Raw genomic sequence first — 67,356 nt, 5'->3', positions numbered from 1 at the left:
TGGCCGGAGCTCGAGTGTAAAGCTCGGCAGGAAGTTCGACCTTACCACGGCAGGGAGACCAAGCTTCCCAAGCCTAGTAGGGTCAGGCAAGGGGGCTTGGCCGGCGTTCGAGTGTAAGGCTCGGCAAGACATTCGACCTTACCTGGGCAGGGAGACCAAGCTTCCCAAGCCTAGTAGGGTCAGGCAAGGGGGCTTGGCCAGAGTTCGAGTGTAAGGCTCGGCAGGACGTTCAACCTTACCTCGGCAGGGAGACCAAGCTTCCCAAGCCTAGTAGGAGAGTCAGGCACGGGGGCTTGGCCAAAGTTCGAGTGTAAGGCTCGGCAGGACGTTCGCCCTTACCTCGGCAGGGAGACCAAGCTTCCCAAGCCTAGTAGGGTCAGGCAAGGGGGCTTGGCCGGAGTTCAAGTGTAAAGCTCGGCAGGACGTTCGACCTTACCTTGGCAGGGAGACCAAGCTTCCCAAGCCTAGTAGGAGAGTCAGGCAAGGCGGCTTGGCCGGAGTTGGAGTGTAAGGCTAGGCAGGACGTTCGACATAACCTCGGCAGGGAGACCAAGCTTCCCAAGCCTAGTACAAGAGTCAGGCAAGGGGGCTTGGCCGGAGTTCGAGTGTAAGGCTCGGCAGGCTGTTCGACCTTACCTCGGCAGGGAGACCAAGCTTCCCAAGCCTAGTAGGAGAGTCAGGCAAGGGGGCTTGGCCGGAGTTCGAGTGTAAGGCTCGGCAGGACGTTCGACCTTACCTCGGCAGGGAGACCAACTTTCCCAAGCCTAGTAGAAGAGTCAGGCAAGGGGGCTTGGCCAGAGTTCGAGTGTAAGGCTCGGCAGTACGTTCGACCTTACCTCAGCAGGGAGAACAAGCTTCCCAAGCGTAGTAGGAGCGTCAGGCAAGGGGGCTTGGCCGGAGTTCGAGTGTAAGGCTCAGGAGGACGTTCGACCTTACCTCGGCAGGGAGACCAAGCTTCCCAAGCATAGTAGGAGAGGCAGGCAAGGGGGCATGGCCGGAGTTCGAGTGTAAGGCTCGGCAGGACGCTCGACCTTACCTCGGCAGGGAGACCAAGCTTCCCAAGCCTAGTAGGAGAGTCAGGCAAGGGGGCTTGGCCGGAGTTCGAGTGTAAGGCTTGGCAGGACATTCGACCTTACCTCGACAGGGAGAACAAGCTTCCCAAGCGTAGTAGGAGCGTCAGGCAAGGGGGCTTGGCCGGAGTTCGAGTGTAAGGCTCAGGAGGACGTTCGACCTTACCTCGGCAGGGAGACCAAGCTTCCCAAGCCTAGCAGGAGAGTCAGGCAAGGGGGCTTGGGCGGAGTTCGAGTGTAAGGCTCGGCAGGACGTTCGACCTCACCTCAGCAGGGAGACCGAGCTTCCCAAGCCTAGTAGAGTCAGGCAAGGGGGCTTGGCCAGAGCTCGAGTGTAAGGCTCAGGAGGACGTTCGACCTAACCTCGGCAGGGAGACCAAGCTTCCCAAGCCTAGTGGGAGAGTCAGGCAAGGGGGCTTGGACGGAGTTCGAGTGTAAGGCTCGCGAGGACGTTCGAAATTACCTTCACAGGGAGACCAAGCTTCCCAAGCCTAGTAGGAGAGTCAGGCAAGGGGGCTTGGCCGGAGTTCGAGTGTAAGGCTCGGCAGGACGTTCGACCTTACCTCAGCAGGGAGACTAAGCTTCCCAAGCCTAGTAGAGTCAGGCAAGGGGGCTTGGCCGGAGCTCGAGTGTAAAGCTCGGCAGGAAGTTCGACCTTACCACGGCAGGGAGACCAAGCTTCCCAAGCCTAGTAGGGTCAGGCAAGGGGGCTTGGCCGGAGTTCGAGTGTAAGGCTCGGCAAGACATTCGACCATAGCTGGGCAGGGAGACCAAGCTTCCCAAGCCTAGTAGGGTCAGGCAAGGGGGCTTGGCCAGAGTTCGAGTGTAAGGCTCGGCAGGACGTTCAACCTTACCTCGACAGGGAGACCAAGCTTCCCAGGCCTAGTAGGAGAGTCAGGCACGGGGGCTTGGCCAAAGTTCGAGTGTAAGGCTCGGCAGGACGTTCGACCTTACCTTGGCAGGGAGACCAAGCTTCCCAAGCCTAGTAGGAGAGTCAGGCACGGGGGATTGTCCGGAGTTCGGGTGTAAGGCTCGGTAGGACGCTCGAACTTACCTCGGCAGGGAGACCAAGCTTCCCAAGCCTAGTAGGGTCAGGCAAGGGGGCTTGGCCGGAGTTCAAGTGTAAAGCTCGGCAGGACGTTCGACCTTACCTTGGCAGGGAGACCAAGCTTCCCAAGCCTAGCAGGAGAGTCAGGCAAGGGGACTTGGCCGGAGTGCGAGTGTAAGGCTCGGTAGGACGTTCGACCTTACCTCGGCAGGGAGACCAAGCTTCCCAAGCCTAGTACAAGAGTCAGGCAAGGGGGCTTGGCCAGAGTTCGAGTTTAAGGCTCGGCAGGCTGTTCGACCTTACCTCGGCAGGGCGACCAAGCTTCCCAAGCCTAGTACAAGAGTCAGGCAAGGGGGCTTGGCCAGAGTTCGAGTGTAAAGCTCGACAGGACGTTCAACCTTACCTCAGCAGGGAGACCAAGCTTCCCAAGCCTAGTAGGGTCAGGCAAGGGGGCTTGGCCGGAGTTCGAGTGTAAGTCTCGGCAGGACGTTCGACCTTACCTTGGCAGGGAGACCAAGCTTCCCAAGCCTAGTAGGAGAGTCAGGCAAGGCGGCTTGGCCGGAGTTGGAGTGTAAGGCTAGGCAGGACGTTCGACATAACCTCGGCAGGGAGACCAAGCTTCCCAAGCCTAGTAGGAGAGTCAGGCAAGGGGACTTGGCCGGAGTTCGAGTGTGAGTCTCGGCAGGACGTTCGACCTTACCTCAGCAGGGAGACCAAGCTTCCCAAGCCTAGTAGGAGAGTCAGGCAAGCGGGCTTGGCTGGAGTTCGAGTGTAAGGCTCGGCAGGACGTTCGCCCTTACCTCGGCAGGGAGACCAACTTTCCCAAGCCTAGTAGAAGAGTCAGGCAAGGGGGCTTGGCCAGAGTTCGAGTGTAAGGCTCGGCAGGCTGTTCGACCTTACATCGGCAGGGAGACCAAGCTTCCCAAGCCTAGTAGGATAGTCAGGCAAGGGGGCTTGGCCGGAGTTCGAGTGTAAGGCTAGGCAGGACGTTCGACCTTACCTCGGCAGGGAGACCAAGCTTCCCAAGCCTAGTAGGGTCAGGCAAGGGGGCTTGGCCGGAGCTCGAGTGTAAAGCTCGGCAGGAGGTCCGACCTTGCCTCGGCAGGGAGACCAAGCTTCCCGAACCTAGTGGGAGAGTCAGGCAAGGGGGCTTGGACGGAGATCGAGTGTAAGGCTCGGGAGGACGCTCGAACTTACCTCGGCAGGGAGACCAAGCTTCCCAAGCCTAGAAGGAGAGTCAGGCAAGGGGGCTTGGCCGGAGTTCGAGTGTAAGGCTCGGCAGGACGTTCGACCTTACCTCAGCAGGGAGACTAAGCTTCCCAAGCCTAGTAGAGTCAGGCAAGGGGGCTTGGCCGGAGCTCGAGTGTAAAGCTCGGCAGGAAGTTCGACCTTCCCACGGCAGGGAGACCAAGCTTCCCAAGCCTAGTAGGGTCAGGCAAGGGGGCTTGGCCGGCGTTCGAGTGTAAGGCTCGGCAAGACATTCGACCTTACCTGGGCAGGGAGACCAAGCTTCCCAAGCCTAGTAGGGTCAGGCAAGGGGGCTTGGCCAGAGTTCGAGTGTAAGGCTCGGCAGGACGTTCAACCTTACCTCGGCAGGGAGACCAAGCTTCCCAAGCCTAGTAGGAGAGTCAGGCACGGGGGCTTGGCCAAAGTTCGAGTGTAAGGCTCGGCAGGACGTTCGCCCTTACCTTGGCAGGGAGACCAAGCTTCCCAAGCCTAGTAGGAGAGTCAGGCACGGGGGCTTGGCCGGAGTTCGGGTGTAAGGCTCGGCAGGACGCTCGAACTTACCTCGGCAGGGAGACCAAGCTTCCCAAGCCTAGTAGGGTCAGGCAAGAGGGCTTGGCCGGAGTTCAAGTGTAAAGCTCGGCAGGACGTTCGACCTTACCTTGGCAGGGAGACCAAGCTTCCCAAGCCTAGTACAAGAGTCAGGCAAGGGGGCTTGGCCAGAGTTCGAGTTTAAGGCTCGGCAGGCTGTTCGACCTTACCTCGGCAGGGCGACCAAGCTTCCCAAGCCTAGTACAAGAGTCAGGCAAGGGGGCTTGGCCAGAGTTCGAGTGTAAAGCTCGGCAGGACGTTCAACCTTACCTCAGCAGGGAGACCAAGCTTCCCAAGCCTAGTAGGGTCAGGCAAGGGGGCTTGGCCGGAGTTCGAGTGTAAGTCTCGGCAGGACGTTCGACCTTACCTTGGCAGGGAGACCAAGCTTCCCAAGCCTAGTAGGAGAGTCAGGCAAGGCGGCTTGGCCGGAGTTGGAGTGTAAGGCTAGGCAGGACGTTCGACATAACCTCGGCAGGGAGACCAAGCTTCCCAAGCCTAGTAGGAGAGTCAGGCAAGGGGACTTGGCCGGAGTTCGAGTGTAAGGCTCGGCAGGCTGTTCGACCTTACCTCGGCAGGGAGACCAAGCTTCCCAAGCCTAGTAGGAGAGTCAGGCAAGGGGGCTTGGCCGGAGTTCGAGTGTAAGGCTCGGCAGGACGTTCGACCTTACCTCGGCAGGGAGACCAACTTTCCCAAGCCTAGTAGAAGAGTCAGGCAAGGGGGCTTGGCCAGAGTTCGAGTGTAAGGCTCGGCAGTACGTTCGACCTTACCTCAGCAGGGAGAACAAGCTTCCCAAGCGTAGTAGGAGCGTCAGGCAAGGGGGCTTGGCCGGAGTTCGAGTGTAAGGCTCAGGAGGACGTTCGACCTTACCTCGGCAGGGAGACCAAGCTTCCCAAGCATAGTAGGAGAGGCAGGCAAGGGGGCATGGCCGGAGTTCGAGTGTAAGGCTCGGCAGGACGCTCGACCTTACCTCGGCATGGAGACCAAGCTTCCCAAGCCTAGTAGGAGAGTCAGGCAAGGGGGCTTGGCCGGAGTTCGAGTGTAAGGCTTGGCAGGACATTCGACCTTACCTCGACAGGGAGAACAAGCTTCCCAAGCGTAGTAGGAGCGTCAGGCAAGGGGGCTTGGCCGGAGTTCGAGTGTAAGGCTCAGGAGGACGTTCGACCTTACCTCGGCAGGGAGACCAAGCTTCCCAAGCATAGTAGGAGAGGCAGGCAAGGGGGCATGGCCGGAGTTCGAGTGTAAGGCTCGGCAGGACGCTCGACCTTACCTCGGCAGGGAGACCAAGCTTCCCAAGCCTAGTAGGAGAGTCAGGCAAGGGGGCTTGGCCGGAGTTCGAGTGTAAGGCTTGGCAGGACATTCGACCTTACCTCGACAGGGAGACCAAGCTTCCCAAGCCTAGTAGGGTCAGGCAAGGGGGCTTGGCCAGAGTTCGAGTGTAAGGATCGGCAAGACGTTCGACCTTACCTCGGCAGGGAGACCAAGCTTCCCAAGCCTAGTAGGAGAGTCAGGCAAGGGGGCTTGGCCGGAGTTCGAGTGTAAGTCTCGGCAGGACGTTCGACCTTACCTCGGCAGGGAGACCAAGCTTCCCAAGCCTAGTAGGGTCAGGCAAGGGGGCTTGCCCAGAGTTCGAGTGTAAGGCTCGGCAGGACGTTCGACCTTACCACGGCAGGGAGACCAAGCTTCCCAAGCCTAGCAGGAGAGTCAGGCAAGGGGACTTGGCCGAAGTGCGAGTGTAAGGCTCGGTAGGACGTTCGACCTTACCTCAGCAGGGAGACCAAGCTTCCCCAGCCTAGTAGGAGAATCAGGCAAGGGGGCTTGGCCAGAGTTCGAGTGTAAGGCTCGGCAGGCTGTTCGACCTTACATCGGCAGGGAGACCAAGCTTCCCAAACCTAGTGGGAGAGTCAGGCAAGGGGGCTTGGACGGAGATCGAGTGTAAGGCTCGCGAGGACGTTCGAAATTACCTCCACAGGGAGACCAAGCTTCCCAAGCCTAGTAGGAGAGTCAGGCAAGGGGGCTTGGCCGGAGTTCGAGTGTAAGGCTCGGCAGGACGTTCGACCTTACCTCAGCAGGGAGACTAAGCTTCCCAAGCCTAGTAGAGTCAGGCAAGGGGGCTTGGCCGGAGCTCGAGTGTAAAGCTCAGCAGGAAGTTCGACCTTACCACGGCAGGGAGACCAAGCTTCCCAAGCCTAGTAGGGTCAGGCAAGGGGGCTTGGCCGGAGTTCGAGTGTAAGGCTCGGCAAGACATTCGACCATACCTGGGCAGGGAGACCAAGCTTCCCAAGCCTAGTAGGGTCAGGCAAGGGGGCTTTGCCAGAGTTCGAGTGTAAGGCTCGGCAGGACGTTCAACCTTACCTCGACAGGGAGACCAAGCTTCCCAAGCCTAGTAGGAGAGTCAGGCACGGGGGCTTGGCCAAAGTTCGAGTGTAAGGCTCGGCAGGACGTTCGACCTTACCTTGGCAGGGAGACCAAGCTTCCCAAGCCTAGTAGGAGAGTCAGGCACGGGGGCTTGTCCGGAGTTCGGGTGTAAGGCTCGGTAGGACGCTCGAACTTACCTCGGCAGGGAGACCAAGCTTCCCAAGCCTAGTAGGGTCAGGCAAGGGGGCTTGGCCGGAGTTCAAGTGTAAAGCTCGGCAGGACGTTCGACCTTACCTTGGCAGGGAGACCAAGCTTCCCAAGCCTAGCAGGAGAGTCAGGCAAGGGGACTTGGCCGGAGTGCGAGTGTAAGGCTCGGTAGGACGTTCGACCTTACCTCGGCAGGGAGACCAAGCTTCCCAAGCCTAGTACAAGAGTCAGGCAAGGGGGCTTGGCCAGAGTTCGAGTTTAAGTCTCGGCAGGCTGTTCGACCTTACCTCGGCAGGGCGACCAAGCTTCCCAAGCCTAGTACAAGAGTCAGGCAAGGGGGCTTGGCCAGAGTTCGAGTGTAAAGCTCGACAGGACGTTCAACCTTACCTCAGCAGGGAGACCAAGCTTCCCAAGCCTAGTAGGGTCAGGCAAGGGGGCTTGGCCGGAGTTCGAGTGTAAGTCTCGGCAGGACGTTCGACCTTACCTTGGCAGGGAGACCAAGCTTCCCAAGCCTAGTAGGAGAGTCAGGCAAGGCGGCTTGGCCGGAGTTGGAGTGTAAGGCTAGGCAGGACGTTCGACATAACCTCGGCAGGGAGACCAAGCTTCCCAAGCCTAGTAGGAGAGTCAGGCAAGGGGATTTGGCCGGAGTTCGAGTGTGAGTCTCGGCAGGACGTTCGACCTTACCTCAGCAGGGAGACCAAGCTTCCCAAGCCTAGTAGGAGAGTCAGGCAAGCGGGCTTGGCTGGAGTTCGAGTGTAAGGCTCGGCAGGACGTTCGCCCTTACCTCGGCAGGGAGACCAAGCTTCCCAAGCCTAGTAGGAGAGTCAGGCAAGGGGGCTTGGCCGGAGTTCGAGTGTAAGGCTCGGCAGGACGTTCGACCTTACCTCGGCAGGGAGACCAACTTTCCCAAGCCTAGTAGAAGAGTCAGGCAAGGGGGCTTGGCCAGAGTTCGAGTGTAAGGCTCGGCAGGCTGTTCGACCTTACATCGGCAGGGAGACCAAGCTTCCCAAGCCTAGTAGGAGAGTCAGGCAAGGGGGCTTGGCCGGAGTTCGAGTGTAAGGCTAGGCAGGACGTTCGACCTTACCTCGGCAGGGAGACCAAGCTTCCCAAGCCTAGTAGGGTCAGGCAAGGGGGCTTGGCCGGAGCTCGAGTGTAAAGCTCGGCAGGAGGTCCGACCTTGCCTCGGCAGGGAGACCAAGCTTCCCGAACCTAGTGGGAGAGTCAGGCAAGGGGGCTTGGACGGAGATCGAGTGTAAGGCTCGGGAGGACGCTCGAACTTACCTCGGCAGGGAGACCAAGCTTCCCAAGCCTAGAAGGAGAGTCAGGCAAGGGGGCTTGGCCGGAGTTCGAGTGTAAGGCTCGGCAGGACGTTCGACCTTACCAGCAGGGAGACTAAGCTTCCCAAGCCTAGTAGAGTCAGGCAAGGGGGCTTGGCCGGAGCTCGAGTGTAAAGCTCGGCAGGAAGTTCGACCTTACCACGGCAGGGAGACCAAGCTTCCCAAGCCTAGTAGGGTCAGGCAAGGGGGCTTGGCCGGCGTTCGAGTGTAAGGCTCGGCAAGACATTCGACCTTACCTGGGCAGGGAGACCAAGCTTCCCAAGCCTAGTAGGGTCAGGCAAGGGGGCTTGGCCAGAGTTCGAGTGTAAGGCTCGGCAGGACGTTCAACCTTACCTCGGCAGGGAGACCAAGCTTCCCAAGCCTAGTAGGAGAGTCAGGCACGGGGGCTTGGCCAAAGTACGAGTGTAAGGCTCGGCAGGACGTTCGACCTTACCTTGGCAGGGAGACCAAGCTTCCCAAGCCTAGTAGGAGAGTCAGGCACGGGGGCTTGGCCGGAGTTCGGGTGTAAGGCTCGGCAGGACGCTCGAACTTACCTCGGCAGGGAGACCAAGCTTCCCAAGCCTAGTAGGGTCAGGCAAGGGGGCTTGGCCGGAGTTCAAGTGTAAAGCTCGGCAGGACGTTCGACCTTACCTCGGCAGGGAGACCAAGCTTCCCAAGCCTAGTACAAGAGTCAGGCAAGGGGGCTTGGCCAGAGTTCGAGTTTAAGGCTCGGCAGGCTGTTCGACCTTACCTCGGCAGGGCGACCAAGCTTCCCAAGCCTAGTACAAGAGTCAGGCAAGGGGGCTTGGCCAGAGTTCGAGTGTAAAGCTCGGCAGGACGTTCAACCTTACCTCAGCAGGGAGACCAAGCTTCCCAAGCCTAGTAGGGTCAGGCAAGGGGGCTTGGCCGGAGTTCGAGTGTAAGTCTCGGCAGGACGTTCGACCTTACCTTGGCAGGGAGACCAAGCTTCCCAAGCCTAGTAGGAGAGTCAGGCAAGGCGGCTTGGCCGGAGTTGGAGTGTAAGGCTAGGCAGGACGTTCGACATAACCTCGGCAGGGAGACCAAGCTTCCCAAGCCTAGTAGGAGAGTCAGGCAAGGGGACTTGGCCGGAGTTCGAGTGTAAGGCTCGGCAGGACGTTCGCCCTTACCTCGGCAGGGAGACCAAGCTTCCCAAGCCTAGTAGGAGAGTCAGGCAAGGGGGCTTGGCCGGAGTTCGAGTGTAAGGCTCGGCAGGACGTTCGACCTTACCTCGGCAGGGAGACCAACTTTCCCAAGCCTAGTAGAAGAGTCAGGCAAGGGGGCTTGGCCAGAGTTCGAGTGTAAGGCTCGGCAGTACGTTCGACCTTACCTCAGCAGGGAGAACAAGCTTCCCAAGCGTAGTAGGAGCGTCAGGCAAGGGGGCTTGGCCGGAGTTCGAGTGTAAGGCTCAGGAGGACGTTCGACCTTACCTCGGCAGGGAGACCAAGCTTCCCAAGCATAGTAGGAGAGGCAGGCAAGGGGGCATGGCCGGAGTTCGAGTGTAAGGCTCGTCAGGACGCTCGACCTTACCTCGGCAGGGAGACCAAGCTTCCCAAGCCTAGTAGGAGAGTCAGGCAAGGGGGCTTGGCCGGAGTTCGAGTGTAAGGCTTGGCAGGACATTCGACCTTACCTCGACAGGGAGACCAAGCTTCCCAAGCCTAGTAGGGTCAGGCAAGGGGGCTTGGCCGGAGTTCGAGTGTAAGGATCGGCAAGACGTTCGACCTTACCTCGGCAGGGAGACCAAGCTTCCCAAGCCTAGTAGGAGAGTCAGGCAAGGGGGCTTGGCCGGAGTTCGAGTGTAAGTCTCGGCAGGACGTTCGACCTTACCTCGGCAGGGAGACCAAGCTTCCCAAGCCTAGTAGGGTCAGGCAAGGGGGCTTGGCCAGAGTTCGAGTGTAAGGCTCGGCAGGACGTTCGACCTTACCACGGCAGGGAGACCAAGCTTCCCAAGCCTAGCAGGAGAGTCAGGCAAGGGGACTTGGCCGAAGTGCGAGTGTAAGGCTCGGTAGGACGTTCGACCTTACCTCGGCAGGGAGACCAAGCTTCCCAAGCCTAGCAGGAGAGTCAGGCAAGGCGGCTTGCACGGAGTTGGGGTGTAAGGTTAGGCAGGACGTTCGACCTTACCTCGGCAGGGAGACCAAGCTTCCCAAGCCTAGTAGGAGAGTCAGGCAAGGGGACTTGGCTGGAGTTCGAGTGTGAGTCTCGGCAGGACGTTCGACCTTACCTCAGCAGGGAGATCAAGCTTCCCAAGCCTAGTAGGAGAGTCAGGCAAGGGGGCTTGGCTGGAGTTCGAGTTTAAGGCTCGGCAGTACGTTCGACCTTACCTCAGCAGGGACACCAAGCTTCCCAAGCCTAGTAGGGTCAGGCAAGGGGGCTTGGCCAGAGTTCGAGTGTAAGGCTCGGCAGGACGTTCAACCTTACCTCGGCAGGGAGACCAAGCTTCCCAAGCCTAGTAGGAGAGTCAGGCAAGGGGGCTTGGCCAAAGTTCGAGTGTAAGGCTCGGCAGTATGTTCGACCTTACCTCCGCAGGGAGACCAAGCTTCCAAAGCCTAGTAGGAGAGTCAGGCACGGGGGCTTGGCCGGAGTTCGGGTGTAAGGCTCGGCAGGACGTTCGACCTTACCTCAGCAGGGAGACCAAGCTTCCCAAGCCTAGTAGGGTCAGGCAAGGGGGCTTGGCCGGAGTTCAAGTGTAAAGCTCGGCAGGACGTTCGACCTTACCTTGGCAGGGAGACCAAGCTTCCCAAGCCTAGCAGGAGAGTCAGGCAAGGGGACTTGGCCGGAGTGCGAGTGTAAGGCTCGGTAGGACGTTCGACCTTACCTCGGCAGGGAGACCAAGCTTCCCAAGCCTAGTGCAAGAGTCAGGCAAGGGGGCTTGGCCAGAGTTCGAGTGTAAAGCTCGGCAGGACGTTCGAACTTACCTCCGCAAGGAGGCCAAGCTTCCCAAGCCTAGTAGGAGAGTCAGGCAAGGGGGCTTGGCCGGAGTTCGAGTGTAAGGCTCGGCAGGACGTTCAACCTTACCTCGGCAGGGAGACCAAGCTTCCCAAGCCTAGTAGGGTCAGGCAAGCGGGCTTGGCCAGGGTTCGAGTGTAAGGCTCGGCAGGACGTTCAACCTTACCTCGGCAGGGAGACCAAGCTTCCCAAGCCTAGTAGGAGAGTCAGGCAAGGGGGCATGGCCGGAGTTCGAGTATAAGGCTCGGCAGGACGCTCGACCTTACCTCGGCAGGGAGACCAAGCTTCCCAAGCCTAGTAGGAAAGTCAGGCAAGGGGGCTTGGCCGGAGTTCGAGTGTAAGGCTTGGCAGGACATTCGACCTTACCTCGGCAGGGAGACCAAGCTTCCCAAGCCTAGTAGGGTCAGGCAAGGGGGCTTGGCCGGAGTTCGAGTGTAAGGCTCGGCAAGACGTTCGACCTTACCTCGGCAGGGAGACCAAGCTTCCCAAGCCTAGTAGGGTCAGGCAAGGGGGCTTGGACGGAGTTCGAGTGTAAGGCTTGGCAGGACGTTCGACCTTACCTCAGCAGGGAGACCAAGCTTCCCCAGCCTAGTAGGAGAATCAGGCAAGGGGGCTTGGCCAGAGTTCGAGTGTAAGGCTCGGCAGGCTGTTCGACCTTACATCAGCAGGGAGACCAAGCTTCCCAAGCCTAGTAGGAGAGTCAGGCAAGGGGGCTTGGCCGGAGTTCGAGTGTAAGGCTCGGCAGGACGTTCGACCTTACCTCGGCAGGGAGACCAAGCTTCCCAAGCCTAGTAGGGTCAGGCAAGGGGGCTTGGCCGGAGTTCGAGTGTAAAGCTCGGCAGGAGGTCTGACCTTACCTCGGCAGGGAGACCAAGCTTCCCAAGCCTAGTGGGAGAGTCAGGCAAGGGGGCTTGGACGGAGATCGAGTGTAAGGCTCGGGAGGACGTTCGAAATTACCTCCGCAGGGAGACCAAGCTTCCCAAGCCTAGTAGGAGAGTCAGGCAAGGGGGCTTGGCCGGAGTTCGAGTGTAAGGCTCGGCAGGACATTCGACCTTACCTCAGCAGGGAGACCAAGCTTCCCAAGCCTAGTAGAGTCAGGCAAGGGGGCTTGGCCGGAGCTCGAGTGTAAAGCTCGGCAGGAAGTTCGACCTTACCACGGCAGGGAGACCAAGCTTCCCAAGCCTAGTAGGGTCAGGCAAGGGGGCTTGGCCGGAGTTCGAGTGTAAGGCTCGGCAAGACATTCGACCTTACCTCGGCAGGGAGATCAAACTTCCCAAGCCTAGTAGGGTCAGGCAAGGGGGCTTGGCCAGAGTTCGAGTGTAAGGCTTGGCAGGACGTTCAACCTTACCTCGGCAGGGAGACCAAGCTTCCCAAGCCTAGTAGGTGAGTCAGGCAAGGGGGCTTGGCCAAAGTTCGAGTGTAAGGCTCGGCAGGATGTTCGACCTTACCTCGGCAGGGAGACCAAGCTTCCAAAGCCTAGTAGGAGAGTCAGGCACGGGGGCTTGGCCGGAGTTCGGGTGTTAGGCTCGGCAGGACGTTCGACCTTACCTCAGCAGGGAGACCAAGCTTCCCAAGCCTAGTAGGGTCAGGCAAGGGGGCTTGGCCGGAGTTCAAGTGTAAAGCTCGGCAGGACGTTCGACCTTACCTTGGCAGGGAGACCAAGCTTCCCAAGCCTAGCAGGAGAGTCAGGCAAGGGGACTTGGCCGGAGTGCGAGTGTAAGGCTCGGTAGGACGTTCGACCTTACCTCGGCAGGGAGACCAAGCTTCCCAAGCCTAGTAGGAGAGTCAGGCAAGGGGGTTTGGCCAGAGTTCGAGTTTAAGGCTCGGCAGGACGTTTGACCTTACCTCGGCAGGGAGACCAAGCTTCCCAAGCCTAGTGCAAGAGTCAGGCAAGGGGGCTTGGCCAGAGTTCGAGTGTAAAGCTCGGCAGGACGTTCAACCTTACCTCAGCAGGGAGACCAAGCTTCCCAAGCCGAGTAGGGTCAGGCAAGGGGGCTTGGCCGGAGTTCGACTGTAAGGCTCGGCAGGACGTTCGACCTTACCTTGGCAGGGAGACCAAGCTTCCCAAGCCTAGTAGGAGAGTCAGGCAAGGCGGCTTGGCCGGAGTTGGAGTGTAAGGCTCGGCAGGCTGTTCGACCTTACCTCGGCAGGGAGACCAAGATTCCCAAGCCTAGTAGGAGAGTCAGGCAAGGGGGCTTGGCCGGAGTTCGAGTGTAAGGCTCGGCAGGACGTTCGACCTTACCTCGGCAGGGAGACCAAGCTTCCCAAGCCTAGTAGGGTCAGGCAAGGGGGCTTGGCCGGAGTTTGAGTGTAAAGCTCGGCAGGAGGTTCGACCTTGCCTCGGCAGGGAGACCAAGCTTCCAAGGCCTAGTGGGAGAGTCAGGCAAGGGGGCTTGGCCGCAGTTCGAGTGTAAGGCTGGGCAGGACGTTCGACCTTACCTCAGCAGGGAGACCAAGCTTCCCAAGCCTAGTAGAGTCAGGCAAGGGGGCTTGGCCGGAGCTCGAGTGTAAGGCTCAGGAGGACGTTCGACCTAACCTCGGCAGGGAGACCAAGCTTCCCAAGCCTAGTGGGAGAGTCAGGCAAGGGGGCTCGGACGGAGTTCGAGTGTAAGGCTCGGGAGGACGTTCGACCTTACCTCAGCAGGGAGACCAAGCTTCCCCAGCCTAGTAGGAGAATCAGGCAAGGGGGCTTGGCCAGAGTTCGAGTGTAAGGCTCGGCAGGCTGTTCGACCTTACATCGGCAGGGAGACCAAGCTTCCCAAGCCTAGTAGGAGAGTCAGGCAAGGGGGCTTGGCCGGAGTTCGAGTGTAAGGCTAGGCAGGACGTTCGATCTTACCTCGGCAGGGAGACCGAGCTTCCCAAGCCTAGTAGGAAAGTCAGGCAAGGGGGCTTGGCCGGAGTTCGAGTGTAAAGCTCGGCAGGATGTTCGACCTTGCCTCGGCAGGGAGACCAAGCTTCCCAAGCCTAGTGGGAGAGTCAGGCAAGTGGGCTTGGACGGAGATCGAGTGTAAGGCTCGGGAGGACGTTCGAAATTACCTCCGCTGGGAGACCAAGCTTCCCAAGCCTAGTAGGAGAGTCAGGCAAGGGGGCATGGCCGGAGTTCGAGTATAAGGCTCGGCAGGACGCTCGACCTTACCTCGGCAGGGAGACCAAGCTTCCCAAGCCTAGTAGGGTCAGGCAAGGGGGCTTGGCCGGAGTTCGAGTGTAAAGCTCGGCAGGAGGTCTGGCCTTACCTCGGCAGGGAGACCAAGCTTCCCAAGCCTAGTGGGAGAGTCAGGCAAGGGGGCTTGGACGGAGATCGAGTGTAAGGCTCGGGAGGACGTTCGAAATTACCTCCGCAGGGAGACCAAGCTTCCCAAGCCTAGTAGGAGAGTCAGGCAAGGGGGCTTGGCCGGAGTTCGAGTGTAAGGCTCGGGAGGACATTCGACCTTACCTCAGCAGGGAGACCAAGCTTCCCAAGCCTAGTAGAGTCAGGCAAGGGGGCTTGGCCGGAGTTCGAGTGTAAGGCTCGGGAGGACATTCGACCTTACCTCAGCAGGGAGACCAAGCTTCCCAAGCCTAGTAGAGTCAGGCAAGGGGGCTTGGCCGGAGCTCGAGTGTAAAGCTCGGCAGGAAGTTCGACCTTACCACGGCAGGGAGACCAAGCTTCCCAAGCCTAGTAGGGTCAGGCAAGGGGGCTTGGCCGGAGTTCGAGTGTAAGGCTCGGCAAGACATTCGACCTTACCTCGGCAGGGAGATCAAGCTTCCCAAGCCTAGTAGGGTCAGGCAAGGGGGCTTGGCCAGAGTTCGAGTGTAAGGCTCGGCAGGACGTTCAACCTTACCTCGGCAGGGAGACCAAGCTTCCCAAGCCTAGTAGGTGCGTCAGGCAAGGGGGCTTGGCCAAAGTTCGAGTGTAAGGCTCGGCAGGATGTTCGACCTTACCTCGGCAGGGAGACCAAGCTTCCAAAGCCTAGTAGGAGAGTCAGGCACGGGGGCTTGGCCGGAGTTCAGGTGTTAGGCTCGGCAGGACGTTCGACCTTACCTCAGCAGGGAGACCAAGCTTCCCAAGCCTAGTAGGGTCAGGCAAGGGGGCTTGGCCGGAGTTCAAGTGTAAAGCTCGGCAGGACGTTCGACCTTACCTTGGCAGGGAGACCAAGCTTCCCAAGCCTAGCAGGAGAGTCAGGCAAGGGGACTTGGCCGGAGTGCGAGTGTAAGGGTCGGTAGGACGTTCGACCTTAACTCGGCAGGGAGACCAAGCTTCCCAAGCCTAGTAGGAGAGTCAGGCAAGGGGGCTTGGCCAGAGTTCGAGTTTAAGGCTCGGCAGGACGTTTGACCTTACCTCGGCAGGGAGACCAAGCTTCCCAAGCCTAGTGCAAGAGTCAGGCAAGGGGGCTTGGCCAGAGTTCGAGTGTAAAGCTCGGCAGGACGTTCAACCTTACCTCAGCAGGGAGACCAAGCTTCCCAAGCCGAGTAGGGTCAGGCAAGGGGGCTTGGCCGGAGTTCGAGTGTAAGGCTCGGCAGGACGTTCGACCTTACCTTGGCAGGGAGACCAAGCTTCCCAAGCCTAGTAGGAGAGTCAGGCAAGGCGGCTTGGCCGGAGTTGGAGTGTAAGGCTCGGCAGGCTGTTCGACCTTACCTCGGCAGGGAGACCAAGATTCCCAAGCCTAGTAGGAGAGTCAGGCAAGGGGGCTTGGCCGGAGTTCGAGTGTAAGGCTCGGCAGGACGTTCGACCTTACCTCGGCAGGGAGACAAAGCTTCCCAAGCCTAGTAGGGTCAGGCAAGGGGGCTTGGCCGGAGTTCGAGTGTAAAGCTCGGCAGGAGGTTCGACCTTGCCTCGGCAGGGAGACCAAGCTTCCAAGGCCTAGTGGGAGAGTCAGGCAAGGGGGCTTGGGCGGAGTTCGAGTGTAAGGCTCGGGAGGACGTTCGAACTTACCTCCGCAAGGAGGCCAAGCTTCCCAAGCCTAGTAGGAGAGTCAGGCAAGGGGGCTTGGCCGGAGTTCGAGTGTAAGGCTCGGCAGGACGTTCGACCTTACCTCAGCAGGGAGACCAAGCTTCCCAAGCCTAGTAGAGTCAGGCAAGGGGGCTTGGCCGGAGCTCGAGTGTAAGGCTCAGGAGGACGTTCGACCTAACCTCGGCAGGGAGACCAAGCTTCCCAAGCCTAGTGGGAGAGTCAGGCAAGGGGGCTTGGACGGAGTTCGAGTGTAAGGCTCGGGAGGACGTTCGACCTTACCTCAGCAGGGAGACCAAGCTTCCCAAGCCTAGTAGGAGAATCAGGCAAGGGGGCTTGGCCAGAGTTCGAGTGTAAGGCTCGGCAGGCTGTTCGACCTTACATCGGCAGGGAGACCAAGCTTCCCAAGCCTAGTGGGAGAGTCAGGCAAGTGGGCTTGGACGGAGATCGAGTGTAAGGCTCGGGAGGACGTTCGACCTTACCTCGGCAGGGAGACCAAGCTTCCCAAGCCTAGTACAAGAGTCAGGCAAGGGGGCTTGGCCAGAGTTCGAGTTTAAGGCTCGGCAGGAGGTTCGACCTTGCCTCGGCAGGGAGACCAAGCTTCCCAAGCCTAGTAGGAGAGTCAGGCAAGGGGACTTGGCCGGAGTTCGAGTGTGAGTCTCGGCAGGACGTTCGACCTTACCTCAGCAGGGAGACCAAGCTTCCCAAGCCTAGTAGGAGAGTCAGGCAAGGGGGCTTGGCTGGAGTTCGAGTGTAAGGCTCGGCAGGATGTTCGCCCTTACCTCGGCAGGGAGACCAAGCTTCCCAAGCCTAGTAGGAGAGTCAGGCAAGGGGGCTTGGCCGGAGTTTGAGTGTAAGGCTCGGCAGGACGTTCGACCTTACCTCGGCAGGGAGACCAACTTTCCCAAGCCTAGTAGAAGTGTCAGGCAAGGGGGCTTGGCCAGAGTTCGAGTGTAAGGCTCGGCAGGACGTTCGACCTCACCTCGGTAGGGAGACCAAGTTTCCCAAGTCGCGTAGGGTCAGGCAAGGGGGCTTGGCCAGAGTTCGAGTTTAAGGCTCGGCAGTACGTTCGACCTTACCTCTGCAGGGAGAACAAGATTCCCAAGCGTAGTAGGAGCGTCAGGCAAGGGGGCTTGGCCGGAGTTCGAGTGTAAGGCTCGGCAGGACGCTCGACCTTACCTCGGCAGGGAGACCAAGCTTCCCAAGCCTAGTAGGCGAGTCAGGCAAGGGGGCTTGGCCGGAGTTCGAGTGTAAGGCTTGGCAGGACATTCGACCTTACCTCGGCAGGGAGACCAAGCTTCCCAAGCCGAGTAGGGTCAGGCAAGGGGGCTTGGCCGGAGTTCGAGTGTAAGGCTCGGCAGGACGTTCGACCTTACCTTGGCAGGGAGACCAAGCTTCCCAAGCCTAGTAGGAGAGTCAGGCAAGGCGGCTTGGCCAGAGTTGGAGTGTAAGGCTCGGCAGGCTGTTCGACATAACCTCGGCAGGGAGACCAAGCTTCCCAAGCCTAGTAGGAGAGTCAGGCAAGGGGGCTTGGCCGGAGTTCGAGTGTAAGGCTCGGCAGGACGTTCGACCTTACCTCGGCAGGGAGACCAAGCTTCCCAAGCCTAGTAGGGTCAGGCAAGGGGGCTTGGCCGGAGTTCGAGTGTAAAGCTCGGCAGGAGGTTCGACCTTGCCTCGGCAGGGAGACCAAGCTTCCCAAGCCTAGTGGGAGAGTCAGGCAAGGGGGCTTGGGCGGAGTTCGAGTGTAAGGCTCGGGAGGACGTTCGAACTTACCTCCGCAAGGAGGCCAAGCTTCCCAAGCCTAGTAGGAGAGTCAGGCAAGGGGGCTTGGCCAGAGTTCGAGTGTAAGGCTCGGCAGGACGTTCAACCTTACCTCGGCAGGGAGACCAAGCTTCCCAAGCCTAGTAGGAGAGTCAGGCAAGGGGGCTTGGCCAAAGTTCGAATGTAAGGCTCGGCAGGATGTTCGACCTTACCTCGGCAGGGAGACCAAGCTTCCCAAGCCTAGTAGGAGAGTCAGGCAAGGGGGCTTGGCCAAAGTTCGAATGTAAGGCTCGGCAGGATGTTCGACCTTACCTCGGCAGGGAGACCAAGCTTCCCAAGCCTAATGCAAGAGTCAGGCAAGGGGGCTTGGCCGGAGTTCGAGTGTAAGGCTCGGCAGGAGGTTCGACCTTGCCTCGGCAGGGAGACCAAGCTTCCCAAGCCTAGTAGGAGAGTCAGGCAAGGGGACTTGGCTGGAGTTCGAGTGTAAGGCTCAGGAGGACGTTCGACCTTACCTCGGCAGGGAGACCAAGCTTCCCAAGCCTAGTAGGGTCAGGCAAGGGGGCTTGGCCAGATTTCGAGTGTAAGGCTCGGCAGGACGTTCGACCTTACCACGGCAGGGAGACCAAGCTTCCCAAGCCTAGTAGGGTCAGGCAAGGGGGCTTGGCCGGAGTTCGAGTGTAAGCCTCGGCAAGACATTCGACCTTACCTCGGCAGGGAGACCAAGTTTCCCAAGTCGCGTAGGGTCAGGCAAGGGGGCTTGGCCGGAGTTCGAGTGTAAGGCTCGGCAGGACGTTCAACCTTACCTCGGCAGGGAGACCAAGCTTCCCAAGCCTAGTAGGAGAGTCAGGCACGGGGGCTTGGCCGGAGTTCGGGTGTAAAGCTCGGCAGGACGTTCGACCTTACCTTGGCAGGGAGACCAAGCTTCCCAAGCCTAGCAGGAGAGTCAGGCAAGGGGACTTGGCCGAAGTGCGAGTGTAAGGCTCGGTAGGACGTTCGACCTTACCTCGGCAGGGAGACCAAGCTTCCCAAGCCTAGCAGGAGAGTCAGGCAAGGCAGCTTGGCCGGAGTTGGAGTGTAAGGCTAGGCAGGACGTTCACCTTACCTCGGCCGGGATACCAAGCTTCCCAAGCCTAGTAGGAGAGTCAGGCAAGGGGGCTTGGCTGGAGTTCGAGTTTAAGGCTCGGCAGTACGTTCGACCTTACCTCAGCAGGGAGACCGAGCTTCCCAAGCCTAGTAGGAAAGTCAGGCAAGGGGGCTTGGCCGGAGTTCGAGTGTAAAGCTCGGCAGGAGGTTCGACCTTGCCTCGGCAGGGAGACCAAGCTTCCCAAGCCTAGTGGGAGAGTCAGGCAAGTGGGCTTGGACGGAGATCGAGTGTAAGGCTCGGGAGGACGTTCGAAATTACCTCCGCTGGGAGACCAAGCTTCCCAAGCCTAGTAGGAGAGTCAGGCAAGGGGGCTTGCCCGGAGTTCGAGTGTAAGGCTCGGCAGGACATTCGACCTTACGTCAGCAGGGAGACCAAGCTTCCCAAGCCTAGCAGTAGAATCAGGCAAGGGGACTTGGCCGGAGTGCGAGTGTAAGGCTCGGTAGGACGTTCGACCTTACCTCGGCAGGGAGACCAAGCTTCCCAAGCCTAGTACAAGAGTCAGGCAAGGGGGCTTGGCCAGAGTTCGAGTTTAAGGCTCGGCAGGAGGTTCGACCTTGCCTCGGCAGGGAGACCAAGCTTCCCAAGCCTAGTGGGAGAGTCAGGCAAGGGGGCTTGGACGGAGATCGAGTGTAAGGCTCGGGAGGACGTTCGAAATTACCTCCGCAGGGAGACCAAGCTTCCCAAGCCTAGTAGGGTCAGGCAAGGGGGCTTGGCCGGAGTTCGAGTGTAAGTCTCGGCAGGACGTTCGACCTTACCTTGGCAGGGAGACCAAGCTTCCCAAGCCTAGTAGGAGAGTCAGGCAAGGCGGCTTGGCCGGAGTTGGAGTGTAAAGCTCGGCAGGAGGTTCGACCTTGCCTCGGCAGGGAGACCAAGCTTCCCAAGCCTAGTAGGAGAGTCAGGCAAGGGGACTTGGCCGGAGTTCGAGTGTAAGGCTCAGGAGGACGTTCGACCTTACCTCGGCAGGGAGACCAAGCTTCCCAAGCCTAGTAGGGTCAGGCAAGGGGGCTTGGCCGGAGTTCGAGTGTAAGCCTCGGCAAGACATTCGACCTTACCTCGGCAGGGAGACCAAGTTTCCCAAGTCGCGTAGGGTCAGGCAAGGGGGCTTGGCCGGAGTTCGAGTGTAAGGCTCGGCAGGACGTTCAACCTTACCTCGGCAGGGAGACCAAGCTTCCCAAGCCTAGTAGGAGAGTCAGGCACGGGGGCTTGGCCGGAGTTCGGGTGTAAAGCTCGGCAGGACGTTCGACCTTACCTTGGCAGGGAGACCAAGCTTCCCAAGCCTAGCAGGAGAGTCAGGCAAGGGGACTTGGCCGAAGTGCGAGTGTAAGGCTCGGTAGGACGTTCGACCTTACCTCGGCAGGGAGACCAAGCTTCCCAAGCCTAGCAGGAGAGTCAGGCAAGGCAGCTTGGCCGGAGTTTGAGTGTAAGGCTAGGCAGGACGTTCACCTTACCTCGGCAGGGATACCAAGCTTCCCAAGCCTAGTAGGAGAGTCAGGCAAGGGGACTTGGCCGGAGTTCGAGTGTAAGGCTCAGGAGGACTTTCGACCTTACCTCGGCAGGGAGACCAAGCTTCCCAAGCATAGTAGGAGAGTCAGGCAAGGGGGCATGGCCGGAGTTCGAGTGTAAGGCTCGGCAGGACGCTCGACCTTACCTCGGCAGGGAGACCAAGCTTCCCAAGCCTAGTAGGCGAGTCAGGCAAGGGGGCTTGGCCGGAGTTCGAGTGTAAGGCTTGGCAGGACATTCGACCTTACCTCGGCAGGGAGACCAAGCTTCCCAAGCCGAGTAGGGTCAGGCAAGGGGGCTTGCCCGGAGTTCGAGTGTAAGGCTCGGCAGGACGTTCGACCTTACCTTGGCAGGGAGACCAAGCTTCCCAAGCCTAGTAGGAGAGTCAGGCAAGGCGGCTTGGCCAGAGTTGGAGTGTAAGGCTCGGCAGGCTGTTCGACATAACCTCGGCAGGGAGACCAAGCTTCCCAAGCCTAGTAGGAGAGTCAGGCAAGGGGGCTTGGCCAGAGTTCGAGTTTAAGGCTCGGCAGGATGTTCGACCTTACCTCGGCAGGGAGACCAAGCTTCCCAAGCCTAGTAGGAGAGTCAGGCAAGGGGGCTTGGCCGGAGTTCGAGTGTAAGGCTCGGCAGGAGGTTCGACCTTGCCTCGGCAGGGAGACCAAGCTTCCCAAGCCTAGTGGGAGAGTCAGGCAAGGGGGCTTGGGCGGAGTTCGAGTGTAAGGCTCGGGAGGACGTTCGAACTTACCTCCGCAAGGAGGCCAAGCTTCCCAAGCCTAGTAGGAGAGTCAGGCAAGGGGGCTTGGCCGGAGTTCGAGTGTAAGGCTCGGCAGGACGTTCGACCTTACCTCAGCAGGGAGACCAAGCTTCCCAAGCCTAGTAGAGTCAGGCAAGGGGGCTTGGCCGGAGCTCGAGTGTAAGGCTCAGGAGGACGTTCGACCTATCCTCCGCAGGGAGACCAAGCTTCCCAAGCCTAGTAGGAGAGTCAGGCAAGGGGGCTTGGCCGGAGCTCGAGTGTAAAGCTCGTCAGGAAGTTCGACCTTACCACGGCAGGGAGACCAAGCTTCCCAAGCCTAGTAGGGTCAGGCAAGGGGGCTTGGCCAAAGTTCGAGTGTAAGGCTCGGCAAGACATTCGACCTTACCTCGGCAGGGAGACCAAGCTTCCCAAGCCTAGTAGGAGAGTCAGGCAAGGGGGCTTGGCCAGAGTTCGAGTTTAAGGCTCGGCAGGATGTTCGACCTTACCTCGGCAGGGAGACCAAGCTTCCCAAGCCTAGTAGGAGAGTCAGGCAAGGGGGCTTGGCCGGAGTTCGAGTGTAAGGCTCGGCAGGAGGTTCGACCTTGCCTCGGCAGGGAGACCAAGCTTCCCAAGCCTAGTGGGAGAGTCAGGCAAGGGGGCTTGGCCGGAGTTCGAGTGTAAGGCTCGGGAGGACGTTCGAACTTACCTCCGCAAGGAGGCCAAGCTTCCCAAGCCTAGTAGGAGAGTCAGGCAAGGGGGCTTGGCCGGAGTTCGAGTGTAAGGCTCGGCAGGACGTTCGACCTTACCTCAGCAGGGAGACCAAGCTTCCCAAGCCTAGTAGAGTCAGGCAAGGGGGCTTGGCCGGAGCTCGAGTGTAAGGCTCAGGAGGACGTTCGACCTATCCTCCGCAGGGAGACCAAGCTTCCCAAGCCTAGTAGGAGAGTCAGGCAAGGGGGCTTGGCCGGAGCTCGAGTGTAAAGCTCGTCAGGAAGTTCGACCTTACCACGGCAGGGAGACCAAGCTTCCCAAGCCTAGTAGGGTCAGGCAAGGGGGCTTGGCCAAAGTTCGAGTGTAAGGCTCGGCAAGACATTCGACCTTACCTCGGCAGGGAGACCAAGCTTCCCAAGCCTAGTAGGGTCAGGCAAGGGGGCTTGGCCAGAGTTCGAGTGTAAGGCTCGGCAGGACGTTCAACCTTACCTCGGCAGGGAGACCAAGCTTCCCAAGCCTAGTAGGAGAGTCAGGCAAGGGGGCTTGGCCAAAGTTCGAATGTAAGGCTCGGCAGGATGTTCGACCTTACCTCGGCAGGGAGACCAAGCTTCCCAAGCCTAGTAGGAGAGTCAGGCAAGGGGGCTTGGCCAAAGTTCGAATGTAAGGCTCGGCAGGATGTTCGACCTTACCTCGGCAGGGAGACCAAGCTTCCCAAGCCTAATGCAAGAGTCAGGCAAGGGGGCTTGGCCGGAGTTCGAGTGTAAAGCTCGGCAGGAGGTTCGACCTTGCCTCGGCAGGGAGACCAAGCTTCCCAAGCCTAGTAGGAGAGTCAGGCAAGGGGACTTGGCCGGAGTTCGAGTGTAAGGCTCAGGAGGACGTTCGACCTTACCTCGCCAGGGAGACCAAGCTTCCCAAGCCTAGTAGGGTCAGGCAAGGGGGCTTGGCCAGATTTCGAGTGTAAGGCTCGGCAGGACGTTCGACCTTACCACGGCAGGGAGACCAAGCTTCCCAAGCCTAGTAGGGTCAGGCAAGGGGGCTTGGCCGGAGTTCGAGTGTAAGCCTCGGCAAGACATTCGACCTTATCTCGGCAGGGAGACCAAGTTTCCCAAGTCGCGTAGGGTCAGGCAAGGGGGCTTGGCCGGAGTTCGAGTGTAAGGCTCGGCAGGACGTTCAACCTTACCTCGGCAGGGAGACCAAGCTTCCCAAGCCTAGTAGGAGAGTCAGGCACGGGGGCTTGGCCGGAGTTCGGGTGTAAAGCTCGGCAGGACGTTCGACCTTACCTTGGCAGGGAGACCAAGCTTCCCAAGCCTAGCAGGAGAGTCAGGCAAGGGGACTTGGCCGAAGTGCGAGTGTAAGGCTCGGTAGGACGTTCGACCTTACCTCGGCAGGGAGACCAAGCTTCCCAAGCCTAGCAGGAGAGTCAGGCAAGGCAGCTTGGCCGGAGTTGGAGTGTAAGGCTAGGCAGGACGTTCACCTTACCTCGGCAGGGATACCAAGCTTCCCAAGCCTAGTAGGAGAGTCAGGCAAGGGGACTTGGCCGGAGTTCGAGTGTAAGGCTCAGGAGGACTTTCGACCTTACCTCGGCAGGGAGACCAAGCTTCCCAAGCATAGTAGGAGAGTCAGGCAAGGGGGCATGGCCGGAGTTCGAGTGTAAGGCTCGGCAGGACGCTCGACCTTACCTCGGCAGGGAGACCAAGCTTCCCAAGCCTAGTAGGCGAGTCAGGCAAGGGGGCTTGGCCGGAGTTCGAGTGTAAGGCTTGGCAGGACATTCGACCTTACCTCGGCAGGGAGACCAAGCTTCCCAAGCCGAGTAGGGTCAGGCAAGGGGGCTTGCCCGGAGTTCGAGTGTAAGGCTCGGCAGGACGTTCGACCTTACCTTGGCAGGGAGACCAAGCTTCCCAAGCCTAGTAGGAGAGTCAGGCAAGGCGGCTTGGCCAGAGTTGGAGTGTAAGGCTCGGCAGGCTGTTCGACATAACCTCGGCAGGGAGACCAAGCTTCCCAAGCCTAGTAGGAGAGTCAGGCAAGGGGGCTTGGCCAGAGTTCGAGTTTAAGGCTCGGCAGGATGTTCGACCTTACCTCGGCAGGGAGACCAAGCTTCCCAAGCCTAGTAGGAGAGTCAGGCAAGGGGGCTTGGCCGGAGTTCGAGTGTAAGGCTCGGCAGGAGGTTCGACCTTGCCTCGGCAGGGAGACCAAGCTTCCCAAGCCTAGTGGGAGAGTCAGGCAAGGGGGCTTGGGCGGAGTTCGAGTGTAAGGCTCGGGAGGACGTTCGAACTTACCTCCGCAAGGAGGCCAAGCTTCCCAAGCCTAGTAGGAGAGTCAGGCAAGGGGGCTTGGCCGGAGTTCGAGTGTAAGGCTCGGCAGGACGTTCGACCTTACCTCAGCAGGGAGACCAAGCTTCCCAAGCCTAGTAGAGTCAGGCAAGGGGGCTTGGCCGGAGCTCGAGTGTAAGGCTCAGGAGGACGTTCGACCTATCCTCCGCAGGGAGACCAAGCTTCCCAAGCCTAGTAGGAGAGTCAGGCAAGGGGGCTTGGCCGGAGCTCGAGTGTAAAGCTCGTCAGGAAGTTCGACCTTACCACGGCAGGGAGACCAAGCTTCCCAAGCCTAGTAGGGTCAGGCAAGGGGGCTTGGCCAAAGTTCGAGTGTAAGGCTCGGCAAGACATTCGACCTTACCTCGGCAGGGAGACCAAGCTTCCCAAGCCTAGTAGGAGAGTCAGGCAAGGGGGCTTGGCCAGAGTTCGAGTTTAAGGCTCGGCAGGATGTTCGACCTTACCTCGGCAGGGAGACCAAGCTTCCCAAGCCTAGTAGGAGAGTCAGGCAAGGGGGCTTGGCCGGAGTTCGAGTGTAAGGCTCGGCAGGAGGTTCGACCTTGCCTCGGCAGGGAGACCAAGCTTCCCAAGCCTAGTGGGAGAGTCAGGCAAGGGGGCTTGGCCGGAGTTCGAGTGTAAGGCTCGGGAGGACGTTCGAACTTACCTCCGCAAGGAGGCCAAGCTTCCCAAGCCTAGTAGGAGAGTCAGGCAAGGGGGCTTGGCCGGAGTTCGAGTGTAAGGCTCGGCAGGACGTTCGACCTTACCTCAGCAGGGAGACCAAGCTTCCCAAGCCTAGTAGAGTCAGGCAAGGGGGCTTGGCCGGAGCTCGAGTGTAAGGCTCAGGAGGACGTTCGACCTATCCTCCGCAGGGAGACCAAGCTTCCCAAGCCTAGTAGGAGAGTCAGGCAAGGGGGCTTGGCCGGAGCTCGAGTGTAAAGCTCGTCAGGAAGTTCGACCTTACCACGGCAGGGAGACCAAGCTTCCCAAGCCTAGTAGGGTCAGGCAAGGGGGCTTGGCCAAAGTTCGAGTGTAAGGCTCGGCAAGACATTCGACCTTACCTCGGCAGGGAGACCAAGCTTCCCAAGCCTAGTAGGGTCAGGCAAGGGGGCTTGGCCAGAGTTCGAGTGTAAGGCTCGGCAGGACGTTCAACCTTACCTCGGCAGGGAGACCAAGCTTCCCAAGCCTAGTAGGAGAGTCAGGCAAGGGGGCTTGGCCAAAGTTCGAATGTAAGGCTCGGCAGGATGTTCGACCTTACCTCGGCAGGGAGACCAAGCTTCCCAAGCCTAGTAGGAGAGTCAGGCAAGGGGGCTTGGCCAAAGTTCGAATGTAAGGCTCGGCAGGATGTTCGACCTTACCTCGGCAGGGAGACCAAGCTTCCCAAGCCTAATGCAAGAGTCAGGCAAGGGGGCTTGGCCGGAGTTCGAGTGTAAAGCTCGGCAGGAGGTTCGACCTTGCCTCGGCAGGGAGACCAAGCTTCCCAAGCCTAGTAGGAGAGTCAGGCAAGGGGACTTGGCCGGAGTTCGAGTGTAAGGCTCAGGAGGACGTTCGACCTTACCTCGCCAGGGAGACCAAGTTTCCCAAGTCGCGTAGGGTCAGGCAAGGGGGCTTGGCCGGAGTTCGAGTGTAAGCCTCGGCAAGACATTCGACCTTATCTCGGTAGGGAGACCAAGTTTCCCAAGTCGCGTAGGGTCAGGCAAGGGGGCTTGGCCGGAGTTCGAGTGTAAGGCTCGGCAGGACGTTCAACCTTACCTCGGCAGGGAGACCAAGCTTCCCAAGCCTAGTAGGAGAGTCAGGCACGGGGGCTTGGCCGGAGTTCGGGTGTAAAGCTCGGCAGGACGTTCGACCTTACCTTGGCAGGGAGACCAAGCTTCCCAAGCCTAGCAGGAGAGTCAGGCAAGGGGACTTGGCCGAAGTGCGAGTGTAAGGCTCGGTAGGACGTTCGACCTTACCTCGGCAGGGAGACCAAGCTTCCCAAGCCTAGCAGGAGAGTCAGGCAAGGCAGCTTGGCCGGAGTTGGAGTGTAAGGCTAGGCAGGACGTTCACCTTACCTCGGCAGGGATACCAAGCTTCCCAAGCCTAGTAGGAGAGTCAGGCAAGGGGACTTGGCCGGAGTTCGAGTGTGAGTCTCGGCAGGACGTTCGACCTTACCTCAGCAGGGAGATCAAGCTTCCCAAGCCTAGTAGGAGAGTCAGGCAAGGGGGCTTGGCTGGAGTTCGAGTTTAAGGCTCGGCAGTACGTTCGACCTTACCTCAGCAGGGAGACCGAGCTTCCCAAGCCTAGTAGGAAAGTCAGGCAAGGGGGCTTGGCCGGAGTTCGAGTGTAAAGCTCGGCAGGAGGTTCGACCTTGCCTCGGCAGGGAGACCAAGCTTCCCAAGCCTAGTGGGAGAGTCAGGCAAGTGGGCTTGGACGGAGATCGAGTGTAAGGCTCGGGAGGACGTTCGAAATTACCTCCGCTGGGAGACCAAGCTTCCCAAGCCTAGTAGGAGAGTCAGGCAAGGGGGCTTGCCCGGAGTTCGAGTGTAAGGCTCGGCAGGACATTCGACCTTACGTCAGCAGGGAGACCAAGCTTCCCAAGCCTAGCAGTAGAGTCAGGCAAGGGGACTTGCCCGGAGTTCGAGTGTAAGGCTCGGCAGGACATTCGACCTTACGTCAGCAGGGAGACCAAGCTTCCCAAGCCTAGCAGTAGAGTCAGGCAAGGGGACTTGGCCGGAGTGCGAGTGTAAGGCTCGGTAGGACGTTCGACCTTACCTCGGCAGGGAGACCAAGCTTCCCAAGCCTAGTACAAGAGTCAGGCAAGGGGGCTTGGCCAGAGTTCGAGTTTAAGGCTCGGCAGGAGGTTCGACCTTGCCTCGGCAGGGAGACCAAGCTTCCCAAGCCTAGTGGGAGAGTCAGGCAAGGGGGCTTGGACGGAGATCGAGTGTAAGGCTCGGGAGGACGTTCGAAATTACCTCCGCAGGGAGACCAAGCTTCCCAAGCCTAGTAGGGTCAGGCAAGGGGGCTTGGCCGGAGTTCGAGTGTAAGTCTCGACAGGACGTTCGACCTTACCTTGGCAGGGAGACCAAGCTTCCCAAGCCTAGTAGGAGAGTCAGGCAAGGCGGCTTGGCCGGAGTTGGAGTGTAAGGCTAGGCAGGACGTTCGACATAACCTCGGCAGGGAGACCAAGCTTCCCAAGCCTAGTAGGAGAGTCAGGCAAGGGGGCTTGGCCGGAGTTTGAGTGTAAGGCTCGGAAGGACGTTCGACCTTACCTCGGCAGGGAGACCAACTTTCCCAAGCCTAGTAGAAGTGTCAGGCAAGGGGGCTTGGCCAGAGTTCGAGTGTAAGGCTCGGCAGGACGTTCGACCTCACCTCGGTAGGGAGACCAAGTTTCCCAAGTCGCGTAGGGTCAGGCAAGGGGGCTTGGCCAGAGTTCGAGTTTAAGGCTCGGCAGTACGTTCGACCTTACCTCTGCAGGGAGAACAAGATTCCCAAGCGTAGTAGGAGCGTCAGGCAAGGGGGCTTGGCCGGAGTTCGAGTGTAAGGCTCAGGAGGACTTTCGACCTTACCTCGGCAGGGAGACCAAGCTTCCCAAGCATAGTAGGAGAGTCAGGCAAGGGGGCATGGCCGGAGTTCGAGTGTAAGGCTCGGCAGGACGCTCGACCTTACCTCGGCAGGGAGACCAAGCTTCCCAAGCCTAGTAGGCGAGTCAGGCAAGGGGGCTTGGCCGGAGTTCGAGTGTAAGGCTTGGCAGGACATTCGACCTTACCTCGGCAGGGAGACCAAGCTTCCCAAGCCGAGTAGGGTCAGGCAAGGGGGCTTGGCCGGAGTTCGAGTGTAAGGCTCGGCAGGACGTTCGACCTTACCTTGGAAGGGAGACCAAGCTTCCCAAGCCTAGTAGGAGAGTCAGGCAAGGCGGCTTGGCCAGAGTTGGAGTGTAAGGCTCGGCAGGCTGTTAGACATAACCTCGGCAGGGAGACCAAGCTTCCCAAGCCTAGTAGGAGAGTCAGGCAAGGGGGCTTGGCCAAAGTTCGAATGTAAGGCTCGGCAGGATGTTCGACCTTACCTCGGCAGGGAGACCAAGCTTCCCAAGCCTAGTAGGAGAGTCAGGCAAGGGGGCTTGGCCAAAGTTCGAATGTAAGGCTCGGCAGGATGTTCGACCTTACCTCGGCAGGGAGACCAAGCTTCCCAAGCCTAGTAGGAGAGTCAGGCAAGGGGGCTTGGCCAAAGTTCGAATGTAAGGCTCGGCAGGATGTTCGACCTTACCTCGGCAGGGAGACCAAGCTTCCCAAGCCTAATGCAAGAGTCAGGCAAGGGGGCTTGGCCGGAGTTCGAGTGTAAAGCTCGGCAGGAGGTTCGACCTTGCCTCGGCAGGGAGACCAAGCTTCCCAAGCCTAGTAGGAGAGTCAGGCAAGGGGACTTGGCCGGAGTTCGAGTGTAAGGCTCAGGAGGACGTTCGACCTTACCTCGGCAGGGAGACCAAGCTTCCCAAGCCTAGTAGGGTCAGGCAAGGGGGCTTGGCCAGATTTCGAGTGTAAGGCTCGGCAGGACGTTCGACCTTACCACCGCAGGGAGACCAAGCTTCCCAAGCCTAGTAGGGTCAGGCAAGGGGGCTTGGCCGGAGTTCGAGTGTAAGCCTCGGCAAGACATTCGACCTTACCTCGGCAGGGAGACCAAGTTTCCCAAGTCGCGTAGGGTCAGGCAAGGGGGCTTGGCCGGAGTTCGAGTGTAAGGCTCGGCAGGACGTTCAACCTTACCTCGGCAGGGAGACCAAGCTTCCCAAGCCTAGTAGGAGAGTCAGGCACGGGGGCTTGGCCGGAGTTCGGGTGTAAAGCTCGGCAGGACGTTCGACCTTACCTTGGCAGGGAGACCAAGCTTCCCAAGCCTAGCAGGAGAGTCAGGCAAGGGGACTTGGCCGAAGTGCGAGTGTAAGGCTCGGTAGGACGTTCGACCTTACCTCGGCAGGGAGACCAAGCTTCCCAAGCCTAGCAGGAGAGTCAGGCAAGGCAGCTTGGCCGGAGCTGGAGTGTAAGGCTAGGCAGGACGTTCGACCTTACCTCAGCAGGGAGACCAAGCTTCCCAAGCCTAGTAGGAGCGTCGGGCAAGGGGGCTTGGCCGGAGTTCGAGTGTAAGGCTCAGGAGGACGTTCGACCTTACCTCGGCAGGGAGACCAAGCTTCCCAAGCCTAGTAGGAGAGTCAGGCAAGGGGGCATGGCCGGAGTTCGAGTGTAAGGCTCGGCAGGACACTCGACCTTACCTCAGCAGGGAGACCAAGCTTCCCAAGCCTAGTAGGAGAGTCAGGCAAGGGGGCTTGGCCGGAGTTCGAGTGTAAGGCTTGGCAGGACGTTCGACCTTACCTCGGCAGGGAGACCAAGCTTCCCAAACCTAGAAGGAGCGTCAGGCAAGGGGGCTAGGCCGGAGTTCGAGTGTAAGGCTCGGCAAGACGTTCGACCTTACCTCGGCAGGGAGACCAAGCTTCCCAAGCCTAGCAGGATAGTCAGGCAAGGGGACTTGGCCGGAGTGCGAGTGCAAGGCTCGGTAGGACGTTCGACCTTACCTCGGCAGGGAGACCAAGCTTCCCAAGCCTAGTACAAGAGTCAGGCAAGGGGGCTTGGCCAGAGTTCGAGTTTAAGGCTCGGCAGGACTTTCGACCTTACCTTGGCAGGGAGACCAAGCTTCCCAAGCCTAGTACAAGAGTCAGGCAAGGGGGCTTGGCTAGAGTTCGAGTGTAAAGCTCGGCAGGACGTTCAACCTTACCTCAGCAGGGAGACCAAGCTTCCCAAGCCTAGTAGGGTCAGGCAAGGGGGCTTGGCCGGAGTTCGAGTGTAAGTCTCGGCAGGACGTTCGACCTTACCTTGGCAGGGAGACTAAGCTTCCCAAGCCTAGTAGGAGAGTCAGGCAAGGCGGCTTGGCCGGAGTTGGAGTGTAAGGCTAGGCAGGACGTTCGACATAACCTCGGCAGGGAGACCAAGCTTCCCAAGCCTAGTAGGAGAGTCAGGGAAGGGGGCTTGGCTGGAGTTCGAGCGTAAGGCTCGGCAGGACGTTCGCCCTTACCTCGGCATTGAGACCAAGCTTCCCAAGCCTAGTAGGAGAGTCAGGCAAGGGGGCTTGGCCGGAGTTCGAGTGTAAGGCTCGGCAGGACGTTCGACCTTACCTCGGCAGGGAGACCAAGTTTCCCAAGTCGCGTAGGGTCAGGCAAGGGGGCTTGGCCGGAGTTCGAGTTTAAGGCTTGGCAGGACATTCGACCTTACCTCGGCAGGGAGACCAAGCTTCCCAAACCTAGTAGGAGAGTCAGGCAAGGGGGCTTGGCCGGAGCTCGAGTGTAAGGCTCAGCAGGACGTTCAACCTTACCTCGGCAGGGAGACCAAGCTTCCCAAGCCTAGTAGGAGAGTCAGGCACGTGGGCTTGGCCGGAGTTCGGGTGTAAAGCTCGGCAGGACGTTCGACCTTACCTTGGCAGGGAGACCAAGCTTCCCAAGCCTAGCAGGAGAGTCAGGCAAGGGGACTTGGCCGAAGTGCGAGTGTAAGGCTCGGTAGGACGTTCGACCTTACCTCGGCAGGGAGACCAAGCTTCCCAAGCTTAGCAGGAGAGTCAGGCAAGGCGGCTTGGCCGGAGTTGGAGTGTAAGGCTAGGCAGGACGTTCGACCTTACCTCGGCAGGGAGACCAAGCTTCCCAAGCCTAGTAGGAGAGTCAGGCAAGGGGACTTGGCCGGAGTTCGAGTGTGAGCCTCGGCAGGACGTTCGACCTTACCTCAGCAGGGAGATCAAGCTTCCCAAGCCTAGTAGGAGAGTCAGGCAAGGGGGCTTGGCTGAAGTTCGAGTTTAAGGCTCGGCAGTACGTTCGACCTTACCTCAGCAGGGAGACCAAGCTTCCCAAGCCTAGTAGGAGCGTCGGGCAAGGGGGCTTGGCCGGAGTTCGAGTGTAAGTCTCGGCAGGACGTTCGACCTTACCTCGGCAGGGAGACCAAGCTTCCCAAGCCTAGTAGGAGAGTCAGGCAAGGGGGCATGGCCGGAGTTCGAGTGTAAGGCTCGGCAGGACGCTCGACCTTACCTCGGCAGGGAGACCAAGCTTCCCAAGCCTAGTAGGAGAGTCAGGCAAGGGGGCTTGGCCGGAGTTCGAGTGTAAGGCTTGGCAGGACGTTCGACCTTACCTCGGCAGGGAGACCAAGCTTCCCAAGCCTAGAAGGAGCGTCAGGCAAGGGGGCTTGGCCGGAGTTCGAGTGTAAGGCTCGGCAAGACGTTCGACCTTACCTCGGCAGGGAGACCAAGCTTCCCAAGCCTAGTAGGGTGAGGAAAGGGGGCTTGGCCAGAGTTCGAGTGTAAGGCTCGGCAGGACGTTCGATCTTACCACGGCAGCGAGACCAAGCTTCCCAAGCCTAGTAGGGTCAGGCAAGGGGGCTTGGCCGGAGTTCGAGTGTAAGGCTCGGCGAGACATTCGACCTTACCTCGGCAGGTAGACCAAGCTTCCCGAGCCTAGTAGGGTCACGCAAGGGGGCTTGGCCAGAGTTCGAGTGTAAGGCTTGGCAGGACGTTCAACCTTACCTCGGCAGGGAGACCAAGCTTCCCAAGCCTAGTAGGAGAGTCAGGCAAGGGGGCTTGGCCAAAGTTCGAGTGTAAGGCTCGGCAGGACGTTCGACCTTACCTCGGCAGGGAGACCAAGCTTCCCAAGCCTAGTGGGAGAGTCAGGCAAGGGGGCTTGGACGGAGATCGAGTGTAAGGCTCGGGAGGACGTTCGAAATTACCTCCGCAGGGAGACCAAGCTTCCCAAGCCTAGTAGGAGAGTCAGGCAAGGGGGCTTGGCCGGAGTTCGAGTGTAAGGCTCGGCAGGACATTCGACCTTACGTCAGCAGGGAGACCAAGCTTCCCAAGCCTAGTAGAGTCAGGCAAGGGGGCTTGGCCGGAGCTCGAGTGTAAAGCTCGGCAGGAAGTTCGACCTTACCTCGGCAGGGAGACCAAGCTTCCCAAGCCTAGTAGGGTCAGGCAAGGGGGCTTGGCCGGAGTTCGAGTATAAGGCTCGGCAAGACATTCGACCTTACCTCGGCAGGGAGACCAAGCTTCCCAAGCCTAGAAGGGTCAGGCAAGGGGGCTTGGCCAGAGTTCGAGTGTAAGGCTCGGCAGGACGTTCGACCTTACCTCGGCAGGGAGACCAAGCTTCCCAAGCCTAGTAGGAGAGTCAGGCAAGGGGGCTTGGCCAAAGTTCGAATGTAAGGCTCGGCAGGATGTTCGACCTTACCTCGGCAGGGAGACCAAGCTTCCCAAGCCTAGTGCAAGAGTCAGGCAAGGGGGCTTGGCCGGAGTTCGAGTGTAAAGCTCGGCAGGAGGTTCGACCTTGCCTCGGCAGGGAGACCAAGCTTCCCAAGCCTAGTAGGAGAGTCAGGCAAGGGGACTTGGCCGGAGTTCGAGTGTAAGGCTCAGGAGGACGTTCGACCTTACCTCGGCAGGGAGACCAAGCTACCCAAGCCTAGTAGGGTCAGGCAAGGGGGCTTGGCCAGATTTCGAGTCTAAGGCTCGGCAGGACGTTCGACCTTACCACGGCAGGGAGACCAAGCTTCCCAAGCCTAGTAGGGTCAGGCAAGGGGGCTTGGCCGGAGTTCGAGTGTAAGCCTCGGCAAGACATTCGACCTTACCTCGGCAGGGAGACCAAGTTTCCCAAGTCGCGTAGGGTCAGGCAAGGGGGCTTGGCCGGAGTTCGAGTGTAAGGCTCGGCAGGACGTTCAACCTTACCTCGGCAGGGAGACCAAGCTTCCCAAGCCTAGTAGGAGAGTCAGGCACGGGGGCTTGGCCGGAGTTCGGGTGTAAAGCTCGGCAGGACGTTCGACCTTACCTTGGCAGGGAGACCAAGCTTCCCAAGCCTAGCAGGAGAGTCAGGCAAGGGGACTTGGCCGAAGTGCGAGTGTAAGGCTCGGTAGGACGTTCGACCTTACCTCGGCAGGGAGACCAAGCTTCCCAAGCCTAGCAGGAGAGTCAGGCAAGGCGGCTTGGCCGGAGTTGGAGTGTAAGGCTAGGCAGGACGTTCACCTTACCTCGGCAGGGATACCAAGCTTCCCAGGCCTAGTAGGAGAGTCAGGCAAGGGGACTTGGCCGGAGTTCGAGTGTGAGTCTCGGCAGGACGTTCGACCTTACCTCAGCAGGGAGATCAAGCTTCCCAAGCCTAGTAGGAGAGTCAGGCAAGGGGGCTTGGCTGGAGATCGAGTTTAAGGCTCGGCAGTACGTTCGACCTTACCTCAGCAGGGAGACCAAGCTTCCCAAGCCTAGTCGGAGCGTCGGGCAAGGGGGCTTGGCCGGAGTTCGAGTGTAAGGCTCAGGAGGACGTTCGACCTTACCTCGGCAGGGAGACCAAGCTTCCCAAGCCTAGTAGGAGAGTCAGGCAAGGGGGCTTGGACGGAGATCGAGTGTAAGGCTCGGGAGGACGTTCGAAATTACCTCCGCAGGGAGACCAAGCTTCCCAAGCCTAGTAGGAGAGTCAGGCAAGGGGGCTTGGCCGGAGTTCGAGTGTAAGGCTCGGCTGGACATTCGACCTTACGTCAGCAGGGAGACCAAGCTTCCCAAGCCTAGCAGGAGAGTCAGGCAAGGGGACTAGGCCGGAGTGCGAGTGTAAGGCTCGGCAGGACGTTCGACCTTACCTCGGCAGCGAGACCAAGCTTCCCAAGCCTAGTACAAGAGTCAGGAAAGGGGGCTTGGCCAGAGTTCGAGTGTAAAGCTCGGCAGGACGTTCAACCTTACCTCAGCAGGGAGACCAAGCTTCCCAAGCCTAGTAGGGTCAGGCAAGGGGGTTTGGCCGGAGTTCGAGTGTAAGTCTCGGCAGGACGTTCGACCTTACCTTGGCAGGGAGACCAAGCTTCCCAAGCCTAGTAGGAGAGTCAGGCAAGGCGGCTTGGCCGGAGTTGGAGTGTAAGGCTAGGCAGGACGTTCGACATAACCTCGGCAGGGAGACCAAGCTTCCCAAGCCTAGTAGGAGAGTCAGGCAAGGGGGCTTGGCTGGAGTTCGAGTGTAAGGCTCGGCAGGACGTTCGCCCTTACCTCGGCAGGGAGACCAAGCTTCCCAAGCCTAGTAGGAGAGTCAGGCAAGGGGGCTTGGCCGGAGTTCGAGTGTAAGGCTCGGCAGGACGTTAGACCTTACCTCGGCAGGGAGACCAACTTTCCCAAGCCTAGTAGAAGAGTCAGGCAAGGGGGCTTGGCCAGAGTTCGAGTGTAAGGCTCGGCAGGACGTTCGACCTCACCTCGGCAGGGAGACCAAGTTTCCCAAGTCGCGTAGGGTCAGGCAAGGGGGCTTGGCCGGAGTTCGAGTGGAAGGCTTGGCAGGACGTTCAACCGTACCTCGGCAGGGAGACCAAGCTTCCCAAGCCTAGTAGGAGAGTCAGGCAAGGGGGCTTGGCCAAAGTTCGAGTGTAAGGCTCGGCAGGACGTTCGACCTTACCTCGGCAGGGAGACCAAGCTTCCCAAGCCTAGTGGGAGAGTCCGGCAAGGGGGCTTGGACGGAGATCGAGTGTAAGGCTCGGGAGGACGTTCGAAATTACCTCCGCAGGGAGACCAAGCTTCCCAAGCCTAGTAGGAGAGTCAGGCAAGGGGGCTTGGCCGGAGTTCGAGTGTAAGGCTCGGCAGGACATTCGACCTTACGTCAGCAGGGAGACCAAGCTTCCCAAGCCTAGTAGAGTCAGGCAAGGGGGCTTGGCCGGCGCTCGAGTGTAAAGCTCGGCAGGAAGTTCGACCTTACCACGGCAGGGAGACCAAGCTTCCCAAGCCTAGTAGGAGCGTCGGGCAAGGGGGCTTGGCCGGAGTTCGAGTGTAAGGCTCAGGAGGACGTTCGACCTTACCTCGGCAGGGAGACCAAGCTTCCCAAGCCTAGTAGGAGAGTCAGGCAAGGGGGCTTGGCCGGAGTTCGAGTGTAAGCCTCGGCAAGACATTCGAACTTACCTCGGCAGGGAGACCAAGTTTCCCAAGTCGCGTAGGGTCAGGCAAGGGGGCTTGGCCGGAGTTCGAGTGTAAGGCTCGGCAGGACGTTCAACCTTACCTCGGCAGGGAGACCAAGCTTCCCAAGCCTAGCAGGAGAGTCAGGCAAGGGGACTTGGCCGAAGTGCGAGTGTAAGGCTCGGTAGGACGTTCGACCTTACCTCGGCAGGGAGACCAAGCTTCCCAAGCCTAGCAGGAGAGTCAGGCAAGGCGGCTTGGCCGGAGTTGGAGTGCAAGGCTAGGCAGGACGTTCACCTTACCTCGGCAGGGATACCAAGCTTCCCAAGCCTAGTAGGAGAGTCAGGCAAGGGGACTTGGCCGGAGTTCGAGTGTGAGTCTCGGCAGGACGTTCGACCTTACCTCAGCAGGGAGATCAAGCTTCCCAAGCCTAGTAGGAGAGTCAGGCAAGGGGGCTTGGCTGGAGTTCGAGTTTAAGGCTCGGCAGTACGTTCGACCTTACCTCAGCAGGGAGACCAAGCTTCCCAAGCCTAGTAGGAGCGTCGGGCAAGGGGGCTTGGCCGGAGTTCGAGTGTAAGGCTCAGGAGGACGTTCGACCTTACCTCGGCAGGGAGAACAAGCTTCCCAAGCCTAGTAGGAGAGTCAGGCAAGGGGGCTTGGACGGAGATCGAGTGTAAGGCTCGGGAGGACGTTCGAAATTACCTCCGCAGGGAGACCAAGCTTCCCAAGCCTAGTAGGAGAGTCAGGCAAGGGGGCTTGGCCGGAGTTCGAGTGTAAGGCTCGGCAGGACATTCGACCTTACGTCAGCAGGGAGACCAAGCTTCCCAAGCCTAGCAGGAGAGTCAGGCAAGGGGACTTGGCCGGAGTGCGAGTGTAAGGCTCGGCAGGACGTTCGACCTTACCTTGGCAGGGAGACCAAGCTTCCCAAGCCTAGTAGGAGAGTCAGGCAAGGCGGCTTGGCCGGAGTTGGAGTGTAAGGCTAGGCAGGACGTTCGACATAACCTCGGCAGGGAGACCAAGCTTCCCAAGCCTAGTAGGAGAGTCAGGCAAGGGGACTTGGCCGGAGTTCGAGTGTGAGTCTCGGCAGGACGTTCGACCTTACCTCAGCTGGGAGACCAAGCTTCCCAAGCCTAGTAGGAGAGTCAGGCAAGGGGGCTTGGCTGGAGTTCGAGTGTAAGGCTCGGCAGGACGTTCGCCCTTACCTCGGCAGGGAGACCAAGCTTCCCAAGCCTAGTAGGAGAGTCAGGCAAGGGGGCTTGGCCGGAGTTCGAGTGTAAGGCTCGGCAGGACGTTCGACCTTTCCTCGGCAGGGAGACCAACTTTCCCAAGCCTGGTAGAAGAGTCAGGCAAGGGGGCTTGGCCAGAGTTCGAGTGTAAGGCTCGGCAGGACGTTCGACCTCACCTCGGCAGGGAGACCAAGTTTCCCAAGTCGCGTAGGGTCAGGCAAGGGGGCTTGGCCAGAGTTCGAGTTTAAGGCTCGGCAGTACGTTCGACCTTACCTCTGCAGGGAGAACAAGATTCCCAAGCGTAGTAGGAGCGTCAGGCAAGGGGGCTTGGCCGGAGTTCGAGTGTAAGGCTCGGCAAGACGTTCGACCTTACCTCGGCAGGGAGACCAAGCTTCCCAAGCCTAGTAGGAGAGTCAGGCAAGGGGGCTTGGCCGGAGTTCGAGTGTAAGGCTTGGCAGGACATTCGACCTTACCTCGGCAGGGAGACCAAGCTTCCCAAGCCGAGTAGGGTCAGGCAAGGGGGCTTGGCCGGAGTTCGAGTGTAAGGCTCGGCAGGACGTTCGACCTTACCTTGGCAGGGAGACCAAGCTTCCCAAGCATAGTAGGAGAGTCAGGCAAGGCGGCTTGGACGGAGTTGGAGTGTAAGGCTCGGCAGGCTGTTCGACATAACCTCGGCAGGGAGACCCAGCTTCCCAAGCCTAGTAGGAGAGTCAGGCAAGGGGGCTTGGCCGGAGTTCGAGTGTAAGGCTCGGCAGGACGTTCGACCTTACCTCGGCAGGGAGACCAAGCTTCCCAAGCCTAGTAGGGTCAGGCAAGGGGGCTTGGCCGGAGTTCGAGTGTAAAGCTCGGCAGGAGGTTCGACCTTGCCTCGGCAGGGAGACCAAGCTTCCCAAGCCTAGTGGGAGAGTCAGGCAAGGGGGCTTGGCCAGAGTTCGAGTGTAAGGCTCGGCAGGACGTTCGACCTCACCTCGGCAGGGAGACCAAGTTTCCCAAGTCGCGTAGGGTCAGGCAAGGGGGCTTGGCCGGAGTTCGAGTGGAAGGCTTGGCAGGACGTTCAACCGTACCTCGGCAGGGAGACCAAGCTTCCCAAGCCTAGTAGGAGAGTCAGGCAAGGGGGCTTGGCCAAAGTTCGAGTGTAAGGCTCGGCAGGACGTTCGACCTTACCTCGGCAGGGAGACCAAGCTTCCCAAGCCTAGTGGGAGAGTCAGGCAAGGGGGCTTGGACGGAGATCGAGTGTAAGGCTCGGGAGGACGTTCGAAATTACCTCCGCAGGGAGACCAAGCTTCCCAAGCCTAGTAGGAGAGTCAGGCAAGGGGGCTTGGCCGGAGTTCGAGTGTAAGGCTCGGCAGGACATTCGACCTTACGTCAGCAGGGAGACCAAGCTTCCCAAGCCTAGTAGAGTCAGGCAAGGGGGCTTGGCCGGCGCTCGAGTGTAAAGCTCGGCAGGAAGTTCGACCTTACCACGGCAGGGAGACCAAGCTTCCCAAGCCTAGTAGGAGCGTCGGGCAAGGGGGCTTGGCCGGAGTTCGAGTGTAAGGCTCAGGAGGACGTTCGACCTTACCTCGGAAGGGAGACCAAGCTTCCCAAGCCTAGTAGGAGAGTCAGGCAAGGGGGCTTGGCCGGAGTTCGAGTGTAAGCCTCGGCAAGACATTCGAACTTACCTCGGCAGGGAGACCAAGTTTCCCAAGTCGCGTAGGGTCAGGCAAGGGGGCTTGGCCGGAGTTCGAGTGTAAGGCTCGGCAGGACGTTCAACCTTACCTCGGCAGGGAGACCAAGCTTCCCAAGCCTAGCAGGAGAGTCAGGCAAGGGGACTTGGCCGAAGTGCGAGTGTAAGGCTCGGTAGGACGTTCGACCTTACCTCGGCAGGGAGACCAAGCTTCCCAAGCCTAGCAGGAGAGTCAGGCAAGGCGGCTTGGCCGGAGTTGGAGTGTAAGGCTAGGCAGGACGTTCACCTTACCTCGGCAGGGATACCAAGCTTCCCAAGCCTAGTAGGAGAGTCAGGCAAGGGGGCTTGGCTGGAGTTCGAGTGTAAGGCTCGGCAGGACGTTCGCCCTTACCTCGGCAGGGAGACCAAGCTTCCCAAGCCTAGTAGGAGAGTCAGGCAAGGGGGCTTGGCCGGAGTTCGAGTGTAAGGCTCGGCAGGACGTTCGACCTTTCCTCGGCAGGGAGAACAAGATTCCCAAGCGTAGTAGGAGCGTCAGGCAAGGGGGCTTGGCCGGAGTTCGAGTGTAAGGCTCGGCAAGACGTTCGACCTTACCTCGGCAGGGAGACCAAGCTTCCCAAGCCTAGTAGGAGAGTCAGGCAAGGGGGCTTGGCCGGAGTTCGAGTGTAAGGCTTGGCAGGACATTCGACCTTACCTCGGCAGGGAGACCAAGCTTCCCAAGCCGAGTAGGGTCAGGCAAGGGGGCTTGGCCGGAGTTCGAGTGTAAGGCTCGGCAGGACGTTCGACCTTACCTTGGCAGGGAGACCAAGCTTCCCAAGCATAGTAGGAGAGTCAGGCAAGGCGGCTTGGACGGAGTTGGAGTGTAAGGCTCGGCAGGCTGTTCGACATAACCTCGGCAGGGAGACCAAGCTTCCCAAGCCTAGTAGGAGAGTCAGGCAAGGGGGCTTGGCCGGAGTTCGAGTGTAAGGCTCGGCAGGACGTTCGACCTTACCTCGGCAGGGAGACCAAGCTTCCCAAGCCTAGTAGGGTCAGGCAAGGGGGCTTGGCCGGAGTTCGAGTGTAAAGCTCGGCAGGAGGTTCGACCTTGCCTCGGCAGGGAGACCAAGCTTCCCAAGCCTAGTAGGAGAGTCAGGCAAGGGGACTTGGCCGGAGTTCGAGTGTAAGGCTCAGGAGGACGTTCGACCTTACCTCGGCAGGGAGACCAAGCTTCCCAAGCCTAGTAGGGTCAGGCAAGGGGGCTTGGCCAGATTTCGAGTGTAAGGCTCGGCAGGACGTTCGACCTTACCACGGCAGGGAGACCAAGCTTCCCAAGCCTAGTAGGGTCAGGCAAGGGGGCTTGGCCGGAGTTCGAGTGTAAGGCTCGGCAGGACGTTCAACCTTACCTCGGCAGGGAGACCAAGCTTCCCAAGCCTAGTAGGAGAGTCAGGCACGGGGGCTTGGCCGGAGTTCGGGTGTAAAGCTCGGCAGGACGTTCGACCTTACCTTGGCAGGGAGACCAAGCTTCCCAAGCCTAGCAGGAGAGTCAGGCAAGGGGACTTGGCCGAAGTGCGAGTGTAAGGCTCGGTAGGACGTTCGACCTTACCTCGGCAGGGAGACCAAGCTTCCCAAGCCTAGCAGGAGAGTCAGGCAAGGCGGCTTGGCCGGAGTTGGAGTGTAAGGCTAGGCAGGACGTTCACCTTACCTCGGCAGGGATACCAAGCTTCCCAAGCCTAGTAGGAGAGTCAGGCAAGGGGACTTGGCCGGAGTTCGAGTGTGAGTCTCGGCAGGACGTTCGACCTTACCTCAGCAGGGAGATCAAGCTTCCCAAACCTAGTAGGAGAGTCAGGCAAGGGGGCTTGTCTGGAGTTCGAGTTTAAGGCTCGGCAGTACGTTCGACCTTACCTCAGCAGGGAGACCAAGCTTCCCAAGCCTAGTAGGAGCGTCGGGCAAGGGGGCTTGGCCGGAGTTCGAGTGTAAGGCTCAGGAGGACGTTCGACCTTACCTCGGCAGGGAGACCAAGCTTCCCAAGCCTAGTAGGAGAGTCAGGCAAGGGGGCATGGCCGGAGTTCGAGTGTAAGGCTCGGCAGGACGCTCGACCTTACCTCGGAAGGGAGACCAAGCTTCCCAAGCCTAGTAGGAGAGTCAGGCAAGGGGGCTTGGCCGGAGTTCGAGTGTAAGGCTTGGCAGGACGTTCGACCGTACCTCGGCAGGGAGACCAAGCTTCCCAAGCCTAGTAGGAGAGTCAGGCAAGGGGGCTTGGCCGGAGTTCGAGTGTAAGGCTCGGCAGGACATTCGACCTTACGTCAGCAGGGAGACCAAGCTTCCCAAGCCTAGTAGAGTCAGGCAAGGGGGCTTGGCCGGCGCTCGAGTGTAAAGCTCGGCAGGAAGTTCGACCTTACCACGGCAGGGAGACCAAGCTTCCCAAGCCTAGTAGGAGCGTCGGGCAAGGGGGCTTGGCCGGAGTTCGAGTGTAAGGCTCAGGAGGACGTTCGACCTTACCTCGGCAGGGAGACCAAGCTTCCCAAGCCTAGTAGGAGAGTCAGGCAAGGGGGCATGGCCGGAGTTCGAGTGTAAGGCTCGGCAGGACGCTCGACCTTACCTCGGAAGGGAGACCAAGCTTCCCAAGCCTAGTAGGAGAGTCAGGCAAGGGGGCTTGGCCGGAGTTCGAGTGTAAGCCTCGGCAAGACATTCGAACTTACCTCGGCAGGGAGACCAAGTTTCCCAAGTCGCGTAGGGTCAGGCAAGGGGGCTTGGCCGGAGTTCGAGTGTAAGGCTCGGCAGGACGTTCAACCTTACCTCGGCAGGGAGACCAAGCTTCCCAAGCCTAGCAGGAGAGTCAGGCAAGGGGACTTGGCCGAAGTGCGAGTGTAAGGCTCGGTAGGACGTTCGACCTTACCTCGGCAGGGAGACCAAGCTTCCCAAGCCTAGCAGGAGAGTCAGGCAAGGCGGCTTGGCCGGAGTTGGAGTGTAAGGCTAGGCAGGACGTTCACCTTACCTCGGCAGGGATACCAAGCTTCCCAAGCCTAGTAGGAGAGTCAGGCAAGGGGACTTGGCCGGAGTTCGAGTGTGAGTCTCGGCAGGACGTTCGACCTTACCTCAGCAGGGAGACCAAGCTTCCCAAGCCTAGTAGGAGAGTCAGGCAAGGGGGCTTGGCCGGAGTTCGAGTGTAAGGCTTGGCAGGACATTCGACCTTACCTCGGCAGGGAGACCAAGCTTCCCAAGCCGAGTAGGGTCAGGCAAGGGGGCTTGGCCGGAGTTCGAGTGTAAGGCTCGGCAGGACGTTCGACCTTACCTTGGCAGGGAGACCAAGCTTCCCAAGCATAGTAGGAGAGTCAGGCAAGGCGGCTTGGACGGAGTTGGAGTGTAAGGCTCGGCAGGCTGTTCGACATAACCTCGGCAGGGAGACCAAGCTTCCCAAGCCTAGTAGGAGAGTCAGGCAAGGGGGCTTGGCCGGAGTTCGAGTGTAAGGCTCGGCAGGACGTTCGACCTTACCTCGGCAGGGAGACCAAGCTTCCCAAGCCTAGTAGGGTCAGGCAAGGGGGCTTGGCCGGAGTTCGAGTGTAAAGCTCGGCAGGAGGTTCGACCTTGCCTCGGCAGGGAGACCAAGCTTCCCAAGCCTAGTAGGAGAGTCAGGCAAGGGGACTTGGCCGGAGTTCGAGTGTAAGGCTCAGGAGGACGTTCGACCTTACCTCGGCAGGGAGACCAAGCTTCCCAAGCCTAGTAGGGTCAGGCAAGGGGGCTTGGCCAGATTTCGAGTGTAAGGCTCGGCAGGACGTTCGACCTTACCACGGCAGGGAGACCAAGCTTCCCAAGCCTAGTAGGGTCAGGCAAGGGGGCTTGGCCGGAGTTCGAGTGTAAGGCTCGGCAGGACGTTCAACCTTACCTCGGCAGGGAGACCAAGCTTCCCAAGCCTAGTAGGAGAGTCAGGCACGGGGGCTTGGCCGGAGTTCGGGTGTAAAGCTCGGCAGGACGTTCGACCTTACCTTGGCAGGGAGACCAAGCTTCCCAAGCCTAGCAGGAGAGTCAGGCAAGGGGACTTGGCCGAAGTGCGAGTGTAAGGCTCGGTAGGACGTTCGACCTTACCTCGGCAGGGAGACCAAGCTTCCCAAGCCTAGCAGGAGAGTCAGGCAAGGCGGCTTGGCCGGAGTTGGAGTGTAAGGCTAGGCAGGACGTTCACCTTACCTCGGCAGGGATACCAAGCTTCCCAAGCCTAGTAGGAGAGTCAGGCAAGGGGACTTGGCCGGAGTTCGAGTGTGAGTCTCGGCAGGACGTTCGACCTTACCTCAGCAGGGAGATCAAGCTTCCCAAACCTAGTAGGAGAGTCAGGCAAGGGGGCTTGTCTGGAGTTCGAGTTTAAGGCTCGGCAGTACGTTCGACCTTACCTCAGCAGGGAGACCAAGCTTCCCAAGCCTAGTAGGAGCGTCGGGCAAGGGGGCTTGGCCGGAGTTCGAGTGTAAGGCTCAGGAGGACGTTCGACCTTACCTCGGCAGGGAGACCAAGCTTCCCAAGCCTAGTAGGAGAGTCAGGCAAGGGGGCATGGCCGGAGTTCGAGTGTAAGGCTCGGCAGGACGCTCGACCTTACCTCGGAAGGGAGACCAAGCTTCCCAAGCCTAGTAGGAGAGTCAGGCAAGGGGGCTTGGCCGGAGTTCGAGTGTAAGGCTTGGCAGGACGTTCGACCGTACCTCGGCAGGGAGACCAAGCTTCCCAAGCCTAGTAGGAGAGTCAGGCAAGGGGGCTTGGCCAAAGTTCGAGTGTAAGGCTCGGCAGGACGTTCGACCTTACCTCGGCAGGGAGACCAAGCTTCCCAAGCCTAGTGGGAGAGTCAGGCAAGGGGGCTTGGACGGAGATCGAGTGTAAGGCTCAGGAGGACGTTCGACCTTACCTCGGCAGGGAGACCAAGCTTCCCAAGCCTAGTGGGAGAGTCAGGCAAGGGGGCTTGGACGGAGATCGAGTGTAAGGCTCGGGAGGACGTTCGACCTTACCTCGGCAGGGAGACCAAGCTTCCCAAGCCTAGTAGGAGAGTCAGGCAAGGGGGCTTGGCCAAAGTGCGAGTGTAAGGCTCGGCAGGACGTTCGACCTTACCTCGGCAGTGAGACCAAGCTTCCCAAGCCTAGCAGGATAGTCAGGCAAGGGGACTTGGCCGGAGTGCGAGTGCAAGGCTCGGTAGGACGTTCGACCTTACCTCGGCAGGGAGACCAAGCTTCCCAAGCCTAGTACAAGAGTCAGGCAAGGGGGCTTGGCCAGAGTTCGAGTTTAAGGCTCGGCAGGACGTTCGACCTTACCTCGGCAGGGAGACCAAGCTTCCCAAGCCTAGTACAAGAGTCAGGCAAGGGGGCTTGGCCAGAGTTCGAGTGTAAAGCTCGGCAGGACGTTCAACCTTACCTCAGCAGGGAGACCAAGCTTCCCAAGCCTAGTAGGGTCAGGCAAGGGGGCTTGGCCGGAGTTCGAGTGTAAGTCTCGGCAGGACGTTCGACCTTACCTTGGCAGGGAGACCAAGCTTCCCAAGCCTAGTAGGAGAGTCAGGCAAGGCGGCTTGGCCGGAGTTGGAGTGTAAGGCTAGGCAGGACGTTCGACATAACCTCGGCAGGGAGACCAAGCTTCCCAAGCCTAGTAGGAGAGTCAGGCAAGGGGACTTGGCCGGAGTTCGAGTGTGAGTCTCGGCAGGACGTTCGACCTTACCTCAGCAGGGAGATCAAGCTTCCCAAGCCTAGTAGGAGAGTCAGGCAAGGGGGCTTGGCTGGAGTTCGAGTTTAAGGCTCGGCAGTACGTTCGACCTTACCTCAGCAGGGAGACCAAGCTTCCCAAGCCTAGTAGGAGCGTCGGGCAAGGGGGCTTGGCCGGAGTTCGAGTGTAAGGCTCAGGAGGACGTTCGACCTTACCTCGGCAGGGAGACCAAGCTTCCCAAGCCTAGTAGGAGAGTCAGGCAAGGGGGCTTGGACGGAGATCGAGTGTAAGGCTCGGGAGGATGTTCGAAATTACCTCCGCAGGGAGACCAAGCTTCCCAAGCCTAGTAGGAGAGTCAGGCAAGGGGGCTTGGCCGGAGTTCGAGTGTAAGGCTCGGCAGGACATTCGACCTTACGTCAGCAGGGAGACCAAGCTTCCCAAGCCTAGCAGGAGAGTCAGGCAAGGGGACTTGGCCGGAGTGCGAGTGTAAGGCTCGGCAGGACGTTCGACCTTACCTCGGCAGGGAGACCAAGCTTCCCAAGCCTAGTACAAGAGTCAGGCAAGGGGGCTTGGCCAGAGTTCGAGTGTAAAGCTCGGCAGGACGTTCAACCTTACCTCAGCAGGGAGACCAAGCTTCCCAAGCCTAGTAGGGTCAGGCAAGGGGGCTTGGCCGGAGTTCGAGTGTAAGTCTCGGCAGGACGTTCGACCTTACCTTGGCAGGGAGACCAAGCTTCCCAAGCCTAGTAGGAGAGTCAGGCAAGGCGGCTTGGCCGGAGGTGGAGTGTAAGGCTAGGCAGGACGTTCGACATAACCTCGGCAGGGAGACCAAGCTTCCCAAGCCTAGTAGGAGAGTCAGGCAAGGGGACTTGGCCGGAGTTCGAGTGTGAGTCTCGGCAGGACGTTCGACCTTACCTCAGCAGGGAGACCAAGCTTCCCAAGCCTAGTAGGAGAGTCAGGCAAGGGGGCTTGGCTGGAGTTCGAGTGTAAGGCTCGGCAGGACGTTCGCCCTTACCTCGGCAGGGAGACCAAGCTTCCCAAGCCTAGTAGGAGAGTCAGGCAAGGGGGCTTGGCCGGAGTTCGAGTGTAAGGCTCGGCAGGACGTTCGACCTTACCTCGGCAGGGAGACCAACTTTCCCAAGCCTAGTAGAAGAGTCAGGCAAGGGGGCTTGGCCAGAGTTCGAGTGTAAGGCTCGGCAGGACGTTCGACCTCACCTCGGCAGGGAGACCAAGTTTCCCAAGTCGCGTAGGGTCAGGCAAGGGGGCTTGGCCAGAGTTCGAGTTTAAGGCTCGGCAGTACGTTCGACCTTACCTCTGCAGGGAGAACAAGATTCCCAAGCGTAGTAGGAGCGTCAGGCAAGGGGGCTTGGCCGGAGTTCGAGTGTAAGGCTCGGCAAGACGTTCGACCTTACCTCGGCAGGGAGACCAAGCTTCCCAAGCCTAGTAGGAGAGTCAGGCAAGGGGGCTTGGCCGGAGTTCGAGTGTAAGGCTTGGCAGGACATTCGACCTTACCTCCGCAGGGAGACCAAGCTTCCCAAGCCGAGTAGGGTCAGGCAAGGGGGCTTGGCCGGAGTTCGAGTGTCAGGCTCGGCAGGACGTTCGACCTTACCTTGGCAGGGAGACCAAGCTTCCCAAGCATAGTAGGAGAGTCAGGCAAGGCGGCTTGGCCGGAGTTGGAGTGTAAGGCTCGGCAGGCTGTTCGACATAACCTCGGCAGGGAGACCAAGCTTCCCAAGCCTAGTAGGAGAGTCAGGCAAGGGGGCTTGGCCGGAGTTCGAGTGTAAGGCTCGGCAGGACGTTCGACCTTACCTCGGCAGGGAGACCAAGCTTCCCAAGCCTAGTAGGGTCAGGCAAGGGGTCTTGGCCGGAGTTCGAGTGTAAAGCTCGGCAGGAGGTTCGACCTTGCCTCGGCTGGGAGACCAAGCTTCCCAAGCCTAGTGGGAGAGTCAGGCAAGGGGGCTTGGGCGGAGTTCGAGTGTAAGGCTCGGGAGGACGTTCGAACTTACCTCCGCAAGGAGGCCAAGCTTCCCAAGCCTAGTAGGAGAGTCAGGCAAGGGGGCTTGGCCGGAGTTCGAGTTTAAGGCTCGGCAGGACGTTCGACCTTACCTCAGCAGGGAGACCAAGCTTCCCAAGCCTAGTAGAGTCAGGCAAGGGGGCTTGGCCGGAGCTCGAGTGTAAGGCTCAGGAGGACGTTCGACCTAACCTCGGCAGGGAGACCAAGCTTCCCAAGCCTAGTGGGAGATTCAGGCAAGGGGGCTTGGACGGAGTTCGAGTGTAAGGCTCGGGAGGACGTTCGACCTTACCTCGGCAGGGAGACCAAGCTTCCCAAGCCTAGTAGGAGAATCAGGCAAGGGGGCTTGGCCAGAGTTCGAGTGTAAGGCTCGGCAGGCTGTTCGACCTTACATCGGCAGGGAGACCAAGCTTCCCAAGCCTAGTAGGAGAGTCAGGCAAGGGGGCTTGGCCGGAGTTCGAGTGTAAGGCTAGGCAGGACGTTCGACCTTACCTCGGCAGGGAGACCAAGCTTCCCAAGCCTAGTAGGAGAGTCAGGCAAGGGGGCTTGGCCGGAGTTCGAGTGTAAGGCTCAGGAGGACGTTCGACCTTACCTCGGCAGGGAGACCAAGCTTCCCAAGCCTAGTAGAGTCAGGCAAGGGGGCTTGGCCGGAGCTCGAGTGTAAAGCTCGTCAGGAAGTTCGACCTTACCACGGCAGGGAGACCAAGCTTCCCAAGCCTAGTAGGGTCAGGCAAGGGGGCTTGGCCAAAGTTCGAGTGTAAGGCTCGGCAAGACATTCGACCTTACCTCGGCAGGGAGACCAAGCTTCCCAAGCCTAGTAGGGTCAGGCAAGGGGGCTTGGCCAGAGTTCGAGTGTAAGGCTCGGCAGGACGTTCAACCTTACCTCGGCAGGGAGACCAAGCTTCCCAAGCCTAGTAGGAGAGTCAGGCAAGGGGGCTTGGCCAAAGTTCGAATGTAAGGCTCGGCAGGATGTTCGACCTTACCTCGGCAGGGAGACCAAGATTCCCAAGCCTAGTAGGAGAGTCAGGCAAGGGGGCTTGGCCAAAGTTCGAATGTAATGCTCGGCAGGATGTTCGACCTTACCTCGGCAGGGAGACCAGGCTTCCCAAGCCTAGTGCAAGAGTCAGGCAAGGGGGCTTGGGCGGAGTTCGAGTGTAAAGCTCGGCAGGAGGTTCGACCTTGCCTCGGCAGGGAGACCAAGCTTCCCAAGCCTAGTAGGAGAGTCAGGCAAGGGGACTTGGCCGGAGTTCGAGTGTAAGGCTCAGGAGGACGTTCGACCTTACCTCGGCAGGGAGACCAAGCTTCCCAAGCCTAGTAGGGTCAGGCAAGGGGGCTTGGCCAGATTTCGAGTGTAAGGCTCGGCAGGACGTTCGACCTTACCTTGGCAGGGAGACCAAGCTTCCCAAGCCTAGTAGGGTCAGGCAAGGGGGCTTGGCCGGAGTTCGAGTGTAAGGCTCGGCAGGACGTTCAACCTTACCTCGGCAGGGAGACCAAGCTTCCCAAGCCTAGTAGGAGAGTCAGGCACGGGGGCTTGGCCGGAGTTCGGGTGTAAAGCTCGGCAGGACGTTCGACCTTACCTTGGCAGGGAGACCAAGCTTCCCAAGCCTAGCAGGAGAGTCAGGCAAGGGGACTTGGCCGAAGTGCGAGTGTAAGGCTCGGTAGGACGTTCGACCTTACCTCGGCAGGGAGACCAAGCTTCCCAAGCCTAGCAGGAGAGTCAGGCAAGGCGGCTTGGCCGGAGTTGGAGTGTAAGGCTAGGCAGGACGTTCACCTTACCTCGGCAGGGATACCAAGCTTCCCAAGCCTAGTAGGAGAGTCAGGCAAGGGGACTTGGCCGGAGTTCGAGTGTGAGTCTCGGCAGGACGTTCGACCTTACCTCAGCAGGGAGATCAAGCTTCCCAAGCCTAGTAGGAGAGTCAGGCAAGGGGGCTTGGCTGGAGTTCGAGTTTAAGGCTCGGCAGTACGTTCGACCTTACCTCAGCAGGGAGACCAAGCTTCCCAAGCCTAGTAGGAGCGTCGGGCAAGGGGGCTTGGCCGGAGTTCGAGTGTAAGTCTCAGGAGGACGTTCGACCTTACCTCGGCAGGGAGACCAAGCTTCCCAAGCCTTGTAGGAGAGTCAGGCAAGGGGGCATGGCCGGAGTTCGAGTGTAAGGCTCGGCAGGACGCTCGACCTTACCTCGGAAGGGAGACCAAGCTTCCCAAGCCTAGTAGGAGAGTCAGGCAAGGGGGCTTGGCCGGAGTTCGAGTGTAAGGCTTGGCAGGACGTTCGACCTTACCTCGGCAGGGAGACCAAGCTTCCCAAGCCTAGAAGGAGCGTCAGGCAAGGGGGCTTGGCCGGAGTTCGAGTGTAAGGCTCGGCAAGACGTCCGACCTTACCTCGGCAGGGAGACCAAGCTTCCCAAGCCTAGTAGGGTCAGGCAAGGGGGCTTGGCCAGAGTTCGAGTGTAAGGCTCGGCAGGACGTTCGATCTTACCACGGCAGGGAGACCAAGCTTCCCAAGCCTAGTAGGGTCAGGCAAGGGGGCTTGGCCGGAGTTCGAGTGTAAGGCTCGGCGAGACATTCGACCTTACCTCGGCAGGGAGACCAAGCTTCCCAAGCCTAGTAGGAGAGTCAGGCAAGGGGGCTTGGCCAAAGTGCGAGTGTAAGGCTCGGCAGGACGTTCGACCTTACCTCGGCAGGGAGACCAAGCTTCCCAAGCCTAGCAGGATAGCCAGGCAAGGGGACTTGGCCGGAGTGCGAGTGCAAGGCTCGGTAGGACGTTCGACCTTACCTCGGCAGGGAGACCAAGCTTCCCAAGCCTAGTACAAGAGTCAGGCAAGGGGGCTTGGCCAGAGTTCGAGTTTAAGGCTCGGCAGGACTTTCGACCTTACCTTGGCAGGGAGACCAAGCTTCCCAAGCCTAGTACAAGAGTCAGGCAAGGGGGCTTGGCTAGAGTTCGAGTGTAAAGCTCGGCAGGACGTTCAACCTTACCTCAGCAGGGAGACCAAGCTTCCCAAGCCTAGTAGGGTCAGGCAAGGGGGCTTGGCCGGAGTTCGAGTGTAAGTCTCGGCAGGACGTTCGACCTTATCTCGGCAGGGAGACCAAGCTTCCCAAGCCTAGTAGGAGAGTCAGGCAAGGCGGCTTGGCCGGAGTTGAAGTGTAAGGCTAGGCAGGACGTTCGACATAACCTCGGCAGGGAGACCAAGCTTCCCAAGCCTAGTAGGAGAGTCAGGCAAGGGGACTTGGCCGGAGTTCGAGTGTGAGTCTCGGCAGGACGTTCGACCTTACCTCAGCAGGGAGACCAAGCTTCCCAAGCCTAGTAGGAGAGTCAGGGAAGGGGGCTTGGCTGGAGTTCGAGTGTAAGGCTCAGCAGGACGTTCGCCCTTACCTCGGCAGGGAGACCAAGCTTCCCAAGCCTAGTAGGAGAGTCAGGCAAGGGGGCTTGGCCGGAGTTCGAGTGTAAGGCTCGGCAGGACGTTCGACCTTACCTCGGCAGGGAGACCAACTTTCCCAAGCCTAGTAGAAAAGTCAGGCAAGGGGGCTTGGCCAGAGTTCGAGTGTAAGGCTCGGCAGGACGTTCGACCTTACGTCAGCAGGGAGACCAAGTTTCCCAAGTCGCGTAGGGTCAGGCAAGGGGGCTTGGCCGGAGTTCGAGTTTAAGGCTCGGCAGTACGTTCGACCTTACCTCAGCAGGGAGAACAAGCTTCCCAAGCGTAGTTGGAGCGTCAGGCAAGGGGGCTTGGCCGGAGTTCGAGTGTAAGGCTCGGCAGGACGTTCGACCTTACCTCAGCAGGGAGACCAAGCTTCCCCAGCCTAGTAGAGTCAGGCAAGGGGGCTTGGCCGGAGCTCGAGTGTAAAGCTCGGGAGGACGTTCGACCTTACCACGGCAGGGAGACCAAGCTTCCCAAGCCTAGTAGGGTCAGGCAAGGGGGCTTGGCCAGAGTTCGAGTGTAAGGCTCAGCAGGACGTTCAACCTTACCTCGGCAGGGAGACCAAGCTTCCCAAGCCTAGTAGGAGAGTCAGGTATGGGGGCTTGGCCGGAGTTCGGGTGTAAAGCTCGGCAGGACGTTCGACCTTACCTTGGCAGGGAGACCAAGCTTCCCAAGCCTAGCAGGAGAGTCAGGCAAGGGGACTTGGCCGAAGTGCGAGTGTAAGGCTCGGTAGGACGTTCGACCTTACCTCGGCAGGGAGACCAAGCTTCCCAAGCCTAGCAGGAGAGTCAGGCAAGGGGGCTTGGCCGGACTTGGAGTGTAAGGCTAGGCAGGACGTTCGACCTCACCTCAGCAGGGAGACCAAGCTTCCCAAGCCTAGTAGGAGAGTCAGGCAAGGGGACTTGGCCGGAGTTCGAGTGTGAGTCTCGGCAGGACGTTCGACCTTACCTCAGCAGGGAGATCAAGCTTCCCAAGCCTAGTAGGAGAGTCAGGCAAGGGGGCTTGGCTGGAGTTCGAGTTTAAGGCTCGGCAGTACGTTCGACCTTACCTCAGCAGGGAGACCAAGCTTCCCAAGCCTAGTAGGAGCGTCGGGCAAGGGGGCTTGGCCGGAGTTCGAGTGTAAGGCTCAGGAGGACGTTCGACCTTACCTCGGCAGGGAGACCAAGCTTCCCAAGCCTAGTAGGAGAGTCAGGCAAGGGGGCATGGCCGGAGTTCGAGTGTAAGGCTCGGCAGGACGCTCGACCTTACCTCGGCAGGGAGACCAAGCTTCCCAAGCCTAGTAGGAGAGTCAGGCAAGGGGGCTTGGCCGGAGTTCGAGTGTAAGGCTTGGCAGGACGTTCGACCTAACCTCGGCAGGGAGACCAAGCTTCCCAAGCCTAGAAGGAGCGTCAGGCAAGGGGGCTTGGCCGGAGTTCGAGTGTAAGGCTCGGCAAGACGTTCGACCTTACCTCGGCAGGGAGACCAAGCTTCCCAAGCCTAGTAGGGTCAGGAAAGGGGGCTTGGCCAGAGTTCGAGTGTAAGGCTCGGCAGGATGTTCGATCTTACCACGGCAGCGAGACCAAGCTTCCCAAGCCTAGTAGGGTCAGGCAAGGGGGCTTGGCCGGAGTTCGAGTGTAAGGCTCGGCGAGACATTCGACCTTACCTCGGCAGGTAGACCAAGCTTCCCAAGCCTAGTAGGGTCACGCAAGGGGGCTTGGCCAGAGTTCGAGTGTAAGGCTTGGCAGGACGTTCAACCTTACCTCGGCAGGGAGACCAAGCTTCCCAAGCCTAGTAGGAGAGTCAGGCAAGGGGGCTTGGCCAAAGTTCGAGTGTAACGCTCGGCAGGACGTTTGACCTTACCTCGGCAGGGAGACCAAGCTTCCCAAGCCTAGTAGGAGAGTCAGGCACGGGGGCTTGGCCGGAGTTCGAGTGTGAGTCTCGGCAGGACGTCCGACCTTACCTCAGCAGGGAGACCAATCTTCCCAATCCTAGTAGGAGAGTCAGGCAAGGGGGCTTGGCTGGAGTTCGAGTGTAAGGCTCGGCAGGACGTTCGCCCTTACCTCGGCAGGGAGACCAAGCTTCCCAAGCCTAGTAGAATCAGGCAAGGGGGCTTGGCCGGAGCTCGAGTGTAAAGCTCGGCAGGAAGTTCGACCTTACCACGGCAGGGAGACCAAGCTTCCCAAGCCTAGTAGGAGAGTCAGGCAAGGGGGCTTGGCCAAAGTTCGAGTGTAAGGCTCGGCAGGACGTTCGACCTTACCTCAGCAGGGAGACCAAGCTTCCCAAGGCTAGTAGGAGAGTCAGGCACGGGGGCTTGGCCGGAGTTCGAGTGTAAGGCTCGGCAGGACGTTCGACCTTACCTCAGCAGGGAGACCAAGCTTCCCAAGCCTAGCAGGAGAGTCAGGCAAGGGGACTAGGCTGGAGTGCGAGTGTAAGGCTCGGTAGGACGTTCGACCTTACCTCGGCAGGGAGACCAAGCTTCCCAAGCCTAGTACAAGAGTCAGGCAAGGGGGCTTGGTCAGAGTTCGAGTTTAAGGCTCGGCAGGACGTTCGACCTTACCTCGGCAGGGAGACCAAGTTTCGCAAGCCTAGTAGGAGAGTCAGGCAAGGGGGCTTGGCCGGAGTTCGAGTGTAAGGCTTGGCAGGACATTCGATCTTACCTCGGCAGGGAGACCAAGCTTCCCAAGCGTAGTAGGGTCAGGCAAGAGGGCTTGCCCGGAGTTGGAGTGTAAGGCTCGGCAAGACGTTCGACCTTACCTCGGCAGGGAGACCAAGCTTCCCAAGCCTAGTAGGAGAGTCAGGCACGGGGGCTTGGCCGGAGTTCGAGTGTAAGGCTCGGCAAGACATTCGACCTTACCTCGTCAGGGACACCAAGCTTCCCAAGCCTAGTAGGGTCAGGCAAGGGGGCTTGGCCGGAGTTCGAGTGTAAGGCTCGGCAAGACATTCGATCTTACCTCGGCAGGGAGACCAAGCTTCCCAAGCGTAGTAGGGTCAGGCAAGAGGGCTTGCCCGGAGTTGGAGTGTAAGGCTCGGCAAGACGTTCGACCTTACCTCGGCAGGGAGACCAAGCTTCCCAAGCCTAGTAGGAGAGTCAGGCACGGGGGCTTGGCCGGAGTTCGAGTGTAAGGCTCGGCAAGACATTCGACCTTACCTCGGCAGGGAGACCAAGCTTCCCAAGCCTAGTAGGAGAGTCAGGCACGGGGGCTTGGCCGGAGTTCGAGTGTAAGGCTCGGCAAGACATTCGACCTTACCTCGTCAGGGACACCAAGCTTCCCAAGCCTAGTAGGGTCAGGCAAGGGGGCTTGGCCGGAGTTCGAGTGTAAGGCTTGGCAGGACATTCGACCTTACCTCGGCAGGGAGACCAAGCTTCCCAAGCCTAGTAGGAGAGTCAGGCAAGGCGGCTTGGCCGGAGTTGGAGTGCAAGGCTAGGCAGGACGTTCGACATAACCTCGGCAGGGAGACCAAGCTTCCCAAGCCTAGTAGGAGAGTCAGGCAAGGGGACTTGGCCGGAGTTCGAGTGTGAGTCTCGGCAGGACGTTCGACCTTGCCTCAGCAGGGAGACCAAGCTTCCCAAGCTGAGTAGGGTCAGGCAAGTGGGCTTGGCCGGAGTTCGAGTGTAAGGCTCGGCAGGACGTTCGCCCTTACCTCGGCAGGGAGACCAAGCTTCCCAAGCCTAGTAGGAGAGTCAGGCAAGGGGGCTTGGCCGGAGTTCGAGTGTAAGGCTTGGCAGGACATTCGATCTTACCTCGGCAGGGAGACCAAGCTTCCCAAGCCTAGTAGGGTCAGGCAAGAGCGCTTGCCCGGAGTTGGAGTGTAAGGCTCGGCAAGACGTTCGACCTTACCTCGGCAGGGAGACCAAGCTTCCCAAGCCTAGTAGGAGAGTCAGGCAAGGGGGCTTGGCCGGAGTTCGAGTGTAAGGCTCGGCAAGACATTCGACCTTACCTCGTCAGGGAGACCAAGCTTCCCAAGCCTAGTAGGGTCAGGCAAGGGGGCTTGGCCGGAGTTCGAGTGTAAGGCTCGGCAAGACATTCGACCTTACCTCGGCAGGGAGACCAAGCTTCCCAAGCCTAGTAGGGTCAGGCAAGGGGGCTTGGCCAGAGTTCGAGTGTAAGGCTCGGCAGGACGTTCAACCTTACCTCGGCAGGGAGACCAAGCTTCCCAAGCCTAGTAGGAGAGTCAGGCAGGGGTGCTTGGCCAAAGTTCGATTGTGAGGCTCGGCAGGACGTTCGACCTTACCTCGGCAGGGAGACCAAGCTTCCCAAGCCTAGTAGGAGAGTCAGGCAAGGGGGCTTGGCCGGAGTTCGGGTGTAAGGCTCGGCAGGACGTGCGACCTTACCTCAGCAGGGAGACCAAGCTTCCCAAGCCTAGTAGGAGAGTCAGGCAAGGGGACTTGGCCGGAGTGCGAGTGTAAGGCTCGGTAGGACGTTCGACCTTACCTCGGCAGGGAGACCAAGCTTCCCAAGCCTAGTACAAGAGTCAGGCAAGGGGGCTTGGCCAGAGTTCGAGTTTAAGGCTCGGCAGGACGTTCGACCTTACCTCAGCAGGGAGACCAAGCTTCCCAAGCCTAGCAGGAGAGTCAGGCAAGGGGACTAGGCTGGAGTGCGAGTGTAAGGCTCGGTAGGACGTTCGACCTTACCTCGGCAGGGAGACCAAGCTTCCCAAGCCTAGTACAAGAGTCAGGCAAGGGGGCTTGGTCAGAGTTCGAGTTTAAGGCTCGGCAGGACGTTCGACCTTACCTCGGCAGGGAGACCAAGTTTCCCAAGCCTAGTAGGAGAGTCAGGCAAGGGGGCTTGGCCGGAGTTCGAGTGTAAGGCTTGGCAGGGCATTCGACCTTACCTCGGCAGGGAGACCAAGCTTCCCAAGCCTAGTAGGAGAGTCAGGCAAGGCGGCTTGGCCGGAGTTGGAGTGCAAGGCTAGGCAGGACGTTCGACATAACCTCGGCAGGGAGACCAAGCTTCCCAAGCCTAGTAGGAGAGTCAGGCAAGGGGACTTGGCCGGAGTTCGAGTGTGAGTCTCGGCAGGACGTTCGACCTTGCCTCAGCAGGGAGACCAATCTTCCCAAGCCTAGTAGGAGAGTCAGGCAGGGGGGCTTGGCTGGAGTTCGAGTGTAAGGCTCGGCCGGACGTTCGCCCTTACCTCGGCAGGGAGACCAAGCTTCCCAAGCCTAGTAGGAGAGTCAGGCAAGGGGGTTGGCCAAAGTTCGAGTGTAAGGCTCGGCGGGACGTTCGACCTTACCTCGGCAGGGAGACCAAGCTTCCCAAGCCTAGTAGAGTCAGGCAAGGGGGCTTGGCCGGAGCTCGAGTGTAAAGCTCGGCAGGAAGTTCGACCTTACCACGGCAGGGAGACCAAGCTTCCCAAGCCTAGTAGGAGAGTCAGGCAAGGGGGCTTGGCCAAAGTTCGAGTGTAAGGCTCGGCAGGACGTTCGACCTTACCTCGGCAGGGAGACCAAGCTTCTCAAGCCTAGTAGGAGAGTCAGGCACGGGGGCTTGGCCGGAGTTCGAGTGTAAGGCTCGGCAGGACGTTCGACCTTACCTCAGCAGGGAGACCAAGCTTCCCAAGCCTAGCAGGAGAGTCAGGCAAGGGGACTAGGCTGGAGTGCGAGTGTAAGGCTCGGTAGGACGTTCGACCTTACCTCGGCAGGGAGACCAAGCTTCCCAAGCCTAGTACAAGAGTCAGGCAAGGGGGCTTGGTCAGAGTTCGAGTTTAAGGCTCGGCAGGACGTTCGACCTTACCTCGGCAGGGAGACCAAGTTTCCCAAGCCTAGTAGGAGAGTCAGGCAAGGGGGCTTGGCCGGAGTTCGAGTGTAAGGCTTGGCAGGACATTCGATCTTACCTCGGCAGGGAGACCAAGCTTCCCAAGCGTTGTAGGGTCAGGCAAGAGGGCTTGCCCGGAGTTGGAGTGTAAGGCTCGGCAAGACGTTCGACCTTACCTCGGCAGGGAGACCAAGCTTCCCAAGCCTAGTAGGAGAGTCAGGCACGGGGGCTTGGCCGGAGTTCGAGTGTAAGGCTCGGCAAGACATTCGACCTTACCTCGTCAGGGAGACCAAGCTTCCCAAGCCTAGTAGGGTCAGGCAAGGGGGCTTGGCCGGAGTTCGAGTGTAAGGCTCGGCAAGACATTCGACCTTACCTCGTCAGGGAGACCAAGCTTCCCAAGCCTAGTAGGGTCAGGCAAGGGGGCTTGGCCGGAGTTCGAGTGTAAGGCTCGGCAAGACATTCGACCTTACCTCGGCAGGGAGACCAAGCTTCCCAAGCCTAGTAGGGTCAGGCAAGGGGGCTTGGCCAGAGTTCGAGTGTAAGGCTCGGCAGGACGTTCAACCTTACCTCGGCAGGGAGACCAAGCTTCCCAAGCCTAGTAGGAGAGTCAGGCAAGAAGGCTTGGCCAAAGTTCGATTGTGAGGCTCGGCAGGACGTTCGACCTTACCTCGGCAGGGAGACCAAGCTTCCCAAGCCTAGTAGGAGAGTCAGGCACGGGGGCTTGGCCGGAGTTCGGGTGTAAGGCTCGGCAGGACGTTCGACCTTACCTCAGCAGGGAGACCAAGCTTCCCAAGCCTAGTAGGAGAGTCAGGCAAGGGGACTTGGCCGGAGTGCGAGTTTAAGGCTCGGTAGGACGTTCGACCTTACCTCGGCAGGGAGACCAAGCTTCCCAAGCCTAGTACAAGAGTCAGGCAAGGGGGCTTGGCCAGAGTTCGAGTTTAAGGCTCGGCAGGACATTCGACCTTACCTCAGCAGGGAGACCAAGATTCCCAAGCCTAGTAGGGTCAGGCAAGGGGGCTTGGCCGGAGTTCAAGTGTAAAGCTCGCAGGACGTTCGACCTTACCTTGGCAGGGAGACCAAGCTTCCCAAGCCTAGCAGGAGAGTCAGGCAAGGGGACTTGGCCGGAGTGCGAGTGTAAGGCTCGGCAGGACGTTCGACCTTACCTCAGCAGGGAGACCAAGCTTCCCAAGCCTAGTAGGAGAGTCAGGCAAGGGGGCTTGGCTGGAGTTCGAGTGTAAGGCTCGGCAGGACGTTCGCCCTTACCTCGGCAGGGAGGCCAAGCTTCCCAAGCCTAGTAGGAGTGTAAGGCAAGGGGGCTTGGCCGGAGTTCGAGTGTGAGGCTCGGCAGGACGTTCGACATTACCTCGGCAGGGAGACCAAGTTTCCCAAGCCTAGTAGGAGAGTCAGGCAAGGGGGCTTGGCCAGAGTTCGAGTGTAAGGCTCGGCAGGACGTTCGACCTTACCTCGGCAGGGAGACCAAGTTTCCCAAGTCGCGTAGGGTCAGGCAAGGGGGCTTGGCCGGAGTTCGAGTTTAAGGCTCGGCAGTACGTTCGACCTTACCTCAGCAGGGAGACCAAGCTTCCCAAGCCTAGTAGGAGAGTCAGGCAAGGGGGCTTGGCCGGAGTTCGAGTGTAAGGCTCAGGAGGACGTTCGACCTTACCTCGGCAGGGAGACCAAGCTTCCCAAGCCTACTAGGAGAGTCAGGCAAGGGGGCATGGACGGAGTTCGAGTGTAAGGCTCGGCAGGACGCTCGACCTTACCTCGGCAGGGAGACCAAGCTTCCCAAGCCTAGTAGGAGAGTCAGGCAAGGGGGCTTGGCCGGAGCTCGAGTGTAAGGCTTGGCAGGACATTCGATCTTACCTCGGCAGGGAGACCAAGCTTCCCAAGCCTAGTAGGGTCAGGCAAGAGGGCTTGCCCGGAGTTCGAGTGTAAGGCTCGGCAAGACGTTCGACCTTACCTCGGCAGGGAGACCAAGCTTCCCAAGCCTAGTAGGAGAGTCAGGCAAGGGGGCTTGGCCGGAGTTCGAGTGTAAGGCTCGGGAGGACGTTCGAAATTACCTCCGCAGGGAGACCAAGCTTCCCAAGCCTAGTAGGAGAGTCAGGCAAGGGGGCTTGGCCGGAGTTCGAATGTAAGGCTCGGCAGGACGTTCGACCTTACCTCAGCAGGGAGACCAAGCTTCCCAAGCCTAGTAGGGTCAGGCAAGGGGCTTGGCCGGAGCTCGAGTGTAAAGCTCGGCAGGACGTTCGACCTTACCACGGCAGGGAGACCAAGCTTCCCAAGCCTAGTAGGGTCAGGCAAGGGGGCTTGGCCGGAGTTCGAGTGTAAGGCTCGGCAAGACATTCGACCTTACCTCGGCAGGGAGACCAAGCTTCCCATGCCTAGTAGGGTCAGGCAAGGGGGCTTGGCCGGAGTTCAAGTGTAAAGCTCGGCAGGACGTTCGACCTTACCTTGGCAGGGAGACCAAGCTTCCCAAGCCTAACAGGAGAGTCAGGCAAGGGGACTTGGCCGGAGTTCGAGTTTAAGGCTCGGCAGGACGTTCGACCTTACCTCGGCAGGGAGACCAAGCTTCCCAAGCCTAGTGCAAGAGTCAGGCAAGGGGGCTTGGCCAGAGTTCGAGTGTAAAGCTCGGCAGGACATTCAACCTTACCTCAGCAGGGAGACCAAGCTTCCCAAGCCGAGTAGGGTCAGGCAAGGGGGCTTGGCCGGAGTTCGAGTGTAAGGCTTGGCAGGACATTCGACCTTACCTCGGCAGGGAGACCAAGCTTCCCAAGCCTAGTAGGAGAGTCAGGCAAGGCGGCTTGGCCGGAGTTGGAGTGTAAGGCTAGGCAGGACGTTCGACATAACCTCGGCAGGGAGACCAAGCTTCCCAAGCCTAGTAGGAGAGTCAGGCAAGGGGACTTGGCCGGAGTTCGAGTGTGAGTCTCGGCAGGACGTTCGACCTTACCTCAGCAGGGAGACCAAGCTTCCCAAGCCTAGTAGGAGAGTCAGGCAAGGGGGCTTGGCCGGAGTTCGAGTGTAAGGCTCGGGAGGACGTTCGACCTTACCTCGGCAGGGAGACCAAGTTTCCCAAGCCTAGTAGGAGAGTCAGGCAAGGGGGCTTGGCCAGAGTTCGAGTGTAAGGCTCGGCAGGACGTTCGACCTTACCTCGGCAGGGAGACCAAGTTTCCCAAGTCGCGTAGGGTCAGGCAAGGGGGCTTGGCCGGAGTTCGAGTTTAAGGCTCGGCAGTACGTTCGGCCTTACCTCAGCAGGGAGACCAAGCTTCCCAAGCCTAGTAGGAGAGTCAGGCAAGGGGGCTTGGCCGGAGTTCGAGTGTAAGGCTCAGGAGGACGTTCGACTTTACCTCGGCAGGGAGACCAAGCTTCCCAAGCCTACTAGGAGAGTCAGGCAAGGGGGCTTGGCCGGAGTTCGAGTGTAAGGCTCGGCAAGACATTCGACCTTACCTCGTCAGGGAGACCACGCTTCCCAAGCCTAGTAGGGTCAGGCAAGGGGGCTTGGCCAGAGTTCGAGTGTAAGGCTCGGCAGGACGTTCAACCTTACCTCGGCAGGGAGACCAAGCTTCCCAAGCCTAGTAGGGTCAGGCAAGGGGGCTTGGCCGGAGTTCGAGTGTAAAGCTCGGCAGGAGGTTCGACCTTGCCTCGGCAGGGAGACCAAGCTTCCCAAGCCTAGTGGGAGAGTCAGGCAAGGGGGCTTGGACGGAGTTCGAGTGTAAGGCTCGGGAGGACGTTCGAAATTACCTCCGCAGGGAGACCAAGCTTCCCAAGCCTAGTAGGAGAGTCAGGCAAGGGGGCTTGGCCGGAGTTCGAGTGTAAGGCTCGGCAGGACGTTCGACCTTACCTCGGCAGGGAGACCAAGCTTCCCAAGCCTAGTAGGAGAGTCAGGCAAGGGGGCTTGGCCGGAGTTCGAGTGTAAGGCTCAGGAGGACGTTCGACCTTACCTCGGCAGGGAGACCAAGCTTCCCAAGCCTACTAGGAGAGTCAGGCAAGGGGGCATGGACGGAGTTCGAGTGTAAGGCTCGGCAGGACGCTCGACCTTACCTCGGCAGGGAGACCAAGCTTCCCAAGCCTAGTAGGAGAGTCAGGCAAGGGGGCTTGGCCGGAGCTCGAGTGTAAGGCTTGGCAGGACATTCGATCTTACCTCGGCAGGGAGACCAAGCTTCCCAAGCCTAGTAGGGTCAGGCAAGAGGGCTTGCCCGGAGTTCGAGTGTAAGGCTCGGCAAGACGTTCGACCTTACCTCGGCAGGGAGACCAAGCTTCCCAAGCCTAGTAGGAGAGTCAGGCAAGGGGGCTTGGCCGGAGTTCGAGTGTAAGGCTCGGGAGGACGTTCGAAATTACCTCCGCAGGGAGACCAAGCTTCCCAAGCCTAGTAGGAGAGTCAGGCAAGGGGGCTTGGCCGGAGTTCGAATGTAAGGCTCGGCAGGACGTTCGACCTTACCTCAGCAGGGAGACCAAGCTTCCCAAGCCTAGTAGGAGAGTCAGGCAAGGGGACTTGGCCGGAGTTCGAGTGTGAGTCTCGGCAGGACGTTCGACCTTACCTCAGCAGGCACACCAAGCTTCCCCAGCCTAGTAGGAGAGTCAGGCAAGGGGGCTTGGCTGGAGTTCGAGTGTAAGGCTCGGCAGGACGTTCGCCCTTACCTCGGCAGGGAGACCAAGCTTCCCAAGCCTAGTAGAGTCAGGCAAGGGGGCTTGGCCGGAGCTCGAGTGTAAAGCTCGGCAGGAAGTTCGACCTTACCACGGCAGGGAGACCAAGCTTCCCAAGCCTAGTAGGGTGAGGCAAGGGGGCTTGGCCGGAGTTCGAGTGTAAGGCTCGGCAAGACATTCGACCTTACCTCGGCAGGGAGACCAAGCTTCCCAAGCCTAGTAGGGTCAGGCAAGGGGGCTTGGCCGGAGTTCAAGTGTAAATCTCGGCAGGACGTTCGACCTTACCTTGGCAGGGACACCAAGCTTCCCAAGCCTAGCAGGAGAGTCAGGCAAGGGGACTAGGCCGGAGTGCGAGTATAAGGCTCGGTAGGACGTTCGACCTTACCTCGGCAGGGAGACCAAGCTTCCCAAGCCTAGTACAAGAGTCAGGGAAGGGGGCTTGGCCAGAGTTCGAGTTTAAGGCTCGGCAGGACGTTCGACCTTACCTCGGCAGGGAGACCAAGCTTCCCAAGCCTAGTGCAAGAGTCAGGCAAGGGGGCTTGGCTGGAGTTCGAGTGTAAAGCTCGGCAGGACGTTCAACCTTACCTCAGCAGGGAGACCAAGCTTCCCAAGCCGAGTAGGGCCAGGCAAGGGGGCTTGGCCGGAGTTCGAGTGTAAGGCTTGGCAGGACATTCGACCTTACCTCGGCAGGGAGACCAAGCTTCCCAAGCCTAGTAGGAGAGACAGGCAAGGCGGCTTGGCCGGAGTTGGAGTGTAAGGCTAGGCAGGACGTTCGACATAACCTCGGCAGGGAGACCAAGCTTCCCAAGCCTAGTAGGAGAGTCAGGCAAGGGACTTGGCTGGAGTTCGAGTGTGAGTCTCGGCAGGACGTTCGACCTTACCTCAGCAGGGAGACCAAGCTTCCCAAGCCTAGTAGGAGCGTCAGGCAAGGGGGCTTGGCTGGAGTTCGAGTGTAAGGCTTGGCAGGACCTTCAACCTTACCTCAGCAGGGAGACCAAGTTTCCCAAGTCGCGTAGGAGAGTCAGGCAAGGGGGCTTGGCCGGAGTTCGAGCGTAAGGCTCGGCAGGACGTTCGACCTTACCTCGGCAGGGAGACCAAGTTTCCCAAGCCTAGTAGGAGAGTCAGGCAAGGGGGCTTGGCCAGAGTTCGAGCGTAAGGCTCGGCAGGACGTTCGACCTTACCTCGGCAGGGAGACCAAGTTTCCCAAGTCGCGTGGCGTCAGGCAAGGGGGCTTGGCAGGAGTTCGAGTTTAAGGCTCGGCAGTACGTTCGACCTTACCTCAGCAGGGAGACCAAGCTTCCCAAGCCTAGTAGGAGAGTCAGGCAAGGGGGCTTGGCCGGAGTCCGAGTGTAAGGCTCAGGAGGACGTTCGACCTTACCTCGGCAGGGAGACCAAGCTTCCCAAGCCTAGTAGGCGAGTCAGGCAAGGGGGCATGGCCAGAGTTCGAGTGAAAGGCTCGGCAGGACGCTCGACCTTACCTCGGCAGGGAGACCAAGCTTCCCAAGCCTAGTAGGAGAGTCAGGCAAGGGGGCTTGGCCGGAGTTCGAGTGTAAGGCTTGGCAGGACATTCGATCTTACCTCGGCAGGGAGACCAAGCTTCCCAAGCCTAGTAGGGTCAGGCAAGAGGGCTTGCCCGGAGTTCGAGTGTAAGGCTCGGCAAGACGTTCGACCTTACCTCGGCAGGGAGACCAAGCTTCCCAAGCCTGGTAGGAGAGTCAGGCAAGGGGGCTTGGCCGGAGTTCGAGTGTAAGCCTCGGCAAGACATTCGACCTTGCCTCGGCTGGGAGACCAAGCTTCCCAAGCCTAGCAGGAGAGTCAGGCAAGGGGGCTTTGACGGAGTTCGAGTGTAAGGCTCGGGAGGACGTTCGAAATTACCTCCGCAGGGAGACCAAGCTTCCCAAGCCTAGTAGGAGAGTCAGGCAAGGGGGCTTGGCCGGAGTTCGAGTGTAAGGCTCGGCAAGACATTCGACCTTACCTCGGCAGGGAGACCAAGCTTCCCAAGCCTAGTAGGGTCAGGCAAGGGGGCTTGGCCAGAGTTCGAGTGTAAGGCTCGGCAGGACGTTCAACCTTACCTCGGCAGAGAGACCAAGCTTCCCAAGCCTAGTAGGAGAGTCAGGCAAGAAGGCTTGGCCAAAGTTCGATTGTGAGGCTCGGCAGGACGTTCGACCTTACCTCGGCAGGGAGACCAAGCTTCCCAAGCCTAGTAGGAGAGTCAGGCACGGGGGCTTGGCCGGAGTTCGGGTGTAAGGCTCGGCAGGACATTCAACCTTACCTCGACAGGGAGACCAAGCTTCCCAAGCCTAGTAGGAGAGTCAGGCAAGAAGGCTTGGCCAAAGTTCGATTGTGAGGCTCGGCAGGACGTTCGACCTTACCTCGGCAGGGAGACCAAGTTTCCCAAGCCTAGTAGGAGAGTCAGGCACGGGGGCTTGGCCGGAGTTCGGGTGTAAGGCTCGGCAGGACGTTCGACCTTACCTCAGCAGGGAGACCAAGCTTCCCAAGCCTAGTAGGGTCAGGCAAGGGGGCTTGGCCGGAGTTCAAGTGTAAATCTCGGCAGGACGTTCGACCTTACCTTGGCAGGGAGACCAAGCTTCCCAAGCCTAGCAGGAGAGTCAGGCAAGGGGACTTGGCCGGAGTGCGAGTATAAGGCTCGGTAGGACGTTCGACCTTACCTCGGCAGGGAGACCAAGCTTCCCAAGCCTAGTACAAGAGTCAGGGAAGGGGGCTTGGCCAGAGTTCGAGTTTAAGGCTCGGCAGGACGTTCGACCTTACCTCGGCAGGGAGACCAAGCTTCCCAAGCCTAGTGCAAGAGTCAGGCAAGGGGGCTTGGCCAGAGTTCGAGTGTAAAGCTCGGCAGGACGTTCAACCTTACCTCAGCAGGGAGACCAAGCTTCCCAAGCCGAGTAGGGTCAGGCAAGGGGGCTTGGCCGGAGTTCGAGTGTAAGGCTTGGAAGGACATTCGACCTTACCTCGGCAGGGAGACCAAGCTTCCCAAACCTAGTAGGAGAGACAGGCAAGGCGGCTTGGCCGGAGTTCGAGTGTGAGTCTCGGCAGGACGTTTGACCTTACCTCAGCAGGGAGACCAAGCTTCCCAAGCCTAGTAGGAGAGTCAGGCAAGGGGGCTTGGCTGGAGTTCGAGTGTAAGGCTTGGCAGGACCTTCAACCTTACCTCAGCAGGGAGACCAAGTTTCCCAAGTCGCGTAGGAGAGTCAGGCAAGGGGGCTTGGCCGGAGTTCGAGTGTAAGGCTCGGCAGGACGTTCGACCTTACCTCGGCAGGGAGACCAAGTTTCCCAAGCCTAGTAGGAGAGTCAGGCAAGGGGGCTTGGCCAGAGTTCGAGCGTAAGGCTCGGCAGGACGTTCGACCTTACCTCGGCAGGGAGACCAAGTTTCCCAAGTCGCGTGGGGTCAGGCAAGGGGGCTTGGCAGGAGTTCGAGTTTAAGGCTCGGCAGTACGTTCGACCTTACCTCAGCAGGGAGACCAAGCTTCCCAAGCCTAGTAGGAGAGTCAGGCAAGGGGGCTTGGCCGGAGTTCGAGTGTAAGGCTCAGGAGGACGTTCGACCTTACCTCGGCAGGGAGACCAAGCTTCCCAAGCCTAGTAGGAGAGTCAGGCAAGGGGGCATGGCTGGAGTTCGAGTGTAAGGCTCGGCAGGACGTTCGACCTTACCTCGGCAGGGAGACCAAGCTTCCCAAGCCTAGTAGGAGAGTCAGGCAAGGGGGCTTGGCCGGAGTTCGAGTGTGAGTCTCGGCAGGACGTTCGACCTTACCTCAGCAGGGACACCAAGCTTCCCAAGCCTAGTAGGAGAGTCAGGCAAGGGGGCTTGGCTGGAGTTCGAGTGTAAGGCTCGGCAGGACGTTCGCCCTTACCTCGGCAGGGAGACCAAGCTTCCCAAGCCTAGTAGAGTCAGGCAAGGGGGCTTGGCCGGAGCTCGAGTGTAAAGCTCGGCAGGAAGTTCGACCTTACCACGGCAGGGAGACCAAGCTTCCCAAGCCTAGTAGGGTCAGGCAAGGGGGCTTGGCCGGAGTTCGAGTGTAAGGCTCGGCAAGACATTCGACCTTACCTCGGCAGGGAGACCAAGCTTCCCGAGCCTAGTAGGGTCAGGCAAGGGGGCTTGGCCAGAGTTCGAGTGTAAGGCTCGGCAGGACGTTCAACCTTACCTCGGCAGCGAGACCAAGCTTCCCAAGCCTAGTAGGAGAGTCAGGCACGGGGGCTTGGCCGGAGTTCGGGTGTAAGGCTCGGCAGGACGTTCGACCTTACCTCAGCAGGGAGACCAAGCTTCCCAAGCCTAGTAGGGTCAGGCAAGGGGGCTTGGCCGGAGTTCAAGTGTAAATCTCGGCAGGACGTTCGACCTTACCTTGGCAGGGACACCAAGCTTCCCAAGCCTAGCAGGAGAGTCAGGCAAGGGGACTAGGCCGGAGTGCGAGTATAAGGCTCGGTAGGACGTTCGACCTTACCTCGGCAGGGAGACCAAGCTTCCCAAGCCTAGTACAAGAGTCAGGGAAGGGGGCTTGGCCAGAGTTCGAGTTTAAGGCTCGGCAGGACGTTCGACCTTACCTCGGCAGGGAGACCAAGCTTCCCAAGCCTAGTGCAAGAGTCAGGCAAGGGGGCTTGGCCAGAGTTCGAGTGTAAAGCTCGGCAGGACGTTCAACCTTACCTCAGCAGGGAGACCAAGCTTCCCAAGCCGAGTAGGGTCAGGCAAGGGGGCTTGGCCGGAGTTCGAGTGTAAGGCTTGGCAGGACATTCGACCTTACCTCGGCAGGGAGACCAAGCTTCCCAAGCCTAGTAGGAGAGACAGGCAAGGCGGCTTGGCCGGAGTTGGAGTGTAAGGCTAGGCAGGACGTTCGACATAACCTCGGCAGGGAGACCAAGCTTCCCAAGCCTAGTAGGAGAGTCAGGCAAGGGAGCTTGGCCAGAGTTCGAGTGTAAAGCTCGGCAGGACGTTCAACCTTACCTCAGCCGGGAGACCAAGCTTCCCAAGCCGAGTAGGGTCAGGCAAGGGGGCTTGGCCGGAGTTCGAGTGTAAGGCTTGGCAGGACATTCGACCTTACCTCGGCAGGGAGACCAAGCTTCCCAAGCCTAGTAGGAGAGACAGGCAAGGCGGCTTGGCCGGAGTTGGAGTGTAAGGCTAAGCAGGACGTTCGACATAACCTCGGCAGGGAGACCAAGCTTCCCAAGCCTAGTAGGAGAGTCAGGCAAGGGACTTGGCTGGAGTTCGAGTGTGAGTCTCGGCAGGACGTTCGACCTTACCTCAGCAGGGAGACCAAGCTTCCCAAGCCTAGTAGGAGCGTCAGGCAAGGGGGCTTGGGTGGAGTTCGAGTGTAAGGCTTGGCAGGACCTTCAACCTTACCTCAGCAGGGAGACCAAGTTTCCCAAGTCGCGTAGGAGAGTCAGGCAAGGGGGCTTGGCCGGAGTTCGAGTGTAAGGCTCGGCAGGACGTTCGACCTTACCTCGGCAGGGAGACCAAGTTTCCCAAGCCTAGTAGGAGAGTCAGGCAAGGGGGCTTGGCCAGAGTTCGAGCGTAAGGCTCGGCAGGACGTTCGACCTTACCTCGGCAGGGAGACCAAGTTTCCCAAGTCGCGTGGGGTCAGGCAAGGGGGCTTGGCAGGAGTTCGAGTTTAAGGCTCGGCAGTACGTTCGACCTTACCTCAGCAGGGAGACCAAGCTTCCCAAGCCTAGTAGGAGAGTCAGGCAAGGGGGCTTGGCCGGAGTCCGAGTGTAAGGCTCAGGAGGACGTTCGACCTTACCTCGGCAGGGAGACCAAGCTTCCCAAGCCTAGTAGAGTCAGGCAAGGGGGCTTGGCCGGAGCTCGAGTGTAAAGCTCGGCAGGAAGTTCGACCTTACCACGGCAGGGAGACCAAGCTTCCCAAGCCTAGTAGGGTCAGGCAAGGGGGCTTGGCCGGAGTTCGAGTGTAAGGCTCGGCAAGACATTCGACCTTACCTCGGCAGGGAGACCAAGCTTCCCGAGCCTAGTAGGGTCAGGCAAGGGGGCTTGGCCAGAGTTCGAGTGTAAGGCTCGGCAGGACGTTCAACCTTACCTCGGCAGCGAGACCAAGCTTCCCAAGCCTAGTAGGAGAGTCAGGCACGGGGGCTTGGCCGGAGTTCGGGTGTAAGGCTCGGCAGGACGTTCGACCTTACCTCAGCAGGGAGACCAAGCTTCCCAAGCCTAGTAGGGTCAGGCAAGGGGGCTTGGCCGGAGTTCAAGTGTAAATCTCGGCAGGACGTTCGACCTTACCTTGGCAGGGACACCAAGCTTCCCAAGCCTAGCAGGAGAGTCAGGCAAGGGGACTAGGCCGGAGTGCGAGTATAAGGCTCGGTAGGACGTTCGACCTTACCTCGGCAGGGAGACCAAGCTTCCCAAGCCTAGTACAAGAGTCAGGGAAGGGGGCTTGGCCAGAGTTCGAGTTTAAGGCTCGGCAGGACGTTCGACCTTACCTCGGCAGGGAGACCAAGCTTCCCAAGCCTAGTGCAAGAGTCAGGCAAGGGGGCTTGGCCAGAGTTCGAGTGTAAAGCTCGGCAGGACGTTCAACCTTACCTCAGCAGGGAGACCAAGCTTCCCAAGCCGAGTAGGGTCAGGCAAGGGGGCTTGGCCGGAGTTCGAGTGTAAGGCTTGGCAGGACATTCGACCTTACCTCGGCAGGGAGACCAAGCTTCCCAAGCCTAGTACAAGAGTCAGGGAAGGGGGCTTGGCCGGAGTTGGAGTGTAAGGCTAGGCAGGACGTTCGACATAACCTCGGCAGGGAGACCAAGCTTCCCAAGCCTAGTAGGAGAGTCAGGCAAGGGAGCTTGGCCAGAGTTCGAGTGTAAAGCTCGGCAGGACGTTCAACCTTACCTCAGCCGGGAGACCAAGCTTCCCAAGCCGAGTAGGGTCAGGCAAGGGGGCTTGGCCGGAGTTCGAGTGTAAGGCTTGGCAGGACATTCGACCTTACCTCGGCAGGGAGACCAAGCTTCCCAAGCCTAGTAGGAGAGACAGGCAAGGCGGCTTGGCCGGAGTTGGAGTGTAAGGCTAGGCAGGACGTTCGACATAACCTCGGCAGGGAGACCAAGCTTCCCAAGCCTAGTAGGAGAGTCAGGCAAGGGACTTGGCTGGAGTTCGAGTGTGAGTCTCGGCAGGACGTTCGACCTTACCTCAGCAGGGAGACCAAGCTTCCCAAGCCTAGTAGGAGCGTCAGGCAAGGGGGCTTGGGTGGAGTTCGAGTGTAAGGCTTGGCAGGACCTTCAACCTTACCTCAGCAGGGAGACCAAGTTTCCCAAGTCGCGTAGGAGAGTCAGGCAAGGGGGCTTGGCCGGAGTTCGAGTGTAAGGCTCGGCAGGACGTTCGACCTTACCTCGGCAGGGAGACCAAGTTTCCCAAGCCTAGTAGGAGAGTCAGGCAAGGGGGCTTGGCCAGAGTTCGAGCGTAAGGCTCGGCAGGACGTTCGACCTTACCTCGGCAGGGAGACCAAGTTTCCCAAGTCGCGTGGGGTCAGGCAAGGGGGCTTGGCAGGAGTTCGAGTTTAAGGCTCGGCAGTACGTTCGACCTTACCTCAGCAGGGAGACCAAGCTTCCCAAGCCTAGTAGGAGAGTCAGGCAAGGGGGCTTGGCCGGAGTCCGAGTGTAAGGCTCAGGAGGACGTTCGACCTTACCTCGGCAGGGAGACCAAGCTTCCCAAGCCTAGTAGAGTCAGGCAAGGGGGCTTGGCCGGAGCTCGAGTGTAAAGCTCGGCAGGAAGTTCGACCTTACCACGGCAGGGAGACCAAGCTTCCCAAGCCTAGTAGGGTCAGGCAAGGGGGCTTGGCCGGAGTTCGAGTGTAAGGCTCGGCAAGACATTCGACCTTACCTCGGCAGGGAGACCAAGCTTCCCGAGCCTAGTAGGGTCAGGCAAGGGGGCTTGGCCAGAGTTCGAGTGTAAGGCTCGGCAGGACGTTCAACCTTACCTCGGCAGCGAGACCAAGCTTCCCAAGCCTAGTAGGAGAGTCAGGCACGGGGGCTTGGCCGGAGTTCGGGTGTAAGGCTCGGCAGGACGTTCGACCTTACCTCAGCAGGGAGACCAAGCTTCCCAAGCCTAGTAGGGTCAGGCAAGGGGGCTTGGCCGGAGTTCAAGTGTAAATCTCGGCAGGACGTTCGACCTTACCTTGGCAGGGACACCAAGCTTCCCAAGCCTAGCAGGAGAGTCAGGCAAGGGGACTAGGCCGGAGTGCGAGTATAAGGCTCGGTAGGACGTTCGACCTTACCTCGGCAGGGAGACCAAGCTTTCCAAGCCTAGTACAAGAGTCAGGGAAGGGGGCTTGGCCAGAGTTCGAGTTTAAGGCTCGGCAGGACGTTCGA

This window comes from Vidua macroura (assembly GCF_024509145.1).
Source record: "Vidua macroura isolate BioBank_ID:100142 chromosome W unlocalized genomic scaffold, ASM2450914v1 whyW_random_scaffold_74, whole genome shotgun sequence".
Taxonomy (NCBI): Eukaryota; Metazoa; Chordata; class Aves; order Passeriformes; family Viduidae; genus Vidua; species Vidua macroura.
Note: the sequence above shows the minus strand (reverse complement) of the source record.